This window comes from Phalacrocorax aristotelis, chromosome 8 (genome assembly GCF_949628215.1).
Source record: "Phalacrocorax aristotelis chromosome 8, bGulAri2.1, whole genome shotgun sequence".
In the NCBI taxonomy this organism is placed as follows: Eukaryota; Metazoa; Chordata; class Aves; order Suliformes; family Phalacrocoracidae; genus Phalacrocorax; species Phalacrocorax aristotelis.
In genome coordinates this window covers 9,763,482-9,835,570 of record NC_134283.1, presented here as the reverse complement: position 1 = coordinate 9,835,570, position 72,089 = coordinate 9,763,482, and the positions used below count along the sequence as shown (strand labels likewise).

General features: G+C 37.5%; 1 long non-coding RNA gene across 1 annotated transcript; it reads right to left on the bottom strand.

The window, feature by feature from the left end:
- Nucleotides 1-35,967: 35,967 nt before the first annotated feature.
- Nucleotides 35,968-62,293, bottom strand: LOC142060738 (uncharacterized). Its single transcript, XR_012661899.1, has 5 exons — nt 62,205-62,293; nt 61,101-61,179; nt 51,141-51,414; nt 43,069-43,313; nt 35,968-36,043 (listed from the first exon to the last, which is right to left on the bottom strand). It is a non-coding gene; the product is annotated as an uncharacterized LOC142060738 (long non-coding RNA).
- Between the last annotated feature and the right edge of the window lie 9,796 nt (nt 62,294-72,089).

Here is a 72,089-nt window from a genome sequence, read left to right as displayed (position 1 = left end):
TTAAGAGCTTTAATCTAACAAAACTTTCCTCACAGATTTGCTTTTCAGTTGTAGCAACCTTGATATTAAAGGCCTTAGTCCATATGAAAGGCATGGTCAACATCTCACAGACCTGGGGAAGTAGAAGAGGCCCTTCAAAACTTAAGGAATTTTAAGTTTTATTTCTTAAGCTATTTCACTGGTGTAGGATAACCAGTGGGATTTTTAAAAAAGTTATAGATGACAAAATTGCACTAGATGCCCATTTGTCTAAAAAAACCCCAAAGTCTTAAATATATATTTTAAGATATTGTGCTTTCGGATTACGCCGCTCAGAGCCATTGCAGCAAAGAAAGTAAGCCTAGCACAAACTATCACTTTTTACAGTAATGCCCAGTTATAACATGTAGTGAATAACACTTTTGTATACAGCATCCTCTGGCCATTCTGTCTGGTTACAGTATAATGAAAATAGTGTTAAACAGTTTATTTTGTTTTCATGAAAGAACGCAATATTTTTTATTTTGCTGCTTCAAGCAGCAAAGATTGTCTCTGTAAAATGGCGTTTACTAATTCTCAACTATTGTTAAAAGACTAACTCTGTACAAAACTATGTTGTTTTCTAAGTTTATGTTTTGTTGGTCTCCTATTGCATCTTGAAAATGAGTGCTGCACACATGGGTTGTGTGTGATCTCCTATGAGTAATGCGTTTGATGTAACCAGAAGATGTATCCTTGTAGTCTCAAAATAGCTTTCCAAATGGCTCTTACAATAAAAGCTCTTTGAGGAGCTTTCTAAATCCTCCTTCTTGGCCCAATGAAACACTTCTTCTTGAGTTCCTGTAGGTAATTTTCATTTATGTACATACCTCCATGCCACGCAGTATCTACCCGACATTTCACCTTTTTCGCCTACAGCTCTCTCTCCCAGGCAAGCAGTTAATACAGTTTACTGTGAAACATAGCACCCATGGGATTAGGAGGTTCTAGTAATTGTTTCTAGACTTTGCCCACCCACAGCTGGGAGATGCTGTAGATGTTTATCCTTTTCAGACTCCATGCTGAAAACAAGTTTATATTGTCATGCACTGATAGAACTTTCCCCCTTACCTCTTCCACTGAAAAGAACACAGATAAACCCAGTCAGTGATGTCAGTCTACAATAATTTTGAAATAATTCCCATTCCAAGGATTTCTGCTCCTGGCTTATTTGTGCTAATGCAAAGTACTCCCAAATGCATCAAAATTTCCTACTTTGAATACTAAGTCAAAGCTCATTAAAGCCAAACTATTTTTTCCCTCCAATGATTTCCAGGTTCTCTGAATTAAATCCTGTTTACACAATTTTCCCAAGGCTGTCTTGTGCCTTTCCTTGCAAACGACATTTGCAAAGTTTAAAGCCACCTTTATTTTTATGCACGGCATTTACTAATAGTTAGATCTGTAAATAACAAAGCTCTCTGCTTGGTCAGAAATGCAACCTGTGTGATGACATTTTAGTCAAGAAAAATATTCCAATGACTTCAAGTGGAAACTGATTACAAGAAGACTGCTTGCTTTGTACCGTGAATGCTAAGCACAGTCTGGGGAAAGGACAAAGTTAACCTAAATACAGTTTTTCTATTTTCTTGTGAAGCATGTGATTCTGGACACTTCCAGAGGCATGGTGCTGGGATAGATGGATGACTGAGCATTGCAAATTCCTGCATTCTATTCTATTTTACATTGAAGAAATACTAGCAATGTTCTTGCGTTCTGGAAACTGCCTTGGTACAATAGATGTTTTGTGCCAATTGTCACCAGTAACACGTTTGCAGACCAAACTACTCTAACCAATCTGTCTGAATTTTCCTTGCACCACTATAATGTGAGCATTATTTTAACTGAATTAGAACTGTACTGTTAGGTGTACTGGTGATACTCCTTCCACAGTGGAGAACTGCACATTATTTAGCATTGCAAATTATGATATAAAAGAATGAATAAACAAAACTCTCATGACAGAAGCCCTCTTCTGTGGATGATAAAGTATAGTTTAAACTATACTTAAAAAAAAAAAAACCAAACCAAAACTTGATATACTTTAAGCTTCATTTCTCTGTGGATTCTTATTCTTGCTTTTAGTCTAACCCTTTAACATCATCTGTCTTGTCTCTTGTTTTGCTTGAATACTACAAAATGATCCTTCACTCTATTACTCCCCTCTGTAGACCATTATCCTGCCCCAGAGGAAGCTGCGTATCTCACGTTTCTTGAAGGAATTCCTCCGTGCTGCTAACCTTTGCCTCGCTTGTATAAAGCACTGTGCTCTGGCAGACTCCAGCTGTCTCTTATCTCTCTGATCCAGGCAGAAGTGTCAGAGTGTCCCTGGGAGCCATTAATCTGTTGCCCCCCCCACCCCCCCCCACCCCACCCCCCCCGCCATCAGCTCCTTAGAAGCTCTCCGTGAACCTGGAATGCTTTTGGAGGTCTAAAGCAAACAGCGCAAGAAGCTTTTACCACCAATGTATTTCATAGATCATCTAACCTGATTGATGATAATACTGAGAATTAAATATTTATGGTTTAGAGGCATGGGAAATTTTTGAAATACATATTTTAAATTTATATGAGAGAGGTAGTGTCAATGCATGCAAGATGCTTTGCATACTGCATTGGAAAAGGCGTTCTGCCCTGCTGTAAATGCTGTCTTCATTCTTTTGTCATATTATTTTATATAAAGAACACATTCCTGAAGTTAATAAAAAGGAAAAGAGAAACCACAAAAAGTGAAATAGAAGAAAGAAGTTGTCTCAGGCTTTTTGTCTATTCAACCATTAGAAATAAAGAAAACCTGTCATGTTCTATGTTGCTGAAGTACCACTTAAAGCAGATGCTATATATACATTACAATAATGAATAATTTACTAGGACCATATCATCTAGGGCTATGATCTCACTTTCTCCTCCTCTTCCCACAAGAAATGTAAGTACCCACCATGGCTGATAGCTTGTGGCTGGAAGACCCATAGATACAGAGGCAGAAGAACTAGAGAAACTTCTATCAGCAAATCAACCCTGCTCTCTTCCATCAAATGTTGAACATACTGGAGGAAGCTTTAACATACCTTTTAAAAAGTCCCATAAGCTCCCCATAGCATTTGGGATGCTAATACACTTGAAGGATTTTTAACCAAGTAGATCAATTTCAGTTTTATGAACTGCATTTTGGTACAGAGATTGCCTTCCCTTCTAAACAGGCCAAGTACTACTATTATTATTAATTCTATTTACCTTAATGATAGTAAAGCAGTATTTGTGCAAGGTTAAAATATGTTTCATTAGCCCAGAAGAATAGTGACATTTCTATAATCTAAAATGTGAAGTTCTACATATCCTTGATATGAAACCTGACAGCATAATCTTGTATTCCCATTCTAAGCAACAATTTGCCAGAGTGAGCATTCTCAGGATTAGTTGCATAGTTCAGAAATGTCCAGGGCTTGTTTAGGATTAACAGACTGAAGAAACAAGACATTTTTAAATTAAACTGCTGGGTTTTAAGGAATGTTTCCTTAATGGGTCATCACAACCTTTTTTCCTGACTGAACGGATTTTTCTAAACCACATTGTACTGAGAAAGTCTTTTCATATCAGCTAAAAATACAGAGTATTTGGCTACATGATCTATATAAACCAAACAAAGAAACACTATTAAATATAAGAATTTTCTTCTGTTCAGGCAAACATAAAATCTATCTAAATGTTCTGTGTTCAGAAAGGCTGATTTCACCTAGAATTATTAATTTAGACATGAACTACCAAATGTATGAATTAATTGCTTCCATAGGTACCATTAATTTTTTTGCACACCCCTTTCTTGATCTGTCATTAAACTTCAAAAAGTGAACCCAGGAAACAAAACACCAGAGTCTGAACCGTGGTCTGATGACAACCCGTGGCTTTCTGGGCTCTCTGAAAATGAGTTGTATAACTAAGCTACAGACTAAGGCACCCTCAGTTGAGAGCGTAATTGCTTCGAACATAGCACGCTCCCTTCTATTTTGGTTCAAATTGCATTTCCCTCTACAACAGTTGATCTTCTTATAAAAGAAATCTGAACAGGCTTTCTGCATAACCAAGAAATACTTTTACAGTTCTGAGTGAGTTCACCGGCTGCAATGGCCCCGCAGAGCCTGGTAAGTCTCATTCCCAGTCAATGTGGAGCAATCCTTTTCCAGCATTCCAGACATTATTTTGGCAGAAGGCTTCCCACACCCACTTATCTACAGAGAAGGATCTGCCCATCTGGCATCAACAACAGCTCATTGTGAGATCCGTATCTTTTAAGGAATGGCAAATGGTAGGATCAGCTTAGATTGTGACAAGTAAAGCAGAGAATTATCTGTGTTTTTCCTGACTTTGATGAGCTCATTTTTTAACTTCAACATTCCTCCAGGGAGTCTGTTTTTAATATAGACAGACAGACAGCATGATAAACTTAACGATGTTGTAACAAGGAGAGCAGGCACAGTTTTATCTTCATGGGAACATAGGTTCCCTATTTAGTCTTTCAGCAAAGCATTTAAGACTCAAATCTGAGTAAGCATCACGTCTAACTGTTTTATGGGCCTGTGTCTTGGGGGACTAGGGAACGCTGAGCCACCATTCCCTTGGAAACCGAATGTCGGAAACTAGACAACCCTTTTTGTGTCTCTTTGAGGGACCAATCGGATCAACAAAGGAACTGATTTTCAGAGCTGGTAAGACCAGAGTGAAATGGAGACATGAGGGAATGCAGGACTTTGGCTGGTTTAGGAATACTGAGGTCCAGAGAGATGTGCATAAGATCACATATCATCAGGTGACAAGGACAGGACAAAAAACCGGGGCTCTTACATCCTACTATTCTAACTCTGCACATAAGCTCTATTATAATATTAATTCAGGTTGCATATATCTATAATGCTGCTGCCTATCAAGTCATGCTAGTGCCTGTGTTGCGGTCTATAGACCTCAGCATTTTTGAACCAATGTTTCAAAATGGCCAACATATGCCCATCTAATGCATATAGGTCTTTCAGAGGTTTTATTGTTGCACTTTAATGCAACTGCAAAGAGGTAGAAAAGCAAGGTGGAAGAAAATAGTATGGAAAATGTTGTTTAGTCTGTTCATCAGGAATTTCTGACAATTTCATTTGTGGAATGATGATGGACCAAGATATTCCCTAGGAAACATCCGACACAAGGCACTGATAGAAAGAAGCCAGAATACTGACAAATCTCTCTGTTGTCACTGCAAACACTGTAGAAACACATTAAAATAATGAGAAAAAAATGCTAAAATTTCCTCTGCCTGCTGTTTCCTACTACAAACAACCGATTTCTCCTCTCCTCTCACCAATTACATTTAAGTTGGTGTAAAGGCACTTTGTGCCTTGAAGGTGTTGCCTTAAACCAACAGATAATGGAAAGCCTTTATTCGCTAGTGGCAGTTACAGAAAAAGCCTCTGTAGCGTATATGTGATCTCAGGATGAGTCTGCCCCCCCGCTCCTGCCCTGGAGAAGAGTTTGTGCAAAATGAAGACCAAAACAAATGTATGAGCACAAATCAGAGATTTTCTGATTTGTGGTGATCGGATGTTAATAATAAATTCTAATTAGGTCTTACAAATAAAACAATACATTGCTAACTAAGCAATTTCTTGAATAAGAAATGTTTATTAATATGCTTATCTAGTGCAATTAAAGGTTTGAATAGGACATCTGATGTCACATTAATTTAGAAAAAATCTCATCTAAAACTTTCCCACAGGTTAAAATATGCAAATAAAATACTTTATTCTCATACAACATTATCCTTATTAAAATATTTAGATATTTACAACAGTATTCATAAATTCAGATAGGTACCTCAAATTATGTCTATTAGAAAATTCTGGTTTTCTGCATGCTTAAGGTTTCCTATAAAACCTCATTAGACATTAGATTAAGGGTATTTCAACAACCTCTGCAGCTGATTTTCAAGTCCTGCTTTGAACCAGTCACTGTCAGGTTTTTAGTCAGAAATGGTGACTCTCATCACTGAGTAGTGACTTGACTCAAGATTTAAACTAGTGGGAATTAAGATGTTCTGGATTTAGGCCCACTTGTTTACTAAAACTATCAAGCTGTATTTCAAGTTTCTGGCTGTTTTGATCCTTGCTATGCATCGTAAATCAGAAACTGGCTGGTTCAGTCCAGAGAGGCAAGTGGTGGGGTCCCATCATGGAATCCAGAGCAATGCTGGGCTTAGATCACTGAATGGTCAAAGTCTTCAGGACTTCCAACCTCTGAAAGAAGACAGGGAGATGAAATGCAGCCTTAATCCTTTGCTATCAGCTTTGACTTCCAGTCTAATTATAGACAATTTTGGATTAACAATCAGATCTATTTCTAAATGGATTTTCCTCAGTTCATTTTTATACTACAGCTCTGTAACGCTTGTTACATGAAGTCTAAAGAGTTAGTTATATATTGAGTAATACAATGAAGAGTGGAATGAGTTCTCTTCAATCCTGTATCACATTTAACTAAAACCAGACTGTGCATGCACACAAAACTTACTGAATTCTACAAAGTTTGGAAGAGAATCCTACAGTTTTGGCCAACATAGAAAATATCATTGCTTCATAGTTATTGCTATTGTATAAAGCCAAATTATTTCTTTATTAGATCCAGGGAACGTGAGGATACTTTTTTATCTATAGTCTGTCTCTTCTACTCACTGAAAAATCCAAGCAGGAACGTACAGGATTGCTATGGCTGTAATGTTTGCTATGACTTAATGCTAACTTTTTTGAGTTTGTAGATCTGCTTTAAAAATCGTACGGTTTGTTTACATATACTGTAACATTATTTGGATCTCTGTTGATTGGAGAGAAGTGCCTAAGTAATTCTCAATAGGTGTACAAAGCTTATAAATATTTTCCAAAAATTACATTCCCTCAGCATTCCCCTTTCTTTTAATTGCACTATTTCTTTTTATTGCACTGATATTTTCCATTAGTTTTTAAATGGAGCAGATGTTTTTCCATCATTTTGGGATTTTTCCTAACAAAGGAGTAACTTGTCTTTTCAGTCTTGTATATAGTGCTTATGGCTGGTAAAACTTCATGAAATAGCTATTCCTTCCTCATGGCACCGATGTTCTTCCAGCCTGATGCTACGTTTTACTCCCAGAAAAGTCTGTCACTGTAGGATTCCAGAGTAATTTCATAGTTAAAGAAAGTATAAGCTGGCTTTCTTTCAAAAAACATATGATTTTTCTGTTTTAGAGCTGAAGAGATATAAATCAGCCTGCCTTGACTGATTTCAAGAGAGATATATTAACACTTGCTATGGTTTTACGTTCTTCAGGTTTTTCTTGAAAGTGCTTCTGTTGTAAGCAGCAGGAGATGAGTATTCATGATACTGACTCTTAAAATTGGTGAAGAGCATTTTATGGACAAATATCAGAGATTCATCCCAACAATATTTCTCTCTACCTCCCTAAAATCCAACCCCAAACCAAACCTCAGGTTTTTTACTAATGCTGTTCTCCATTTATTTAGGGGAACTGTACTAGACATACCATTCATCAGCTATTGACAGAAAAAAAAAATAAAAAATCTGATAAATTATTCCATGATAAATTATTCTTTTGCTTGAACCAGACAGAGTCAAGCCTTAAATTTGCAATATAAAAGTAGAAACAGTAGTGTACTTAAGAACACTCAGACTCATTTAAAATCGAGCATGTCTTCTCTTTTCAAAGGATTTCTTTCAAAAGGACCATTCTGAATCTGCTACTAGTTGCTTTGAGGAGCTATTATTCCTTTAAAATTCACAAGTAATTTTAAAGTAATATTAAAAATACACTATTTTAAAAAGTAATAGAAGAAAGACTATGTAATAGTAGAGTACAATAAAAGTAAAATAAAACCAATAAAAGACTACATAATAAAAGAAAGACTATTAGAATAGAGCAAACTAGATCCAAGTGAAATTATTGTTGTTCTTATGAAAGATAATGAGAAGATGATTTTGTAAATGTTCTCAGGATTCCCACAAGTCACTCTGTTATTGATGGGTTATATTCTGGATAGAGACACTTTAAAATGGTTAAAAACATCTTATACAAAGTCTTTAGATGGACAAATATCAGCACTTCATCCCACCAATATTTCTCTCTACCTCCATAAAATCCAACCCAAAACAAAACCTCAGTGGTTAGAGACACTTAAAAGTTCAGAGGCTTGAAATACTTTATTTTCTTTCTTGAGTCTGTAACATTCTTATTACATGCCTCTATGTTATGTTAATAAAACTGCTTTTATATGTCCTAATTTTCAATTATGCTTCAATTTTCTAAATGCATAAATTGTTATGGTATAATGTAAAACTCCAAAGGTGTGTGAAAATGCTGGAATGGAAAACTGTATCATAATTAATTGTTTTATAAAATACCTTCTTTTTCATTATAGATACTAAGTATCTAAATTCTTGAGGTGAACAGTAGGTCAGGTCATGAAAAACTGCTGAAAACCGTCTTTTTAAAAGTCACTGCATTCTAATAAGTGAGGATGAGAATGGGAGAGTATTCCACGCTGCTATTCACAGTTTGTTAAACCAGAGAGATAGAGTTCCTATGTTTTATCTAATGCTGCCAATGATTCATTAGCCACACAGAGAAGAAAATCAAAGGCAGGGATGGGAAGAGGTACAACAGTTTACTTAAGATTTTTAATGTTCTAAATATATTATCAACAGAAACAAAGATGAACAGTATTTCAGTTTTCCTAGAAACATGGACTTAATTCTTTCCAAATGCATAGTCTTCTGTAGCAAATCTTTTGTGGAGTGCTTTTCCTGTAGTTTCCATTTTATCAACGGTATACCTGGCTTTCTTTGATTTTTGTATACCAAACAAACCTTTGCCAACTCTTCAGAATTCACTCTTTTATACATGCAGAGAAAAGTTAATGGGAATGTAATTTTAAATATTTCTCTACATTAAACACACATGCAGTGGTTTTGAGTGAAAGGCTTATCATAAAGGTTCTATTTATTAGTGCAAAATTTTTCAATGTGAACTCTATAGAGTTGTTCATTAAAAATATTTTGGTTTTGTGTATCCAGAAGATTCTAATAATTCAACTAGAATAGATGGATAACTTGAGCTCGCTTCAATAAATCTTGACGGAGCTTGAGGACTGTAAGAGCACCTTGTGGTTTAAATTGAGAGGGAAGGAAACAAAGGAGGAACTTGGCAAGGAAAGCAGAAAAGAGGTGTTTAACAGCCAATCTGGATGGATCATCAGCCAACATAATCTTCTTAGTATTCAAATGTTACAAAGCAGCCAGATGTTTGGGCAGAAAAAGAAGTTGAAGACTCTAGATGCGGAGAGATTTACAGTTTGGGTTGTTGTTTTTTTTCCCCTCCCAGTACTATAAGGACTTAATAATGAATATAGTTAATATTCTCTTGCACTCTCCATAGTAAAACCTTGGTCTGAACTGTGTTATTTCAGGAGGGGGTGGAGCTGAAGCCCTACTAATGACACAGTTTCTTCAATAAAAAGCATCCAGATGATGGATTATTTTGCCAAACCATATCTCTATTAGCAGTAATTTCTAAGCACATAAGGGTTATTCAGTCCCAACAAAGCTCAGTACAGGAATAACAAGTGATTGATTTGATTACCTAGGATGTTAGCTGATTCATTCCTTAAATTCTGGAGATAATAATTAGACACATATATCTGATCCCTGTAATGTGAGGGTGCATGCGATGAAATCCCAACCCTGGCAGAAAAGTTTAGGTAATTTTCCTTGGTCCTCTCTCCTTAAAATCTCTTCTTTAGACATCCAGAGCCAAAGGATTGGCTGGACTCCAGTACTTGTGTTCTGCATATAAACTTCTCTAACAAATCACTTGAGCTGAAAGCTGCGCCCAATATTCTTAAGACTGTCTACACAATAATATCTTCCACACATTTCTTTTAAAATGAGTGTCCCAGAGTGAACAAAGCCTTGGAATTATGTGAGCAGCTCTTTTTGAGAAAGAAGTAAAGAGAAGTCTTGAAGAGGAAGTATTTTTATTTTAATTCCAAATTTCTCCTAAGCATGCTATATTTGATATAGATACATTTTGTTTATAATAGTTACATTATTGATACATTTATCTTTCCTCTCTTGCCAATATTATGTTACTATATTGATTTAAATTACTACTATATCTTGTTGATTAGTCTGTGCACCTAGATAAATCAATAAACCTCCCATTTGCAAAACTTAATAAGATGGTATGAAGAATTAATGTTTGCTGAGGTCTTTTGATGAATAAGTATTTGTCATGCATTGCCATAAAAATCTCCATCTTTGAGCAAACAATCTTGATTCCATATTGGGCAAGACTTTCGATCAACTATAATTATATGTAGGCCAACCAATTTTACGTATATAGGACAGGTTGGTTGTAGACACTTAATTTGAAGGGTATTATTTTTAGTCCCACTAGGGACTAGTGGCATGAAAACAATTAGGATCTTTTGTCAAGTTAATTAAATTTTACTAAGTGTAGTAATCTCAGTGGGTTTAGTACACCAGGGGAAATGCTAATTAAAACTTAAATTCTTCCTGGTATAATAAGGAGCTCTAACTCTAGTAGCAAATGAATGTTTTGCATACTGATAGATATTCAAACACTGATTTTTAACTAGATGAGGGTGAACCTTTAAATGATTCAGATCTGCTGAAGGCTCACTTGAGAACAGCAATAAGTATGCTACATCTTGAAGAAATCCACCTAAGGAACATCAAACAATCTGGAAAACCTTCCCCTTTCTTAATAGAAATGGCATCAACTTTGCAGCAGGGTCCAAGCAAAGCAATTCAAATGCAGAAGAAATTTAAATATTTAAAAATATGGGGCAAAAGAAAGAAAAATCTTCTGCCAACTATCTTTTCCTGATTACTTTTTCTGGTGACTTCCTAAGCAATAGTTCTAAACAGATGTGTTCATCTGTGGCAGGTGTAAGGCAACTGACTGTGCATATTTTTTTGTTTGCGCCATTGGATTTTCAATGCTTAGCCAATCATTATTTGATATGTTTTTACACCATCTTCTGAACCATTATCTTCTTGAAAGAAGACATCTCCCATAGCCTATGGGTTAAAAAGACATAACATAATGCAATAGTAAAGATTTTGTCTTAGTTTTGTTTCACTTTTACCTTCTAATTTACTAAGCAAATTGAGACATGCAAAAGACGTTCCTTCAAGATGACAGTCACCAACCTGGACCAACCTACAAAATCCTTTATCTTGAAATTTTATTTTTAATAATATTTTTATTTTGAATTTACCATTCAAAAAGGTAAGCAAAGAGCATTATGGTCTTTCAACCTCCCATGGAGAGTGATATTCAAGAACTGTTTACACCCTTACCAAGGTTAGGCTGTATATCAACATGTACATCCTTAACCTGAGACAGAAAGCATGGCTGGTGTGAAAAGTCCTCTCTTCTAAAAGTATGTGTGCTCATCTTTGCCAGAATAAGTTCAGTATCACATTGCATATCTGCTCTGTTGCACTCTAAGTACTGTGAATATTGATGAAAATCTCTTTGTCGGATGGCTGACTGCTTAAATTCATCTGATGTTCTTAGCTTGTAGTCATTTGGGCAATTAATGTTCATCTTGCAACTATTCAAAGAAAGGGTCAAATGTAGGACAGAGGGATCTGTAAATGGCAAGATCTGCCTGACCGGGACACAGAGCTGCTCCCTGGGAGAAGAGTGGCTGTCAGAAAGAGTGTGCATATTGCTCTCCACTCACCACCGTGACCTATGGACTGATGCTGCCTCTTTCAGACCTTGTGTCTCTTACGCCTCTGGGACAGGGGAATAAAGGTTGGTTGCTTCTCAGTGAGGAACCACTGCACATCCAAGTCATGGACTGCCTGTGAGCCTTGTCAGGTAAAAGCAAACTACTCAGTTTTGGGGAAAAAAAAATAAAAGAAAATAAAAAGAGAGAGACCTTGCGGTATGTGTTGTTTGTCTGCTTGATGGTAAAACAGAATGGTTTCCATAGCTTGGAAATACACAGAGCACACCTGAAGTCTGAGAGGCAGAAAGAAGCTGAGACTACCTTTGTAGCTGTTCATGCAGCGAATGCTCAGTAGTCACTCTAAGCTCCTTCTGCTAAACCATTACTGGGTCAAGTGCATAAGTCAGAGGATGACCTTTTGATTCCTCTTCTTCTTCCTTCCTTGCCTAATACTTTGTCTTAGTCAGGTGTGAGTAAGGAGGAGAGATACCAGAAATGTGCCCTGTCCCCCATGACACTGTTTTCCTGTACTCTTCACTAGTGAGGAGGGTAACATCTACTGAGATTGTCATAAGAATGATTTCCCTCTCCTGTAATAATATAAGGGAAAATAACAGTTAAAATCAATTCTTATTGACTTAAAAGCAGAAATAGGTATGCTGGGTATAGTACTGGGCACTGCATAAATGCGAATAGAGTTGCAGTATCTTCCAGCTGTGCAGTCCCTTTGGCTCAGACATCAATACATAGCTGGGAGCAGGAATTTCATTCACGTACTCTTTATGCCTTGAAAATAATGCCTAAAAACACATCTTCTGAAATTTGTCTCCTCATTCCTTTCACAGCCATCTAGACTGAACTGCTGATTTTGCAGTAGTGTCTGCTCTACCTGTGGATTTGACAGACGTGTCAATCGCCTTTGACTCATAAGACAATTTTTATGTACAGAAGAACTGCACTAGATCACCCTTGAAATTTCCTTAACAAAGTGCTTTCGTTGGAATTCACTCAAAAAAAGATGCAGAGCTCAAAGGCAGCCTGCACAGAACTTTTCTGGAAGCATTCTCCAACGTCAGACAGATTAAACAGTACAGGGAGAGTACTCGCCTCAACAGATTCACTTTTGTCTGTTGCCAGGTGCTTCCACGCCAGCAGGAAAACAACAATGGAATCTATTATAGCTGTTGAAAAACAATGAACATTTTAGTCTCTCTATTAGTGTGCTAGTCAGCATAAGTTAACACTGACGAACTCACAAAATCTTTGGACCTTGAAAGTTTGAAGCAATGTTCCTTCAGAAATGGAAATACCTTTTAAATCTGTTTGGCAGACTGGCGGTGGATTAGCAAATGCGATACATAAGGAAAATGCACAACAGCATATATATCCATCTTCTATTCTGACAAGTGAAGTTTAAATTATTGATAACAGTCTTGTAAACATACTCTTGTCTCTTGCAAACCCGACTTACTTTTTGAGGATTTCTGATGGCTCTGTTATTGAGTCTTTTCTTCTCAGAAGTTGAAAGAAAGCTATGTATATTTTTGCAATATCAAAGTGTAATATCAGTTAGGTTTATCTGCGATGAACTTTCAATAATGAAAGAAAAGGGTTTATAAAACTCAAATTCTTCTGTTCCTGACACACAGTATACAGTCTTTTCTGCTTCACAGCCAACAACTCCTGTCCATACTCTAAACCAATAATTAAATCAATAAAAGAAATGCACTTGCTATTGAATTTCATCTTAAAAAGCAAAACCAACAGCAAACTTAAAGTATTAAATTAATCAAAAGTAAACCACAGTGCAAATAATGAATTAAAAAATATGTCACCTTGTACTTTTTGGAAAGGCATCTACCATACATATCCATCCCAGAATAGAAACATTTTTCAAGCATATTGAGAGAGAGAGAGGGAAAGATACCTCTTTTTTTCCTGCCTGACAGGCTATGGCAGGACACCACCTTAATTCCTAACACAAGGTAATTACGTCACATCTCTGATAAGGAATAACAAATACTAACGCTTAATGTTCATTTGTGGACAAAAGTTTAGTTTTTGGTTCTACTTCGGTATGGTTATCTATTTTATGAGCAGGGATGGTATTATTCGTGTGGCTAATGTTAAACAAAAATTCAAGTGTTTTGCTGATTAGGCATATCAGGCACACTGTATAAGCAGTGATAATTGTGCTGCTTTAGCATCCCTGAATACAGCCCAGTCATCAAGAGAGCTCATCACAGTTTACACAGTCAGTGGTGTCCAATACGCTCTAATTTTCAGGCAAGTAATACAGACAGACAATACGGCACTGGATAGTGCAAACAAGATTTTGATACAAACAGTACCTTGGTGGGCCGCTGTCTATACTTGTTTCACCTCTAATTTATATTTTCTGAGAATTGGAGTCTTGTTTCTTTCTTAGAATCATCATTCCAGAACCTAAATCTGAATGGGTTGTGTACATGCTGAATGTCATTTTCTTCACTTCTCTGTTGCTTCCAAGGCATCTGCAATACTATACTATCCCTAATGTTAAGTATTCTTTTCAGACTCCAAGCTCAATTTTATGCCCTTCAGATCTCTCCTCCCCCATTTTTAATTTTCCAATTCATTATAACATTATTTTAAACATTTATGATGGCTGTGCTGTTCCTTGGATAAAAGTAGACCAGGAAGGCCTGTTCTTTAGCTGCTAAAAACGAAGCTGTGGAGAAAAGCAAGTAACCCTGATGACTCCATCTTTTCATATATTCTAGAGCATATGCAGTTTTATTGCAATGAACGGTATGAACCTTGAAATTTCAGCAGTGAAAAAGAAGTTCCCAGTCCACTCTTCTGTCTTTTGAAACATTTAGTAAGTATAAAACCTATCTGAGCGGCATGAGATCAGTTCAAACTACAGCTTCTGAAGTTTCTGAAGACATGTGTTATTATTATAACATTTTTGTTGTTTTCTCTTTGCTGTTTTCTGGGATTTGTATATTTGGAAATCAAATAACAGCAGTAGTGTTCAATGGACAGTACTGGAAGGCATGGGGAGCGGTATGTTTCTAGGAAGTTTCTCTACTGTCTTTTGGTACCAGATGCTTATGTGGAATGGAGTTACAGTGCCTATGGAAACATGCCAGGCAATTTTACTCTAAGATAGGATACATTGTGCTGTCTTATGGCTTGATTGTGAACAAGATTTTCATTATTCCTGGCAGGTACAGAAAAATATTTTTGTGTGTGCAGCTGGTGGTTATGTCATTTTCAAACTGGATGTTCCATATTTCCTTACTATTTTTTCCAAGCATCTATGTTGCACACTCAAATTCACACAGGTTACGTTAATGCCTCATTATTCCACATTATTGCAGTAATCACCAATTCAGTGAGGGAATCGAGCAATAGGTGTCTTGGTATAACTGCACTGACAATTGCCTTTTTTTTTCCAACTCTCCCTACCTAGATAGAAACCAAGAGCTCATTTTCTTATAAAAGTCATTCATAATAGCAGCAAGACGAAAAGAACTGTGCTGATGACTGATCACCTTAATATATTAAGTGTTTGCAAGGATACTGAGCTGTCTAATGTACTTAGTTCTAATCAGAGGATAACTACTGCATTTAAGTACTTTAATTTACCTTGGACTACATTTCATGTTTCATTCTAGCTCCATGACACCATTGTTTTTACAAAAAGAAATTTCAATAATAAATCAACAGGACAGAGAGATTAGAGAACCTTGGTATCAGTTCAATTTTCCAGTCCTATTCAACAAAATGTTTTCTACCAGGAGTTGTGGAAGGGATATAGAGAACGGTTTCATTAACAATCTGTGTTTATGTATTTAAATAGTACAGTTATTCAGAAGCTATGGTCCAACAGTGGAATCTAGCTAGTAATCATTTGTTAAAAGTATTCAAGGCTTTGAGAGCAGCAATCATTTATCTGAGTGAAGACTGCAAAATGCATTTTTATACTTCTTCAGGCTCCTAATGGTGTGGAAATTGAAATTTTCATTTTTGCTCCAGCAAAAGTATATAATATCATTAAAGATCACCTTCGTTGCCTTGTTACATCTGCTTCTACCAGTGCTCAACTATATACCTCCTGGCCAAGAACCAGCAATTCCCGTTCAAAGTAGATTTACTGAGATGTTTTCACTATCACACTCACATGGAAGGTATATTTCAGCTCCATTTATAAAATATTCAAAAATGAAGCCACAATATCTGCATCTGCTAAAGTCTCAGCGAGATAGTGCATGGAAATATTTACATGATAATACCTAGAAAAAGGTTCATGACTGAGAGAATGCTTGCAGGGATAGATGCTGCCAGATGTAAATGAACTGTATATTAAAGGAATGTGATTCCCTAGCTAATAAAACCAGTTATGTTATAAAGTCGCAGAGCATAGCAGAAATCACTGAACCCGAAGTCTGTTAAAGAAATATACTTGGAAAACAAAAATTAAAAAGATTTTAAAACTAGCAAGAGCTCTTCTTCTGGATAAATTTTTATATTCTTAATGTCTAAAACACATACATCCTCCCTTTACATATATATTTATAAAAATTTTTATCCATATTTCTTTGCTGATTGTGCAAGTAACTTCTCATAAACTAGGCAGCCAAGCAATTATGCTGTTAGGTAACTTATGCATTTTGAAAAACTAACTAAATACATACTTTTAGTGATTCGAATTAAAAACAATTTGCATGACATTTCCATAAGAAGGGGGAGATCAAGTTGTGGTCCTTCAATGAAAACAGCTATTGAGCTATGAACTGTTAGCAGTGCAGATATGTGGCACCCTGGGCCAAAAAGGGAAAGCTATATTTCCATGGTCAGGTGATGGGGTTTTTATTGTTTGTGGGGTTTTTTTTGTATGCAGCTAAGAACACTTCTGCAGGAGCTAAAATGCAGTTTTAACATACATCATAAATCCTGTTATCATAATTCCTACCTCTGTGATATCTCATCTATTTTTGTAAAGACTTAACTGAGTGCATTTAAAGGTCAAGGAATTTTCACCTCTATGTGAGATATGGATTCTTGTGTGGTAAATGAGAAAAACAGTCTAATGAGAAAAAAAACTGGCTAAGTGAGCTAAAATAAAAACCTCATTCTCTTCTGAATTAGATTAATTGATGAGATTATATTTGCAAAGGTAAGTACTGAGGCTAGGACCTGTTCTTTAAATTCCAGAAGAATGTGATGAGTGGGTGTTAATTACCATTCTACATGCTCTCTTCAGCTTGTAAGAGCTTGATAAGTAGAATGTTAACATTTGTTTCCCACTTACATTTTATTGTCTGCCCAGTTTCTGTATTATTCATTCTGCCGTGTTATTTTTTCAACAGTTGTATTTTTAGAAAAGAGAAATATGAATACATTTTTCTTGTTGCTGGACAGCAGCATAGATGAAAGCCAAAATTTATTTCAACATCATTTTCTCTTATGTAATGAAATGTAACTGTACTGATAAATCTCTTCTTAATGTAAATATTTTAACTTTCAGAATTAAAATGGCTCCTCTACTTCATATATAGTGTCAAATTTTGTCATGACTAAAATCAGACTGAATAAGAGAGTATATTGATAATATAGTTTACAGCTAAACAAGGGACAAAACTCAGCTTCGTAATTTGGACCTGTCACTAAACATCTGTGAAGAAATAGTCAAAAGACGGTTTCTCCAGGGCAGTAGTACTTGACCACCATAAGGTTAAAGTGCACCCATGCACGCACATGCGCAAACACACAATCTCACACACACACCCCCCCACACACAACCCCACATACATATGCAGAATTAGCTACTGTTTTAAATTTTTTTCAAATGTGGATAAAATATTTAATCACAATGTTCATTACCTATTCCTACGATTTTTACCATCTTTTAACTAACTTAATTTCCAACATTTATACTTAGTGAAATGAAGGGACAAAATAATAAAATATAATCAAATGCAAACTAGATTTGATGTCCAGCTGGTTTACTGATGTACAAAATTATTTTACATTATAAACTCCCTGATTTTTATCTTGCCTAGAAAGAACAAAGATGGGCCAGGATTCATAGTAAGAATTAGTTTCACTCAAGGAGAGAGTGATTTCAACAAAGTAGGAAGCAGAAAGTATTCTGGACAATATAGATTAAGGATTTCAACAGTAGACTTTTAAAGGTAAATAGATACCTGATACGTGCTTGAAGGTTTTGAATTGTCCACTCTCACTGGCTTAAATAAAAATGAAGCATTTAAATGAGCATCAGATGTATAGGGTTTGATTCACAGAACAATTTGTGCATCACCAGAGCAGAACAGGATGCAGTAACACATTAAGTGTAGCTGGCAGTAAGAAAGGATTCCCTGGCAGCGATATTCTGCTCCTCCCTGCTCTCATCTCTACCCTGCAATCTAGAGTCATCCTGTTGGGGTGAGAGTAGAATCATGTTGCTGATATAAAGGAAATAACCCACTTCACACCAGCCAAAAATAAAGAAAATGTTGGGGTTTTGTAGCTGTACAGGTTGCTAGATACAGTGCATAGTAGAGGGGAAGGGACATAGAGCTGAGATTAAATGAAACAGGAAAGGAGGGGAGTAAAACTCCTTTCAGCCTGAAATTCTATCCTACTTTCCACTTCAGGGCACTCACAAGTGTAAGTAAGTGTGGCCGTCTCAATCCCTTTCCACTGATGCTCAGCCCTGGCCGTGCTCAGCGCTGCAGGCAGGATGATAGCACACATGGTGGTGCAGCAGGGAGCCATCTGAGCTGGCTCGAATTGCTCTGGGAGTGTAGCTGCTGTATCATGGGGCCCAACATCTGCAGTCATCCCACAATGAGCAGCTCAAGCACAGGGTTAGCTCTAATTCAGCTTCCACCTGATATTTCTACTAGGATATGAACTACCCGGTTCACACACCTTCCAGGGCTTCTGTGGTACAGTGTCTTGGGCAGTGGGGGTATGAACTAAATTTTTGACCGTACCATTCTCACAGTGCTTCTGCTCGATGGTGGGTGCCTTGTGGCTACTCCCATTTTTAGGAAGATCTTGCAGTGGCTTTCCTGAAAAGGGCTGGAGTGGAGTCAAGATGACTAATAACTTGTGTAGCCTCAGAGAAGTGCTGGAGCCGCTAAGTATTAACAAACAGAATTAACATTTACAGGTTAAAGATCTGTTTGGTTGGTGGTTATTTTTCAGCATTAAATATAATTTACAGCTGGCTGATTTACAGGCACAGAGTCATTTAAGATATTAAACAGTACCTAGTAGCTGCTTCATAGCTGCTGAGCAGCTTCAAGTCTTCCGCTCAGCTCCCTGTGTCATCCCTCTTAAACAAAGGGGCCATTAATAAACTGCTCTGCACAGAACAAGAAAGGACTGAGTACTGCAGCCTCATTTCAGAGGTAATAGACTTAATAACGAACAAATGACACTGGAATAGTTTTAGGCTATTATTTTTAGTAATGTATGTGCCTTGCTATAACTCTGTATGTGGTGAGCCCAGCTCAAGAAAAACATTCCATGGTTATTCACATCACAGTCTATTTTGTGATATTTTTCTGTAAAGAGATCCAGACAAAAGCTTCCAAAGGACTACGTGCCAAGGTCAGAGCCAGTTATTACTTAAGAAAATATTGTTGAAATCAATGAGAACTGGTATAGGCGTGGGAGGAGGAACTGGGGCAGTAGTCTCTCAGGGTTTCACTCCACATCTGTCTTTAAGAGAAACTCACACATAGCTCTTTGTGTATTGCTTGAGTGGAATGATTTTGGGGGGGTGGCGCGAGAGAGAGGTGGGTGGAGAGAAAGAGATATTAGGGGTTTTTATAAATGCAAAATTTTGGCAGACAGAATAGAAAACTTCTAAGTTACCAAATATTTCAAGGGAACTTGGGTAAGTACTGAGTGAACTTTAAAACACCTGCTGGGATCAGCCTAAGGATTTATGGTAGCTATTTGAAACCAAACTAAATATAGAGATTTTGCATAGTTCCAACCCCAAATCAGACTATGCTGGCAGTTCAAGCTGGGTTCTCCTTTGAGCTTTTGATTTTGTTTGAATCTGAAACTCTAAGCAAAACTCAGGAGACGCAAACATATGCAGACAGTTTCCCCCTGAAGTGCTAACTGACTTGTGAACCAAAACCCAACTGAACTCCTGTCTATTTAAAATCCGGCAGGCCAACACTTAGCTCAGAACCATTCTTTATTCACTTACATACATAAAAGGAAGATAAAGTGGTAGTACAGCATCTAACCACACAAAAGTATATTTAGAGAGCAATGAGAAAATCTCTGTGCTCCATACAATACACTTTGATAGAGGGTGCCGCATAATCTCCTTGAACATCTCTATAAGCTGTGATTTCATTTGTGGGCTGCCTCTGAAAACCAGCACATGCCCAGAATCACTGCCCTGTCCACTTCTCTAAGTGGACTTCTCTAAGTGGACTTCTCTAAGATGACTCAGTTTTATAGAAATATTTGGTAAGGAACATAATGACCATCTTCCTCCTTCTCTTGGCTGCCAGACCCGTGACTTCCATGGTGATACCTCCTGTTGATATACACAGCCAAAAACGCTGTAACACTGCCAAAGCCCTCCTTAGAAAACAAAAATAATGTTTATAATGAAAGCCTTTCATAGGAAACCAAAAAGAGATGGCTTGAAACTAGGATGCTTTCATTGTGTCTTGCCAGTTATACTTAACCAGATAAGCTGAGGATCCACTAAGCCACATGCATGCAGAAGATAACGAGAGTTCACACATAAGCAGCATCATACTAAAACTATACAAGGTGGTACTCCTGGTGAGAAGAGGGGGAGGACCATCAGTCAAGAGCCTGCATCTCACACCAAAGAGGACATCTGGCCAGTCACTGTTCAATTCAGGCAAAGTAACAGGTGAGTGTGCGAATCACCAATGTGATTATCCACTTAGAGGCTGTTTAGCTGTATCTATGTAGAATGTTCACTTATTAGCAATGATTCCTGGTGTCCTTTGCCCTGTCCCCCACAGTCCTCCTGATCCCATGAAGCAGCAGCTCTTGTAACAAAGGCTGCACATCACCCAAAAGTACTCAGATGCATTAAAGAGCTAAAAAAAGTTAATTCTGTGACGTAAACAGCTGCAGCTATAGAAATAGCCTAACCTCACAAACACATGGAAAATGAGGAAAGGACAGAGGAAAAAGTGAAGATAAAAAGATAGCAAGTGAAAAATGAAAGTGATGATAACAAGTGAAGATAGCAAGAGAAATCCCAAAGCCTGAGCTGGGATGAATTTACTGAAGACAAAGGAACACAGGGCCTCTAGAGGGAAACAGCAGTACAATGACCATGTCAAGAGACAGAACAGAGATGCCCAGTGTGGGACTTCTGAAAAATGAGCTCAGCCTTAATGTTACTGTATTCCCATCACTACTTAGCAATCAGGGTAACCGAGAGGATCACACTATGGAAACCACCTTGTCCTCCACTACCAGATCTCAGGTGGAATCTGCCTTCAGGGCCACGGTTTGAGCTACCTCCTGATGAAGGGTCTGCAACCTTAAGAACTGTTACAAAACAAAATTCATTACCATCATAATTATCATTCCTATGTTAACAGATGGGCAGCTGAGATTACAAGATTGTTATTTGTTCAAGGTCGCACAGGAAATCTATGGCAGAACCATGGTTCGAACACAAGTCTCCAGGGCCCAGACCAAATGCTTTAACTGCAAAGCTATTCTTTTTCCCTCAGATAGCCCAGCTGGCACTTGCTGAGTGCAGCAGGTAGGGGCTGACATTCCAAGTCCTTTCAATTGATATTATTAGCATATAGCAACAAAGACATGTGCAGTGGAGTATTGGCAGCCAAAGGGATAAGTGATGATTGTAAGATAAAGTGTTTGTGTTTCTAGCCATCTGTTTGCAAATAATTCAAATTATTATTTTTAGGAATGCTGATTCTGTCGTAGCTATATTTCTGGTGTAGGGTAGCTCTCTTCTAGTAGTGCATGGCTAAGAAAAAGCATTTGTTTCTGGTAGAAACTGGAACACAAAACTTTATATACTTCTAATGCATCCTGCTGATAAATTCAAGAGTTTTACATTCACAAATTTCTTATTGAACATAACCACAAAATCCAGAAAACAAAAAATAACAGTGCATTAAGAGAGAAAAGGTGCAGATGACATATACAGGATCTGAGTTTGCAGAAGCTTTTGCTTTCTAAGTTTTAAGTATCTCTTACTGAAATTACCGCAAAAGAAAAATGGTTTTCATAAGCAGTATCCCTTTCCCTCTACATGCAAGGTACCTTGCGCTGCCCTGCTTTCTCTAACACTCACACAAACAACTTAATTCCTACCAAAATGAAATACTTGAGTGTCCAGGCAGCGTAACAAATACTAGTCATGTCTCCTCCTGTGTTATGGGAAAATAACAATAGCTCAAAGAGAACACCAGACTAGACCAAGGAGGGATTGGCTGCTCAGAAGAAAGTACAAGGCACAGTGAGGAAGTCTCTATTTTCAGGCACACAGAGCATCTTTCTCACTTGCAGAAAAAAAGGCAAAGCAGAAGGAGGTTCCTTTCCACCCAAAGCAGGACGTCAGTGAATAAGGATAGCCTGTGGCTGAGGACCAAAGCAAGAGGAAGAAGGGACAACCCTAGCCACTGAGTTTTGTTAGGGACTTTTTATAAAGCAAAACTGAAAGATTAACTTTTTCTTTGAATCTCATAGGTCTCCTCTGTGGAAGTTAGCTTAGCGTTCCCTTGCAGTTACATAAACTCTGTGCAACTATTTCATGCTATGAGACTAAGGTACCCTCTACATGTTATAAACCTATAAAGTTAGTGGCAAAGCAAGCTACACGTTCTGATTGATTGTCTGCTTTGGCTCAAACCAACAGGACTATACATTAAGAGGAAAAAAAACCCATGCTGTCTTTATATTTATAACCTTGTCATTTAAACATTTGGCAGCCTTTCAGTTGCTCCATATGTTCACTGTATTAAGCTTTACCATAAAAGGAACTAAGAAGCAAAGTCGAAAGAAAGCTGATATTGTATGGTTTAAAAGTCTGGCAGTAAAAATAATAATCAAGGAAAATTTTCAATAACAGCCATGCGTGGTACCTTTTCTACTTCAAAGGCCTTGTAATGAAACACCGTCATCCTTAAACATAGCTGGCAGACTGTCTTCATACAAGCTGACTTAGAATATACACATCAAAGCTACTGTTAACCTTGAGCTTAACACAAATAGAAAAACTTTTTTCGGAAGGTGACATTGGAAGGAGGCAAAATTAAGGTTTAGAAACCGGCAAAATTCTACACCATTTGAGGGGTAGTATAAAACAGCAAAGAAATAAACACTTTTGGAAGAAAGTTTGGAAATGGATAACAATGGGTCTTCCCCAATGCTAATGTGATAATTTAGACTTACTGGAGTATTAGAATATGTCTAGAGACAAACTAAATTTAAAAAATTCACATAATAAATACACAGTTAAGTATACTCCTATACATATTTGCCTAATTGATATATCAGCACCTGTCTGCAGATGGGATACACCTCCTCCCAAAACTGCTTTCTTTAGGCAGAATTCATGGTAAATGCCCTGCTAAGACAAATAAGAAAAACACTACTCAGGCTGAAGTTTAATCTCTCATCCCTCAGATCTGTATCAGCTTTGCAAGTTTAGAAGTTTGTGGTTGTCACTTAGGAGTTCAGTCTTTGAGTTTATGCTTTGAGATGCAGAATATTTCTTTCCCATCAGCTAATTCTACTTTTTTTAGTATCACAAGGATTCCTTTTAAAACATAGCCTAACTATGGACAAGAGGCAGCTGAAACAACTCCCACTTCTACGCCAGCATCTCCCCAAAGCCCCATAGCACTTCCTGAGAGCTGGAGGCCTTCATCTGTGGCGAACAAATCAGAATTGTTTCCTCTATGAACCTTTCTACTTTAAGATTGGAATCAAAAGTGGCTTGTAACTTAGCTGCCATTACACTTCATCTGGGACCACACGCAATATAAATAATCATTAGTAGGCAAGGTTGCTAATCTTGTGCAATAATCCTTTGCTTCCTTTGGAGAAACTGAGCCTGGAGCATGATCTTAACACTGCACAGATGGAAAAAAAAAAAAACAAACCAAAAGATAGTTTTGTACAGTAAGTTCAACTGGGGGTGAATGGAGAGGAGGTATAATTAATAAAAGGAAAATCCAGAATTGTACTCAGTATTTTTTCCTCACTGTGAACTCCCCAAAAAGTTTCCCATTATTTTCTATTATTACCCACAGTGTAAGTGAAGAGTTGAAATATTGAGTTGACATACCATCCTGGACAAGAACTATCCAAATTCTTATATTTAATATCTAATCATGTCCCATTTCACTGACCACTTGCTTGTGCCACTTGATGTACCTTTCCTCTGCACAGACTGTCCTACAATCCCAAAGCGTGTAAGGTAACAGAGCAAGTTTTCCAGATAAGACTTGCTATAATCACATTTAGACAATATGACCATGAAACAGAGGCAATCAACCAACTGTCAGAAGAAAATTCACATTTTGTATTAATAATAATAAAGTCCTGAAGTTTAATACCTGTAACAGTGGACTGTGAATCAATAAAATTTCCAGCATATTGCAAAATTCTGCAACCTAAGACATCCAGAAATGGCTGCCCAGCTCTATTAAGTGGCTCAAACAAATTCCAGTTGCCTTGCCATCTACTGCCTTATTCTATGCTTTTCAATATTATTTTTCTTGTGTGAAATATCTAATTACCCTATTACCCTTCAGTATAATCTATGCTATGCTTTTGTCTCATTCAGCAAGAGAGTGATCTTTTGTGACAAACTTCTGAATTATTATCTTAAGTGACTTATAGACAAAAAAAAAAGCACCTCATTTTCAACTCTTCCTAAATGGAATTAATCTGGTTTCTATTAATTGAAAAATTCATAATTCTAAGGCCATTTAGCCATATTTTTTCAGTGTGATTATGGGATAGTACGTAATGAACAAACTGTCTTTAACTGGAAAATCATCACCATCATCTCCTGATCATGAAATACATCAGGCAGAAGTATGACATGGGACAATGGTGCTGATTTTGGACCTATATTAAAACTGCATAACACATTTGCAGCCTTTTCTGATAATGGATGTAGAAAAGAAAATCTAGCATTCGCTACCAAGGTATACTTAGGTAACTAACACTGCAAGACTTTATTGTGTGATGTGTTATAGAGTCGTAGAATAGTTTGGGGTTGGAAGGGACCTCCAAAGATCATCTAGTTTAACCCCCCTGCAATGAGCAGGGACATTTTCAACAAGATCAGGTTGCTCAGTGTATCACCTTTGATCACAGCATGTGAATAGGTATTGGTACATGTGGATGTGATTCATTTCTTCAAAGGAAATACTTAAAAACTAAAACAAATCCAATCTATCCCTACTTAAATCACTGGAGCAGCAGATAAAGGAGAACAGACAGATCAGAAACATTATTAATACTTACGCATGATTCATTTTTATTTGGCAAGCCAAAACACTTTGGAGTAAATTGTTGTTTTAAATACTTGTATATTCTGAAATACAAAGCAACTTGTCAATGAAACATGAAATTTGTCAGTATGCTTATTATCTCTATGATCAAAAAATTCATAAATAAATAAATACACCTTCTTGATGTTAAATGTTTATCAGTCTTGCTTTTTTTTTTGAGAGAATGATTTGATAATACATTAGTAATGAAAGGTGGAAAAATAATCAGAATCTAAGTAAAAATGCCTAATTCATGAGACAAATACACAAAACAGTTTTAGTAATTAATAGAAATCATATTATCACTGTGACTCACTGTTTTTCTCAGCTGGATCCAGGAAATATTTAAAAGAGATAACACACAAAATAATTTATGAGTTCATGCTTTTTATGAAGGCGTAAGAATGTGGTTGCATTTTCAAACTGTCTGCCATTTGTTTTGTGTAATTAATATGAATACTTTTCAAAAGCTGCTGCTTTTCAAACCAATGCCCTATTGTTCATTTTTAAAAAATAACACTGAGCTGCATTGGTGACAACTTGTATATACATCCCTTCATTTAGCTTGTATGTGGACACATTTGTATTTCATTTATAAAACAAGTAAAACCCCAAAATGTATCCAGCTGCTCCCTAAATTTTATTAGAGGACTTTTTGTGTGTGGACAATTACTGGTTGTTGTATTTGACAAAACTGAATAGGAATTCAGCTGTTACTGTGAAAGACTATACTCTATAACACTGAGAAGCTTTCAGAGTGCTCTTTGCACTAAACTCACTGTTATAAAATCAATTTACAGGGCACAATCTTGGTCGTGGAGGAACTCTAAAAGAGATGTAAAATTTATTATTGAAGTAAGATGCAAAGCGTGATTTCCTTTCCCAAATACTATCTTAAAATATCAGAGAAGTGGAATCTACATACAAGTATTCATATCTCCAAAACATCAGAAGTAACCTTTAAAAATAACATCACAAACTGTACCATCCAGGCTAAGTTCTACACTCACAAATGTACAGAAATCTTACTACTTCAGCTCATGTGAATTATTGTTTTGGGGTTGGGGAACTCAAGCTAATTAAATAAGTTGATTATGGTCACAAAGATGACATTACTGGCACAAAAGCTCTCTTTTAATATGCTTAAGAGTAAACAACAATGTTACCATATAATAACATGCATATATGAGAAGTGGCATATGCATAAGACTGTTACATGTCTGGGGAGTTGGCCTGCACACACACCGTGCTCACATACTGCTCTTTCCATTCAGACAACTGCATATTTCATCCCCACAGGGGTTTGTTTATTTTTTTATTAACTTCCAGACAGTGATGCTTAATACATCAGTACTGTAGTTGTGAAATATCATGAGGTTATAAAACAGAAAGACTGCAAGGGTTTTCTTTCAAAAATTGTAATGGTGCAGACTATGTTTGATTCTTAATGGAAATAAACATTGAAAAATGCATACCTTCATTAAAAGACAATTATAAGCTTAACGTGCTGTATACAACTACTCAGAAACAGCAGATCTCTCTATATTGACAGAACAGCAGAAGATTTCAGAAGATGCTCTGCAAACAGAAGTAAGTGTTAAAAGTGGTAAGACTTTCCCACTGTACAATCTGGACAAAAATAGCTTTTCCTTTGAGTTATATGCTTACTAGCATGGCATTACAAATCAAGGTTGTTAGAACAGGGAGGAAATACTTCACTGTTTTAATAGCACAGCTTTGCCTTCTGTAAGCAAATATCCAGGGTCCCCCTACTCAATTATGCTATACAGTATTTGCTAAACATCTGCAAACCTTATACAAAGAAAACCCTAAATTTGAACCTGATACAGTTAAATGAGTAACTCAAAATCTGATGAGTGCAGATGATTATTGTACATCAACTCCAGAACGATAAATTTCTATTATCATAAATAAAACATAAATGAGTGATAAATTGCCTAAAAGACTTTTAAAAAGCATTTAATAGGGTGGTGTGGGTATTCTGTTTTTTCCCTACAGTACTTGAAGCAAGAGTATTTATCCATTCAGATGGTTCACATGTCAAAAGCTGAGGACCATGCTCTGATTTGAATGGCAAAATGGAAAAATGCTGGATAGTGACACTGCTGTAATTAATACTACAACAACAGTAGAGCAGATGGTAGGCAACTATTGTCTTAGTGATACCTTCACCAGTGCTTACAATCAATTTCTACAAAATGGCTAAATTTCTTCTATCACTCATCCCTCAAACTGGATTCACAGCAATGGCATCTGTTAGTATCTACCGTCAAGTGAACCTTATTTCTTAATTTTTATATGGCTGGTTGAAGATAATGTAAATTGCCACTTACCCACAGCCTTTTAAATGTAATCAATATCTACTAACACCATGGACTACTAATCAAAGAGGGGTGACATATTCTTATTTGACCTTTATGAGCAAACCCTCTTAGTGATGACACTTCGCTGCTTAGCATCACCGTTTTGATCCAACATTATTTGTCTGTGGAGAAACTACAAGCCCATGGAAATCAATGGCATAAAGGACAGAATTTCATCCTTGAAGTATGGATTCAAGATTATGGAATACAAGGCTGCAACACCTGCAGGCTTATAAGCAGTGAAACTACATTTACATTTTAACTTAATAAATACATTAACATCCAAGCAGCTATTTCTGATCATCCATTTTTGACTGACTCTTATGGTTATGTCTCCCACAGTCAACTGGTTTCTTGGAAAATATAATAAACTAGTCTCACTGAACAGAGGCCCAAATGATTTCAGTCTATTTCCTAGAGACTCTCATGACATTTATACACTTCCCACACTATTTTCACCATCCAAGAACAGAATTTGACCATGTTTTACTGTCTTTACATATGAAAAAATTGCCCGTGCCTACTACAAACACAAGAAAAGAATTGCCAAGTGCCTAATCCTAAAAATTGAAGTAGAAGAATTTCTTTGAGGAAAAAATATTTGTCTAACTTAAAAATGATACAATTTCAACATATAAGTATCTTGTAGATTTAGGGCCCAATTATTTCTGAAACAGTGTGTATTTGAGCAGTTGGGGCACATTGCTCTGCAAAGGTACAGAATAAAGAAGGAATGTTTTCTCCCCCATGTGTAAAAGCCAAAATAGCAAGTCTTTTACTTTACTTGATGATTTAATAACAACTTATACAAGCCATTAAGCCAATATACAGTGGTTAACAGAGCTCCTTTGTTTTATTTGTTATAACAAGTTGTGCTTGTTTGGGCTGAGAAGGGGTTAATTCTCTTCACTGTAGCGCTGGGCGGGGCGGGGACTGCCGTGGTTTAGCCGGCAGCTCAGCCCCACACAGCCCCTCGCTCGCTCCCCCACCGGGGGAGAGAATCAGAAGGGTAACGCTCGTGGGTTGAGACAAGAACAGTTTAATAATTAAAGTAAAACAACAACAACAAAAATGCAATGGAAAGGAAAACGACGAGAGGCGCGAAAACCAGGGCGGGGTGGGGATGAACCACCAAAACAAACCGCCCACCCGCCGAGGCGCCCGCCGCCAATCCCCGAGCCGCAACCGCCCTCCCTCGCGCGCCAGCCGCCCCCGTTAATACACTGGTCATGGCGTCACACGGTATGGAATGAACCTGCCATTGGCCAGCCGGGGTCAGCCGCCCCCGCCATGGCCCCGCCATGGCCCCGCCCCTCCCGGCCTCCCGCCCACCTGGCAGAGCGCGGGAAGCTGGAAAGGTCCCTGACCACCACAGGCGCTACAGTGAGGAGAATTAACCCCTTCTCAGCCAAAACCAGCACACAAGTCTAAACAACCTCTTACCACTAAAGATATATTACCTTGAATTATACTTTATAGTTTAGTATAATGCGCACATTTTATTCTATTAAAGTCTGCTCTCTAATTTTCATAGTGTTACAAGGCATTAGCTTCTGGACAACACTACTGCTCCTTGCTGCTCTTGAAGCAGACAAGAATATGTCCATGGAAGGTAAACATCTTTTTCCGTGAAATGCATAAATGAAATGCGAGCATCAGATTACCACTTGGCTATGTTCTGCTGGAGACTTATGAAGTGAAAAAGAATAAAATAAGCAAATTCGTGAAAGAATCGTAGATACTGTTTACAATGAATATTGCCTAAATCATGAAAACCCACAACCACACGATACCCAATTTTACAATTATCCATGTATTATGCAAGCTTGATAGGGTAGAAATTTAACATATTTCACCTGCAGAGTATAACTGAAATCACCCTTTCTGTGCATCAGTTTGACTCAAACATATTTCATAACTTCTCAGTTCTTTTAAGAAATTTTGACCTCATTGGGAGCTTTTCTACTTACAAACGGTTAATTCCACCTACTTCCTGTCTTCATTGGAAGAGCAAAAAAGTTAATAGTGCTGTATTTGTACCACAACAGAGCAATTCATATTCATGTGATAACGACACACCCTATTGTTTACACAAAGCCTTTTGCAAAGAGTGCAACACCTGAGGATTTTAGCAGTAAACGTTATGACTAGGAATACTCTGCATTGCAACAGATGGGAGAGAAAAGCTGAGGAATTTCAAATCTCCATTGATTTCTTGCAGATACCTGCAAGAGAGCTGTGGCAAGGAGGGAAGAGAGGTCTGCTGAATGTGCACTGGGTCTGGTTCACTCTGCTTAGGGATACGCTGCAGCAGTTATTCATTTGTTACTACCCTGTGGACTGAGTGAGAGGCTGCACTAAACACATTGGTGCACAGCTCAAATACTCATTTGGCCAAGATACAATTTATTAAAACATATCAATTAAATTACCTGACTGCCAATATGATGTGAATTTTACAGCAGTATCTCATATTATGCTAAGAGTTCTCCTTATTTCTCCATTGAAAATCTCAAGGTAATCACAGGAAGAAAAATAACCAACCATATAAACAAATATTATCTTTTATAACGGCAAATAGATTGCATCCATGAAGCTGAATTACTGTGCATCTTATTCTGGATTAGTTTGTGCAATTACTTCTTTGATTGCCAGCGTGATAATGTTGAGATGAGTTTTCAACCTTTCAAAATTAGGCCTTTATACACAAATATGTTTTGGAGAATAGTAAATGATTTAATAGTCCATACATAATAGTAGCAGTAAAAATTGTAACAGTCCTATAATTGAGTTAATGGAGAATCTGATCGAAAGACAAGATAACAAAGGAGAAATGATGCAGGAAAAATTGCTTCACTTTGAGCCCAAATGGTAAAAGTAGCTTGAGAAGCCTAGGATTTCATGTGCAGTTAGTTTCAGAAATGAAAGATTCGAATATAATAAAAAGACATTATGTAACACATGGCTAAAAAGAAATGAAAAAAGTCAGGAATACTCCACCTATAGTGCCATTCTTTAAAATGACTGCTTATCAGGAGGCTTTCACAATTTCGGAAAACTTGCTTGAGAAGTTGTTCTTCTCCACATAAGAAAAGTGTATTAAAGGGCATGACATTCTTCATCTGGTGAGTGTAATTTGAAAAGTTATTGACTATGCAAAAAATATAAAATAAAGATGCCTGATTAGAGATGACAAATTGGATGTTGGGTAGCAGTAATGAAAGTTACTGGAGACAATATTCAGCAGAATATAATGCCTCCTGTATGATTTTCATATCAAAATGTAAAAACTCCTCCTTTAATAACTTCTCTTAAAATTTCCAATTTTCTTTATAACTTTATCTTTTTTATACAGTGGATCAAAGTTTTATGGCACTGGGGGTCAAATCTTTATCTCTTTTTATAAATAATGTCATTATTTTGAAGAGACATTAAGAAGCAAATATACCACAAATTAACCAATACATAGGCTGATTTTAGATATTGCTTCATTGTACTTCTGCTGAAGAGTCTGAAGTCAGTTTTTGCTATTTCCAAACCTTTCAGAGGTTTGACTTCTATTTGCAAACCATATAATTGTTGCTGAAAAAATAATCATCTGTGTGCTTGCTTGGAAGGGCAGAGGACAATGGAGGGAATGAGAGGCGTTTGCCAGAGATGGTGTCAAGATTAATCGTTTGTAGTCAAACCATTCATCTACATCCTCAATAACATTAGCTTCCCCTTAATAAAAGGAATAAAATTTTGTGCACATATGAAATGATGCTTGTATTTGAGCTACAGTTTTCTGTACCACTTACTAGGCATACAGATTAGATGCTCTTCTGATCCCACTGCTGGAAGAGGACTGTGACAATACTCTTTCCATAGGTAACCACAGACAACTTAACTATGCATTTGCTGCCATATTAACTCTGGCTGGGACCTCTGTAATTCAGTATGTTGTTCCTCAAACTCTTTCAAGATGCACTTCCCCTGTTCACTGTACACCTTTACACAGAGCTGCTCTGTTCTTGCTGGTTTAGGCAGGTAGCATAGGCTTCAGCTCCCCTAATACGTTTCCCCAGTTCCAGGAGCAATGTGCAGTCATTACTATCTCTAATGACAGCAAAAAGTGCTTTCAGGTTAATACTCTTCTAACCTTATATAACAAGAATTAATGTATAGTGCAAGTTGTTCCATAGACTTCAGGTCTCATATGGCATAAAAACGTCAGAAACCACCTCCTCTGCAGCAAAAGTTATGCAATAATCTTACTCTGTCACCTGCTTCAGCTTGGAAAATGTGCTGTGTTTTTTCAGAACTGCTCTCTGTACTCACCTACAGGCAGCAGAGACATCACCCTTTGTGCAATTTCACATGTGATTAGAAATGCAGTGTGGGACTCCTTTCATTACAGCTTGGCTGTCATATTCCAGTGGGTGACTCGTCACTGAGAGTGGCAAAATAACGGAGTGTGAATGCACTACCGTCGGATGTGACTTCAATGTTAAAGAAATGGGCCATTTTGATAACAGCAGGTGGAATTCAGAAATTACCCATAAAACACTGCTATTTGCTGCTACCTGAAGGTTGAAGTACTGTGTGCAATGGGTATTAGTTTGCCAGCAGCACCCCTAGTTAAACACCACGGAAATTATCAGACTACTTCTGAAACTACACTGAGGATCTAAACAAGTGAAAACATTCCAAAAAGCCTTCCAGTCACATATATCAATCCAAATGTTTAACTTTTCTTCAGCTATGTATTTAAACAGACATGAAGAGGAAAAATACACAACTCCACTCTAATACCACTCAAAATAAATGCATTGTCTGATTTTAAAAAGTAGAGAACTCATTGTGCCTTTAAGTTAATCCTATTGAATAGGTACGCTCTTTGGCTAATAACACCAGGATTAATCACACTAAAGAGTCGTTTTATGGACATTTGTTATCACTGAGGTGAAATTTTGCCAAGATTATGAAGTTGGCTGTTTTTTGTGAATACACTCAAGCAATGGCTTGCACACAGAAACTTCATATGCTGCTGCATGTAATAATTGTGCTAGCTCATGTACAAGATAACTTTATTCTGTTATTCATGGACCAAAAATATTACTGAAGTGCTAGGTGGAGTGACACTGCTCATTATCTCATGCATTTTTAGTAGAATGAGAATGAAATAGTGAAAAGCAATTAGATAAGAATTATGCAACATGTAAAGAAAAAAAAAAGCAGATATTTTATTTTCTTTTCCTTTCTGTAACCCTCCTTTAATAAAATCACTGACCTATGGTACACTGTGCACAACAAACAGCACTTCAGTCCATCTTGACCACAGCTGTGGAAATCTGGCACATAGGTGTTCGTATCTATCTGCTGGGTAAGCAGTCATATATCTTTTGTAGAGATTATCCTCAGCTGCTTCACAGTGAAGTGTTTTCATGCCCACTGGCACAAATGACCAAAATAAATCCTCTTCCAAAGAAGATCACTGACAGCAGCAGAGGCAACACTGGCACGTCCATCCCCCAAATGAAGCAATAAGAAAGTTTGCCTTCCCTATAGGAATCAGAGGCAGCTTGTTTGGACTGGAGCTGCACAGCAATAGGAAGACAATATCTGCTAACACAGCAAGTGAGGGATTCCCAGAGCTCTTGGTGCAGAGGAGAGTCTTAGGAGACAAAGGCTTCTTAAAATTCTTTGTCACAATTGCTCTCTTCACCAAATCATGTCAAACTGTACCAAAATACTGCCTTCATGCAGGTATAGTGTATGACAAGATATTCATTAGAAATGAAGTACTTACTACTTAGGCAATTTTGAAAATTGCAGTGTAAAGCTGTCTAGAGCTGCAGTGATCGCAGTAGCCATTGTTAAGCACTTCTAGAGATATGGGGCATCCTTTAAAGCAGTTAAGAATTTAGGGATGTCCTTTACTGATTTACAGGTAAGGTTTAGACATCTGAAAAGTACCCCAATCCCACCACAACTGTTTCAAAATTCTGCCAATGATGGACAGGGAAACAATACTAATACTGCTAATGGGATTTCATTACATCTGCAGGTTGTTTGCTAAACCATATCAAGCAAATAAACCTGGATAAATTTCTCTTTAGCCTATAATAGGACTGTATGCATTTTATATAAATTTTTTATAATAAGATTCTTTGCTTTAATTATATTATTTCAAACTGCATCAACTAAATGGGTAACATATTCCATGTTAACACCATATAGGTGTATAGTACAAAACACCTTTTTGTCTTTTTCATTTACTTATGCAGAATTCAAAGGAACATGAATGCCCCACAGTCTTACTTTGATTTAATACCTTGAAACAAGGGAACTGGCCAATAGCATTCAATAAGTTAAATGGCCATGAGTCACCAAGGGACATCAGTTGGAGGTTTTCTGGTCTAGCACAATTCAGTGAAAAGAAACCCAATACATTTCTTAAAGAGGTGTGGTGGTTTTTTTTTTTTTTGGGGGGGGGGGGGTTTGGTTTCTTGTTTTTTGTTTGTTTTTTTTTTTCCCCAACTAAATTAAATACCTCTAAAATTTGGATTTTCCTCAGTTTAGTTTGTGGACTTTTTTTTTTCTCCCCTGTATACTCAGATAGCAAATAGAATGTCCAGGATTAATATTTTGAGTTTATAACTTTTCATGATAAAGTAAGCTAATCACTACAAGCAGCATTCAGTAGTCAAAGAAGTCTAACACCTGAATCCATGAGAGTTTTTTGTGATTAACGTTTCAGCGTGCAGGCCTTTTACACTGATTGCCTAAATATGGATCTGACCACAAAAGTCGGTGACACATCTGAAGTTTTGAAAAGGTACTTATGTTTTCTCTGAACTGGAAACCCACATTGAAAATACTGGCATCATACTGTGAAGCCATTTATAAACACTATTCCAACAGCTGCAAAATACTGAGCTTAATTTTACTAACATTGTAGCCAGTAGAAAACATGGAAGGGGCATCCTGAACGCTGCAAGCAATTACAGCAGCTAGTTTTGCATAATATCATGATGGTTTTTAAAATAGATTTTTAAAATACTAAGAAGGAAGAGCTCATAAACGTGTTCATTATTCTAACTTGAAATAAAAAGAAAATTTCTTTTAAAAAATTAAACATTTAATAATTGCTTATAATTAATCTGCAGAAAGGTAAGCTAAAATTTTTGAGCAAAATAATTAGTAGTTAAAAAACCCAAGCATTTATTATTCTATATGTTACTGCCATAGAGGATAAACTTAGAAACTTTACTTCGGCTTCAATGCTGGTTGTATTACAAATCCATTTAATTCAGATAAACAACATTGTCTACTTTAGCTTATGTTTTTGACACCTCTGCCTTCTTCAGAAATAAATATTACAGAATCACAAAAATTAAGTTTGTTTTTACTGTTAGTATTTTCCCCCATACAATACTGCAGTATAAGAGACTCTATTATTTACTGTTCATGTGAATTACTGTGACTTACTGTTTTTCAATAAAAATTGTTTGAACATCCATGGTACCAGGACAATGCATCCACCATTTCCATTAAAATGTCAGGAGGACACGTTTCCACTAGAAATGAAAGGCCTGCAGGGAAATAAAAGGGAATAGAACTGAATTTTACACTAAGCTATTCTTGCTTTATCTAGGTTTCCCCTTCATATTCAGAGGTGACCACAAAACATTGGCACTAAATTGATCTTTGTCATATGTTGTATGTTTAAAATCTTTAGAATTCTGATAGGGAATTACTGTACAGATGCTGGGCTGTGATGGAGGTTAATAAAAAAAGAAAACACTGTCTGAAAACAGATGTTTGGATTTTGAAGCACAAATATAGCTGACACTCGGCAGATAAGCCCAGATTTCACCAAGTCTAAGGGATAAGAGACAAACATTCCTCCTTTAATCTGATTTGGTTCACTCACTAGTATTCAGATAAGATAAAAGTATAAAAGATCAAGGTCCTATCTTTTGAATGATTAATCAGTGGCTTTTTATTTTCTTCTACACTTGAAGTATCTGGGTATCCACTAGAAGGCGAATCTCATATATAACAGGAATTCTGAGATTTACTACCAATTACTTGTTTAAAATATAAGGTGGTTGGCAACAATTACGTATAGAGTTGAGTTTTAATGACTTTTCATGAAAATCATACCAACTAATTAAAACCTACTAGTATATATATTCACCTCTAAAGTTTTGAAGATGGCATGGCTAATAGACAACAATGGACCCAACTATCAACATGAAGTCTTGTATCAAGTAGGCACTATATTTCCAGGGTACAAGAGAAAAGTAAGCTGAAAAAGTGAATAATTACAAATTAAAATTATAATTAATAAACATTGTACCAATGTTCCTATCAGTCCCCTTCACACAGAACATTTTTGCAACTAGCTAAAGCAAGAAAGCAATTAACAGCAATTATGGGATATGCAAGTGAACATCTTATGATGTCAATACTAACAAATTTTTGTAATCATCAACACTGACCTTAAAAATAAATAACACAAATAAATAAATAAATTCATACATAGACATCGTGACACCATTCACAATTCACACAACTCTGTCCAAATGAAATGAGATCTGGGCAACGTACTGGAAAACAAACTCACTGAAGGGGCATAAGCAATAGTTTCCTCATGGTGTGCAGAATGATTGAGACAAAAGTGGGTTTCTAAAATATTCACAATGTGAGTACATTAAACTAGGCTTCAGCTAATGAGGGAGAAGATGCTGATTTCTCTCTTGCCTACTTTCAAGTAGTACCTTCACAGATTTATTTTTAATTTTCAACAATTGTCATATGATTTGCAAAATTATTTTACAGAAAATTACATGACATGAAATTAATAATTTGTGACACTGATAAATATAAAGATTATTAGTTAGCTGTCTATGTGCTAAGTGAATATTTAGGAATTATATTTTTACACTTTCAGCAAAGTTCAAAAACTTAGAGGACAGTGAAGTAAGCAGAAGTGGGATCAAGGGCTGTGTTACCAGTGTTATTACACAGTTAGCTGTTACTACAAAAAAACCAAGGAAATAAGGATAAAGAATTGTTCAAGCACGTGTCACCTCCTCCTCTAGCAATATTCCAGTCTTTGCCTTCTGGCCAGTCCATGATCACTTCCAAGATTCCTGGGCGACTGGGGTTTCCTACTCGAGCCCGCTGGGTGATCAGTGCAACCCATTTACTCCATGTAGCATCAGTTGCATGGTGTGTGGAGGGGATGTACCCTCTGAACATCCAGCCCAGCACTGGCAGTCGGGGTGCCAGGAGCAGCTGTGCCTCAGTAGCAACCACTTCTGAAGCAGCTCGGACCCCTTCATATGCTGCCAATATCTCTTTTTCAGTTGGAGTATAGCGGGCTTCGGACCCTCTGTATCCCCGACTCCAAAACCCTAGGGGTCGACCCCGGGTCTCCCCATGTGCTTTCTGCCAGAGGCTCCAGGTAGGGCCATTCTCCACAGGTGCTTTTGCTGCTCATTCCTGGTTAGGCTCACTTTGGCCTCCAATACAGTTAGCTCTTGGGATCCCCCTGTCACTCCAGCGATGCTGATGGGTTCTGCCCCTATATAGTTTGATGGCATTAAGGTGCACTGTGCGCCGGTGTCCACTAAAGCTTTATACTCCTGTGGGTCGGACGTGCCAGGCCATCGGATCCACACAGTCCAGTAAACCCTGTTGTTCCTTTCCTCCACCCGGCTGGAGGCAGGGCCCCTCTAGTCCTGATCAAGGCAGTCACAACTCACTTCTTGTAAATGTGAATTAAAAGTCTCTCTATTAAGATCAGAAATAAAATCAGTGCTTCTACTCCTCTGTCTGGGGACCTCGTCACAGGAAACAAGCAGCAACTCTGCTGGAAGAACTCCCCTGAGTGATTGTTTTTCCCTGCATCTCATGTACCCGTGCCTTTAGGGTCAAGGTAGATTTTCCATCCCACTTCCACATGTCCTCCCTGTGGTCACACAGGTAAAACTATAATGTGGCCTGTGGTGTGTATCCTCTCTCTTCAGCAAAGGGATGCTTACTCCTAATGGCTGAGATACCGATCTGTTCAGGTGAGGAGTAGGACATATCTTCTATGAGCTGCTGAACCTTCCAGGACAGTTTCTGCACAGCCAGGATGAGGGAGGAAGAGATATTTGTGTCATAATCCTGGAGTCTGTCAATCACATGCCCCATGTTGGGTGCAAAAAGGACTGTTGTGGTTCAGCCCCAGTCAGCAGCTAAGCACCACACGGCCACTCACTCATTCCCCCCACACCAGCGGGATGGGCGAGAGAATCGGAAGAGCAAAAGCAAGAAAACTCATGCGTTAAGAACAGTTTAATAATAAAATAGTAATAGTCAAAAAGGCAATTATAATAATAATTATGATGATAATAATAATAATAATGATAATACAATGAAAAGGAAAATAATTAGAGAGAGAAATGAAACCCAGGGGAAAAGGAATAAAAAAACCCCACAAGTGATGCAACCACTCACCACCTGCCGATGGACACTGCCAGTCCCTGAGCCATGATTGCAGCTTCCCCTTGGCCAGCTCCCCCCAGTTAACATACTGGGCATGACATCACATGATATGGAATAACCCTTTGGCCAGTTTGGATCAGCTGTTCTGGCTGTGCCCCCTCCCCTCCTGGCTTCTGGTGCACCTGGCAGAGCATGGGAGGCTGGAAAAGTCCTTGACTAGCATAAGCACTACTTAGCAACAACTAAAACATCAGTGTGTTAACAATATTATTCTCATACTGAGTCCAAAACACAGCACTGTACCAGCTACAGTGAAGAAAATTAACTCTATCCCAGCTAAGACCATGACAGTACATGAATGCAACACCAGTACCACCACTGCATGCATTGGTACATATTATAGAAGAATTATTTTAAGAGTGAACATTCTTCAAACTCCACAGATTGTAGCAGATTGATAAAAGAGAATACCGTGGTGTTTTCAGTATTCCCTATATTACAATAATGTTTTATGGAAAGCAAACAGCAGGATTTTATGGGTCGTCAATGTAGCTATTTCTTATTGATACCTGCCATAAGTTACAAGAAAAATAAGGAAGCTGCAAAGTTTAGTCAAGAGTGAATTTGGTCAGTTTATTCCAACAATTACAGTTCCCAAGCTTTGTGCCATCTGTGCATACTACACAGGAAAACTAATAAAGTGGCTGCTGGGTTGGCAGCTGTAATGTATTTTCACTAGTGGGGATCCCTCCCAGTGAGGGCTACTGGGCAGATGCAGTGTTTCCTTTCCTTTGGGTTGTGGTGCCGACTTCTTTCTTGTGAGAGTCTAAAGAAAGACGCACGGTGAACTCATAAATAAATGAGAAGCAAATCCACTGCCACTGGTACAGAGCATATAACGGTCAACCACAACTCTATAGTGAATAACTGCAGTGTTTTTGAATGGAGTGTGTTCCAGATTTGTCTCAAGTATCAGTTCACAAGCTTTTCTTCTCCATATCTGTTTCTAAGGAGGTGACAAGTATGCAATCAGTGTCTATCCTAAAATCATAATAATCATTCCCAGCTTGAGGTCTGACCCAAAACCAGCTATAACATCTACTTGGTGTTGAGTCAGCTACTAAGCCTGAGTCAGTGGCTGCCTCTCAGCATGTTTTGCAGCACAAAGGGAATGTAAAAGCTGGAGTATCCACCCTCATCTATGCTCTGCTCTGCCTGAGATCACCAACCTGAAAGCCTGAAGTTAGGCTTCTAAATGAGTATTTTGCCACTTTGCTGATGTCTTAATCTGTTTTGTATCCATTTTATTTATTTAGGTGCCTCTTGCCAGTATTTCTTGTGTCTGTCAAGAGCAGATTACTGACAGACAAGGTTGGTCTCTTATATCACACACCAAATACCAGAGAAAGTAATCTTCTAGAAACCTCAGGGTCTCAGGAGCCCACAATCGCTTTTTATCCACTTAATTTCCTATAGAAGATGGAAAGGGAAATTTATAAATAATGTTCAGTCCACTAAGAGGAAAAAAAAGGTAGGTACAAAACCAGCAAAATATCTGATCTAACAAAAGCAGGAGGATGCTAACAGCTCCCCCTAATACTGCCCTACTTCAAACGGAGCTGTGCTGCCAGCATAGCCCTCAGGCAGCCCCAACAATATATGTAGTTGTATAGTTTGGCCATTTCTCTGGCTAACCTGCTTGTAATTAGGCACTTTTTGTGGGTATCACATTTCCATGCCACTGGCCTTTTTTCTCCCTTCAGTTTTTCTTTTGTATGTTCCATATGATTTAATGAGGCAGCACCTTTTTCTTTTAAAAACAAATTAGGTGTTATAAATTAACCATCCACAGCAGGCCTCACAGTTGTCAATACTTTGACAAGAAACCCTCAGTTCTTATAAACAGTGATATGAAATCCAGCAAGAATTTTCAGGATGTGCAGTTCTCTCCTACATGCTAGTCTGAATTTCATTGTCATTTGTGTTGCTCTAAAGAAGCCTCATGACACAGTTTATTGACAAGAAGCAGGAGTGTATGGGTGAGCAACCTCATGCACACTCTCTGGTGACCCCCTGAGTTGGGGACCCTGCAGAGATGCTCAAGCTGGACCCCGATGAGTGGGACAGCAGCATGGGGAGGGGCTGCACAGCACTGGCACTCTCAGTGCCCAGATGGCTGCTGGCTCCCAGCATGACAGGGAGGGTTGACCCAAGCAACAGCATCAACAGACCAAAGGCTATAAGGCACATTGCCACCAACCCAGCAAAACAAGCCCCAACAAAGATTGATCAGTGCAAGTCAAGAATAGGGACTTTCCTAGGAACTACTCATCTTTACCTACAATACAGGAGATTGGGAGTATAGGTGCACTGCTGTCAAGGTGTGTTTGCCTATGGTGATGGTCACAGGTTGGAGATTAAGAACAGCTATCATGTCCACGCAGCCTATATTTCAGATTCATTCCAAATGGCCAATATTTCTGATCAGAAATTTTAACCCTTATTGTAGCTTTTCTCCTAAGCAAAATTTAGACTTGCCTCTTAAAGCACATGACTTATTTTCTATTCCACCTTGAACCTTACATGAGACAAACCATACTGGAAATTAAAGTCAGCCTCAAGTTCACAAAAAAATTAATAAACCCTCAACTTAACTGTCAAAGTTAGTCCTAGTTTAAAGTTTCCTATTGTAATCCTTGTCTGACACTAATCTAAATATTTTAATTACTTGCTCTGTTAATAGCAGCTTACAGGCTCAGAGCAGTGGACTATACACTCCAGTATGCTATGTTGTTACTTGCTAAATTAGAAAGTAATCCTCTGATCTGCATGAAATTAAATTTATTTTTAATGAAATTTTAACCAAAATCTTTCATCAGAGATCACATACACTGAATGTTTTAACTTTCTTTTCTCTAGATTTTTCAGCATACTCACATTTATCTTTGTCTCGTAGAAAAAAACATGGTTGCTAAATAGCACATTATCTGACTGTGTCACCCCAGATGTTGGATATCTCCCTTCTACCTTATCAAAGTCAAAATTACAGTTCTTTCCTCAGCAATCTTCATGAATTTGCACCTTGCTACTTATGTTTTCTGCCTCTTCTCATTTCAAAATCAGATCTGCTCACAACTTCAGCTTCTCTCATTTATTTCTTCCTTTGTATAACTTCTTGGTACACTGAATCAGCTGCATGAAATTGGTTAACTTCCGTTGCTCTAAGTTTCTGTCCAATACAGCCAATATAAAAACATTGAAATATAGGTGACATTTTATTCTGCTCCCCTCCTTTTATTTCTAGACAGCAAACATCAGGATTTATTGGATGTTGCCAAACACTTTTTAGGTGTCACTGTAAAACAAAATGATTCATTGATTCAGCAAACACTTACAGCAAAATGACTTTCCATAGCATTTTCAAATGGCTTTCTCTCCATCAGAGTGAACACATACTAGGAAAAGCAGTGAAAAACCATACAAAATACAGTATATTGTATGTCCACATGTGTACGCACAGACATTTCATACTTAGAAAAGCACTGACAATTGCATATCCTCATATCACAGAATCACGTATGACAGGCTACTGAGGAATGCTGCTGTATGACACTATAGGATAACAGTCTCTGATTCTCATTTCTCTAAGATAGGAATCAGCAGGCCATTTAGAGCATTTTCAGGGAGATGCATTCCTAGCTCAACAGGATTGCTGATGATGAAGCAACATCGTGATGTAGATAGAATTGATTTACGTATTAATAACTGAGCTAGCCAACATTTCTACAAAGAAATGATCAGCTTCAGAAAGTGATCAGCTTTAATGTACGAAAATACATGGACTGTGGAAGCAAAACACGAAGCAGAGAGCTTAATGAATTGTGTTTTAAAATCTAGCCTCTTGTTTCTTCAGCAGTGTTTGATACAAAGTTGTGTTCATGTTAACTTCATTTAGGTTAGCTAACAAATTATTTTAGTTATTGCCATCATCATCCAATGCTATGCAGAGCAAAACAGGACATGTGGCAGTGGGAGATGGCAGAGGCAGTGAGGAAGATGGGGATACAAGTCAAAGGCCATACTTCCAGAACACAGGAAAAGGCTTTTGTGTGTTGAAGTCCAATGATGTATAATCACTTAACTGTAAGACTAAATAGTTACAAATATTTGCTAAACTATTACCCTTTTCTTACAGTGTCCCATTCCCTAGATGAGGTTATCAATCCTGTAGTAGAGCCGCAAGGCGGAATTTGTCAGGCCACTTAGCTTGCTGAATCTGTCAATCCACTTTCCCTGCAATAGCCAGCAGCTGAATTTCTATTTCGGCTAAAGCTGGGTTCAGCTTTCTTGCCGTGAAGGAGCAGAGCCATGTGAGTCGGCCTGCGGCCAGCCCTGGAGCAGTGCTGGATGAGCACTGGAGCAGCCGAGCAGGGGGCTGGAAGCCACTGCTGCTCCGTGCCTGTCAACGGTTAGACTCGGTCCTATTTCCTGAAATTCATTCACTTTCAGTGAAACAGACTCCCAACACCATGGAAACATTTAAACCACAGGAGGATTCTTATTTTGTGCTACAAAGACTGTAATAAATGATAGACTGACTATTTTCAAGACTTTCAGAGGCGACTGAATAAACTTAGAGTAAAAACACTTCGACTCCCAAACCTGGTTTACATGTGCAGGAATATAAACTACATTAAAATGCCTGACTCAAAGCTCATTCTTTCCTAATTCAGCTGCACAGTCACAGAGCTCCTAATAAGTAGTTTATTGGTCATAAAAAATGGCTATTAACATTGCAGTAATAGATGTTATTAAAGTAATAAATATTCCACTTACTATGCTTATGTCTCACCGAAGTTTAAGACTGTTTCAGAGATCAGATGTCTCATTCTTCAGCTTGCTGTTACAGCATAAATGGAAAGTCCTGTTTCCAACAGAAACTTCGTTGTTGCTGAAGTTTGATACAGTGATGAAGGAAAACAGATCACGGATGCTGATGGCAAAACTGTACCTGAGAGTAAAGAGCTATCACCTCTTTCTCTCTGGGAAGTTGTTCTTTGGTTGTCCAATTCTGGGATTCTCTGAAAGTAAAATTAAAAAATAAGAGTTTCAGCTGTACACTGAGTGATATTTTGCCTTCCCAAATCTGTCATGGACTTCAGAAACTCATGGCAACCACAAGCAAAACAATATTTTTCTAGTTATGACCACAGGCCACTGCTATTCTTTCATACGTATGTATATGTATATAGTAACGGAGTGTTAGGGTACCCAGGATGTGTGAGACTGATTCAGCTCCTTCTCAAGGGGCCTGAGACTCCTGTGTGTTTCGACACGCACATACAAACACATACCAAAAAGCCTTTGGAAACGAACCTAATGCATAATTAAAAGGTAAGTACTAATCCCCTGCCAATGGTGTAAAAGGGATGACAGTGTAAAGGTGTGAGATGAGAAGGAATCATAGCCCCTCTCATACCTTTAAGGAAGGTGACAGGTGTCACTGCTTTCAGTGAAGAGCTCTGTTTTACAGGACTACGGCATGTGATTGCCAAAAATTCCTATTTGAATCAGAATAGTCCTTTATTGGAAGATAAGTTAGAATGACTAGGGTTTTTTTTAATTTAGTTTTGCTTACAGTATTAGATAGTCATAGCCTTTCCAGACATCTCAAGTCTGTAATGCTCTCGCTATGCAAAAGCACAACTGCACCTATCTAGGAAATTTTACAAAAAGTAAAAAAAATCTAGTCTTGCCAGCATGTGAAGATTGAACCAATTTAAAAAGTGTTCAAGAATGAGATGGCCAAATTCCTATTCAGTCATTTCTGGATCTGATTTTAATATCTACACAATAGCAGAAAATGTATAATTTATGGAACACACCATTAAAGATGGGGAAAATGATGTGTGACAAAGACCCAAAGCCTGACCATTTAATCTGATGCAATGGATTTCAGTAACCAAATGCTAGTCACTCAGCCGTTGTGTGTATTTCAGCCACATTGGAAGACTGTGGAGTTCATCGTTTCTAATTTTTAAAGTAGGTTAGAGCTGCCACATCGTTAAGACCTTACAATTATATCTGAACAATAAATTGTATTATTAATAAGGTGGTTATGGCCGGTGAGTATTAGATATTGTTGTTTGTGATTTGCACTTAAAGAGAGATTTTAATCAAGTTTACCATTCTCAAAACTCTGTTTTGCATTTAAATAAGCATCCTTAAAGATTGATCTGTTTTGCTCAATTATACGATGCCTCATTCTGAAGCCTAGGAGTAATTTATAATACAGACTGTGAGCAAGGAATATGTATTGCATTGTACTTAATCTTATCAAATTTCTGCTGATTTTTGATGACAATGTCTGTTTATCATAATTATTATGACTTGTCTGGGTTAATAAAACTTGAAAAACTGTGTGGGAATTAAACCAGTGTGGAATGTTAAACTTACTATTTATGTAAGGCTATCTGATACCAGCTGTCCTTCACGGGTCTGTGAAGCCATTTTTCAGTATTTTCTCTTGTACCACTCTTGTTAAGTAGTTCAAGTGTATAAAACTCCAATTTTTTAGGCATGTATAATTTGTATTATGAACTCTCACAGATGAAAATATTTTAAAATATAATATTGGAAATTAGGTATAATTTTTCTATCATATTTGATAGAAAATTTTTGTTTTGTTGAAAATTACCTGGTCTTCATTTGCATTATGCTGTAACTTTAATAAAATAGTGTCTTTGCCTTAGAGCTCACGTGTAGATAACTGGTTTATAGTGCAAAAGAGATTGCTTTGTTCATTTAGAGTCATAATTAGCTTCTACACAGTAAGAAGTAAAAGCATTTTCTGTACTGGTTCCATACTATACCATCGTTTCTAAGAGGTGCTTCCTACTAAAAGTGCATTCAGTAGGAAAGTATTTCTGAGATTAACACACAAAAAACTTTAAAAGCATGAATCTTGGCTTAAATACCTTTCAGAAGATGCAAAATACAAATGACTGCTTTTATTTGGAAGGAATTTAAAGCAACCACTTTTTAAGATTATACCAAGGGTCTTTTGCGACCTGAAATAAAAGCCCGTGTTTGCCACATTCTTTGACACAGACCCATATTGATTTGCCTGAGAGTTAAATTTGTAGGCAGTGAGTAAGTTTTCAATCCAAAACCAGGTCAATGATTCTCCAAAGTAACAAGAATGTCCACAAAACTATTGCACAGCAGTGAAAGGTGGACAAAATCCACTTCACAGATTCCAGCAGAAGCAATAAAGGCACATGAAATTCTCAGACAAAAAAGGGAACGAAAATGTTCAAAGAAGGTTGAAAAAACTATTCAATCTGCAGTGCAGGTTTTCTCTTTGAATACCAATAGTATTCCTGACCAGGCTGAAGTCCTGCTTCTGTCATTAGTGAGGCTAAAAAGTTTGGGATCCCCTCTTTTTGGCTCTGGCTCCGATTATATTGTGACCATTCTCACATCATTCTTCAGTTCTACGTTTGTCAGTAATAGCATCGGTCATCTTCAGAGATATGGCATGAGCATTAATTTCCAGGGTAAGACACATGAGCTTTCTGATAATAGGCACACAGTGGAAATGTAACACAGTATTTCTGCTACAAGAATGACTTTGGAGTTAGAAGTGAAGAGACAAAACCAGTGTTAAGTAAGTTCATACTAAAGTCAATAAACTATATAATGACAAGAGCTAGTGTTGTTCTATTTCACAGTTCAATATAACATAAGCTTTTGTTGCTTAAAGGAGGACTTTATTGATGTTTACAGATAGACTTTATGGCTTATTTGTCACCATGAGAGCCTAAATGCATCTGTCTCAGTTTCTGCTCCGGAATGCCTGGACCATACACAGTCTATTTTCATACCAAAGAGAAGAAAAAAAAAAATACAGTCTAAAATTCCTGTACCAAAGCAACTTTAACTTGTTAAGGTAATTGTCTTGCAATGATTGATCTAGTCATGTCAAGATAATAAGGTTTTTATGGTCCTGAGGAGGATTTAATCTAATTTTTGGAGGGATTCTGATCTCACTGTTGCTGCTTTATCACTTTTAATCTCAACAGTTTTACTTGAATTTGCTCTGCAAAATTCAATATACTTTTAGTTGACAGCTGAAGACATAGAATAGTGTTTTTACACTAAGTTTTCCTGTGTTGCAACTGTCTTAAATCTTGTTATCATTACTCTGAACAAATCCAATTATAGAGTTATTTTGCTACATTAGATAGAGAATACTCAGTATAATTTCTCCAACACAATAAAAGTACCTCTTAAAGAGAAAGTAGTAACCTGATTTTGAACAGAAGGTGGCTGCTAATGGTGTCTTTAATTATTTAGTAGCAGATCATTTGTGATTTAAAGAAAAGTTATCTAAGACTTTGTGTTCTTCTTCAGTAGAATATACTTAAAGTTTTAGTGATTAACTTTTCTAAGTATATGAGGGTAAAATAAAGTCTGTATTTTAAAAAAAATTGTTTAGCATTGTCTTCCTCAAGTCTCAGTTTTAATGATAATATTTTTTTTAATTCCCTGAGACAAAATGGACAATTACCACAAACTTACTAATAGATAACACATAAACTTTGATTTGTTTACACTGATCATGGTGCTTTAGGCACCTAAATACAGTGTGAAGGAAAAAAAATGCACCACACAGCTGAACTGAAAATGAGAATAAAACCGCTATGTCAATTGGAAACAACTCAGGGCAGGGACTGCCAGAGCTGTTGCATGTCCCCACATGGTGAGTCCAGGCTCACCAACTGGTATTGGTGCCAGCTATATATTAAATAATTAAATGCAATAAACCTGCAACCTGTCCATTTCCTCTCCCTCCTGGTCACAGCCCCAGGGTGTGACCCCGTGATCCCTCTGCCCGCAGGAGTGCGCGTCCCTGCAGAGAGCTGCTTCCCCATAGCTCTACTGGTCCGTAGCTGCAGAGCTCCTGGGCCCCTGCCAGGGCTGACAAAGGCCCCTGTGCTCTGCCCGCCAGCAAGTTGTATCTTCTCCCCCATAAACAGGGGAAAAATACTTAGTCTACTCTTCTTCCAGGATTGTGTTATTTGTTGTATTTTCTTTTTGGCTCTATCCTCTTTTACTATTTTTAGTTCTTAATCTTATTACTTCACACTTCTGTAGAACTGAGCTGAATAAGCTACTTATCCAGCCTCTAAGCTGAATCTATCCAGATCATTTTGAATTTATTTGCTCTGTTCCTCCGAATTTATTTTATCTTCCTTTCCCAATTTGATGTCATTGGCAAATTTAGGTCAGTAAATTATAAAGTAAACAAAAATGGTCCTAATGCTGTGCTTTCAGACATTTCTTTTAACTCCTTCCTGAACTATTTTTTTATTTCTAGTATTTGCTCTTTCAACTCAAACTAATTCCTTGGGAATTCATATGCCTTTCTGTAACAGAATGCTTGCTCTATTTGTAGATCAAACATTTCTCCAAAAATCTACTTTAAACTAAGTATCACATTTCTCTCTTTTTCATCACCTGGAGATGTATTGTCATATTCTTCAGAAGAAAGAAAAGCCAGAAGTCACAGAGAGCAACATCCTAAGCTGAACTCCATCATGGGTCTCTTTTTGGTCTGGGCAAGTCACTTGAGCTCCCTCAACACTCTCCCAGGAGAGGAATTCCCCATTTTGAGGATTATTTTTCACTAAGCACTTACAAGGTTCTGCAGACATGGTTAACATGTCATGCAGAAGCACAGTCTCTGTAGTTTTCAACCTTCAAATCCATTTGTTAAAATTTTTTGGCTCCTGATTTCTCAATACTTTCTCGTTTTAAGTTTTTTGGTCATCAACATCCCCTGGCTTGCTTCTTCTTAAATAAAACATTCTCCCCTAGGTGGTATGTTGTGAGCCGACAGAAAGATGCTGTCATTTGACTCACCGTGACATCTTTCAGAATACTGTGAAATTCTCTGGTGTTTTCAAATATCCAAACTATGTTATGTAACTATATTTCCAGTGCAGCTCCCAAAATACATCAAAACACTTGTTCTAAACTAATATTAATTTTGTTTTCAGTTTAGAATATTCTCTTATCTATACCGATGTTCTTAATTCTGACTTCTTATATGGGAGTTAGCACTGAATGCAGTAACTTTTTCTGTGTGAGCAAATACCCATAAAAGGATCACCTGTGCAGTTTCCAAAAAGAATTTTTAAGCCTTACTTCCTCCATTCAGTGTACTCTGCTGATGGTACCAAGCTGGGAGGAGTGGCTGATGCACCAGAAGGCTGTGCTGCCACCCAGCGAGACCTGGACAGGCTGGAGAGCTGGGCCAAAGGGAACCTCACAGAATTCAACAAGAGCAAGTGCAGGGCCCTGCCCCTGGGGAGGAACAACCCCATGCACTGGTACAGGCTGGGGGCTGACCTGCTGGAAAGCAGCTCTGCTGAGAAGGACCTGGGAGTGCTGGTGAACAACGAGTTGACCATGATCCAGCACTGGGCCCTTGTGGCCAAGAAGGCCAATGGAATCCTGGGTGGCATTAAAAGGAGCGTGGGCAGCAGGTTGAGGGAGGTTATCCTCCCCCTCTACTCTACTCTAGTGAGACCACATCTGGAGTGCTGTGTCCAGTTTTGGGCCCCCCAGTTTAAGAAGGATGTGGAACTGCTTGAGCAAGTCCAACGGAGAGCTACCAAGGTGATCAGGGGACTGGAGCATCTCCCTTATGAGGAAAGGCTGAGAGACCTGGGTTTGATCAGCCTGGAGAAAAGAAGACTGAGGGGGGATCTCATCAATGCTTATCAATATCTAAAGGGCAGGTATCAAGAGGATGAGGCTGGACTCTTTTCAGTGGTGCCCAAGGACAGGACAAGGGGCGATGGGCATGAGCTGGAACACAGGAAGTTCTGCCCCAATATAAGAAAAAACTCCTGTCCTGTGTGGGTGCCAGAGCAGTGGCACAGGCTGCCCAGAGAGGCTGTGGTGTCCCTTCTCTGGGGACATTCAAACCCTGCCTGGATGCGTTCCTGTGCCCCCTGCTCTGGGTGTGCCTGCTCAAGCAGGGGGGTTGGATGAGATGATCTCCAGAGGTCCCTTCCAACCCCCACCATGCTGTGATTCTGTGATTCTGTATGTGGAGAGTTGCAGTCACCAATTAGCATCACTCTGGTGCCATGTGATGTCTTCCTATGTTCCTATGGGGTCGATTACCTCACAGACAAATTTTATGTTTGGTTGGTTGGTTGGTTTGGTCAGACTCCTTGTAGAGAGATCCTTGTACTATTCAGAACCTGAAACATGCAGGCTGTACTGACTGTTTTTAAGAGTGAATCATGTATCTGGCGACACAGCTTTTCAGCACAGAAACTTCCAATCAATCAGTACTTACTGGCATGTTTATGAGCTTTCCTGTGCACCTGCACGTCAGATCAGTAAAAGGTGAGTGGTCTAATGAGGATTATTCTTGCTACCAAAATTTGTTCTTTAAGGGGAGGCTAGTTGCCCCTAATTTGTTATTCCTGGCGAGCAACAGTGTGACACTTGGTTGACACACAGACAAACCCAGCGGTGTCCCCCGCTATGCACTGGCAGTGCTGCAGAAGGATGTTGTCCACACCAGAGTGTGGCCAGCTCTTACTTTCTTTCCAGTACAACAGGGAAGCATGAAATGGCTGGTTGCTGCCATGCTCCGTGCATGGCAAGACATCACTCTTTACTACATGGAGTGATAGCTAGAATGAGCCCTGAGCAGGAGCAAGGGAGTGCCTGGTCCCTTTGACTCCTACCACGCGGGTCCTCAGCAGGTCCATTACTTTCATTTTGCAAATAACTCCAGATACCTGACTTTCTCTATTACAATTAAATAAATGATATCTTAAAAGCTATTACATATAATCCCATGCCCTGTGCCCTTATACAGGGTGCAGGATTAAAAAAAAACTGGGGCTGCAAACGTGAGCAGCTCTGACTGTTCAGTGAGAAAGTACATGCAACTACAGTTACATAATTCACTGTGGCAACTTGGCAGCACTCCCCATTTACTGTATTTACATGTGCCTAATCCCTGGGTTATCAGTAAAATGCGATTCAGCAGCGCACAGGCTACACATTCATGTAGGTATTAGCAAGAACCTGCCTCCTTGCTCCGATTTTTTTTAATTACAGCAATACCCCCTTTCTGTCTTCTATTGTGTGGAGGTTGTCCACTCAAAACCAGTGTGAAGCACTTCTTTTGGAGTGCTGGTACTTTTAGATGGCGAGAGCTTTCAGAGGTGTGAGTAGCACACATGAAAATACAATAATCCCAGCATACCTGAATGCTCTGGTTTAAAACGCTCTCAGTAGAGATCCTGCTTAATAATAAAAAAAATCCTGAGGATTACTTGCTTATGTGCAGGGATTTTTTGTTGTTGTTGTTGAACGTGTTGGAAAATACAGTGGAAAACAGAAGCACTGATGAAGATTAAATGGAATAGAGCTGACTCTGTGCAGTAACTCTGGAGATGCTAAATCTTGTTGCTGGTTTACACAGCCAGGGCAGGAATTACCCTCCACTGCAAGACTCCAGATTGTTTCACGCAGAGCAGCTGAGGGAGCCACAGTCTTTTCTTGCCCTGCTGCAGACCTGCATTCCTTTCCTTTCCCTTCCCTAATGAATCATCTCTCATTACTTCTTGTTCAAGGGCCTGGTTTCTCTCCTGAAGAAGCTTCGTACATTTTAAGAGACAGAGCAGATCTTTGACATGGGAGGCTTTTCACATAAACGCCAGCAGGTTGGTTGGATACAGTTTATCTTAAAGAAAGCGAAGGTATTATGGTACATAGGGAAGTCAGAGACAGACTTCTGATACTTAAAAGGCACAAAGGCATTTGTCACAGCAAACCCAGAGGAATGCTTTTGGTGAAAGCGTACTCCCTACCTTCGTTTCCCCTCCAGCCTGAGCCATCGTGGTAGCTGTCATTTGCTGGATAAGCGCAGGGTTCATCCATGCAGACCCTTGGTGCCCCGCAGCCGTCTCTCGGCTGCACCATGCTGCCAGTGGGACGTTCCCGGCAGCAACTGAAAGATGCTTCATTTCTCCTGCGCCTGCTCTCTCCAGGCCCTGATCAGATTGGCAGCAGATGAACCTGTCAGCCTTGGTAACTTCACTTCTGGGCACAGCACTGGGCAGAGGACATCCATCTGAAACTAATCTATCGGATAGAGGAAAAGGGGAAAAAAAATAGAGTATTGGTGAGTCGTAGGTACACTGTGGTATTTCTAGGTGTACCATGTTTGTAAAAGGGGGGTTGTTGCCTGGATGGGATCTCTTCTCTACAGCTTAATTACTCTCCTGCTAAAGTTATTGCGATTTTTCTTGATTAAAAAAAAGTTATGATGTTTGAAGCTCAAAGAAAGCCAGAGAATATGAACTTCCTCCTTGAGAACTATTGTGGAAATTTATAATTTTTTTAAGGCATTTTTAACATTAAAATATAATTTTCCATGAAAATATTCTGAAATATTGCTACAGATTTTTTCCAAAATAATTTTTAAATATTTCCTTGACCAATACTCTTAACAATTGTAGTCAAAAGCAAAACTTATATATCTTGAGTTTAAAATTAAAACATTTTCTGAATTTTGAAATGCCAGCGGAAATGTTTCACAAGGAAGTCAGTAGCTCTCTAGGATAATGGAGTCACCAAAAGGGACCTACAGGGATCAGGAAACCTCCTTTCACTGAGAAACAAGCTACTTCCAGCTATTCCTCCTGGTTCCAGCATTTCTTTACGCAGACATTTCTTCTTCTAAAACCTTCTAAGACTAGCACAATTACGGCTGAGAATCTGACATTTATTGCAATGGAAACACAAAGTATAATTCAAAAGACATGCAGAGGTAGAAAGTACCAGAAAACAGAGTGTTATTTTTTGGAAGCTCACTGGTTACTCTCCTCAATTCTTTAATATGATCAAACCCCAAGTTGCATCTGGGAGTTCAGCTTTCCCAACCCAAGCAGTTGCACCATGTGATGTCCAACATAAAACTGGGTGCACCCAGAGGCAGAGGATGAGGATCTCTGTCTCAGGGCAATGCTCAGGAAGAGGGGATATCCAGAAGAAACAGCAACTGCTGCAATTAGCTGAACCACAAGCCTCGAGTTTAGCAATCCCACACCCAGAACAGAGGACGTGAAAGAAAGGGAACCACTGGCCTATGGTCCTAATGAATTCAATGATCATTATAGACAACACAAAGCCAAAGTTCTCCAAACTTTCAAACTTCACATACTGAAACCAAATGGGATCAGCATGGCCGTAGCATGTTTTTTTCTCTTGAGCACGCATCTGGCCAAGCCTCTGTGTGATCTAGCACAACCAGACAAGTCAGCCCTTTTCACAGAGAGCCCTGCCTATGGCCAAAGCCGTGTGTCTCAGGAGTCTAGAAGTAATTTATTATTAAGTTTAATTGTTTATATTTAATATACTGTAAATCTTTGTAAAGAATTAATATGCTGGCCAAACCCTAAATGGATTTAAAAAGGAAAGCTCCAGGACTGTCATTAATTGGATGATGAACAGCTTCAAATATTAGAGGACAAATGGTAGCTATGAACTTGCTATGCCACTGAAACAGCACCAGAGATGAGAGGCAGACATTCTGCACTTCTAAAGCAGGAATATTTTGTCACACTGTCATCAGATACAATTTCTGATGTATAGTTAAATAACCTTTACTTTCATCCCTCCAGTGTAAAAGATGAAAATCTTTTAAACGCGGGAGTCCCAAAGAAATGTAAATACAGTGTATTCACTACTGACATTTCAAAAGATTTTACCCCACCAGTGGAGACAGCTATTCTCTATTATCAGGTTTCCTGTCAGTCATGTTGATTAAAGTTGATAAATACTGCAAGCCACTTGGGGTAGGCTAAAGGACACAAAAGAAAAATGTAACTTATTTGAAAAGGACCATATTTCTTGGGAAATGAAAAGCAGAACATATTTGTCTGCATTTCTCAACTTCAAGAAAAGCAAATTCCACTGTTTAAATGTTTGGGTTTTGTTTTTGGTTTTGGTGTTTGTTTTAATTTTCCTAGAGATGGTGCCTACTTATATACTATAATTAATGTAATAGTGCTTTGCATGGACAAAGCAGTGTGGTATGAAAAGTTAGCACAGTTTCTCTGCATTCACACACTATTACGTTTATCTAACTCAGGCAATAAATGACAATTCACTAGACCAGTTCTTGAAATTTGAGGTCCAGTAGTAGCTACATCCTAAGGGAACATGAGTCCAAGTGCATCAGGAACACTGGGATGAGTTTTGCAAGGCTAAGGTGTCAGTCCAGAAAGCAAAATGCTTTTGAAGGCATGTCATATATTGTCTATAAATATTTAATATGCAAAAGACAGATCAGTTTGATATAACTCATAGGGTCAAATCAGTTATAAAGATCCTGACTGATATTGCATATGCATTATTTTTAGTCTTCTAAAATTCTTCAGCAGAAGTGGCTATTAATTTCAGAATTAATATTAGAAAAGCATTGATTCCTATTTGTCATCAAGGCAAAGAAAAGGAGCAACACTCCCACAAAATGGACTATGGATAGGAAAAGCTACCTTTTTTTTTTTAGTACAAACAAGAAAAAAGTGTTGTGGTAAAACAGTGAACAAAGCTGGGACAAAAGTAAAGTCTGAATCCAGGAAAACTTCATCAATTATGACTTTCCATTAGACATCAGTAGAAGTACTTACACCAATGTAGTGGAGCATGTGAATGTCCGGGAGCAAAAACTTCAAATCACAAAATATTTTCCATGAAAACTGCTCTCTTTATCTTGTCAAATTTTCCAGAAGAGTACTTTCATAACTTGGCTGGATATTGTAATTATATGAATAGAAAAGACAAAAAAGCTGAATCCAAGTTGGATTTCTTGAAAAAAACCCAAACACTTGAGACAAAGCTGAAAGTTACTCTATGAAAGGAGGCATGAAACTCCTGGTAACTGAATTCTTTTTTTTTTAGTTAAGAAAAAACCCTCATGTTTATAATAAATGACTAATTAAATTCACTATGTGTCTATAAAAGTATTTGATGACCCACACATTTTTGGCTGATAACATGAACTCTACTGCCAGTAAAATACATTGATTTAAGCTCACAGGGGTTTTTAAAAAGGCCTGCAGAGCCTTAAAAAAAAAAAAAGATGTGTGTTTGGAAATTCTGAACTAAGCTCAGTTTGCATTAGTATTTTAAGAACATCATGCATGCATTTACCTTTCTGAGCTTATTGTTTAGCTATATATTTCCTACAGCAGCTGGAGAAGTTGAAAATTTAATGTAATAAAACTACATTAAATTTCTGACAAACCGTAAAAGAAAGAAATCCAGTCCTACTCCTGTACTTCTTTGGCACAAAGCTGAGGGTTTTTTAAAATGAGGTTCTTTTAAAGTGCACAGAGTGCCAAAATAAGTGTGCCTATTGAACAGTCTCGCAGTCTACCACCAGAAATCTGGCTAACTGAGAAAACTAATATACCTTTTACAGCAATTTTAACACAGCTACCTTGGATCTACTGACTTGTTCGTTATCTTATCCATCATAAGATACTAAGATGGAACTTATCAATCATAAAATCACACTGCACAGAATCAGATTACAAACCCTGATGAGAATTCTACATATGTGGCTAAGTATGCCATTATAATTAATTTAGTCAGAAAACCGTTATGTGTTAACAGAGGAAAAGACTTTTATAAATCCTGGCATTTTCCTTGGGCTTTAAAGAGTTTTCAGTAAAGAAACATACTACGATGCAGCAATACAAATGGTCAAAAGTCCTATTTTGCACAGACTTTTCTTTATTACCTTTTAAAAATAGGGTTTTTTTAACACACTAATCTATAGTTTTTAGGGGTTTTCATACGATTTAGTTCATGAAATTGCAATGAGAAACACCTGATGACTATCATGAACTGAAAACAGCGATAGCCCTCTTGCAGGTTTTAGGTGAGGCAATGGGTGACCCCATTGCTTCTTAAATCAATAGAAGCCATGTCAGGAAAAGAAATTACTGCAAGATATTTGAGCCTAGATTATCACATCTTTTTAAAATAAACTAATGGGAACTATACTAGCAATGGTAACAAGGTTTTATTTGCTCAGGATTTCCTATATGCAAGCTTGTTTCCAGCAGAAACTGGTAGCTCACACAGCTCTTGACCCTTTATTGTTTATTTAGCAAATTCCCTTTTATATAAAAGGTAAAGGATTTTTTCTAAATTAGAATACAGGAAAAAGAATACAGAAAATTCCAGTGCTGCAATCTAGTAGCCTAACAAAAGAGCTTAAACCGTTCATACCATAGACGCAATATGAAGAGCACCTTGAGTGCTCCGAAGCAATTACGACAGTGATAACTGCAGGTGAAATGAAGCTAAATGTGAAAAATTTAGCTTCATGTACACTTTTCTACATAACAGAATGGCTTCCATTTATCTTACTTCTTTTTCTGTTAGACTGATTAGTTAACTCGCTTCAGAAGCAAAATATGAATGAGCTGACAAATCGTTCCTTTTGACTTTTGCACAGTTCAAGAGTAAATACCAGATTTAACATTTAATCATTTAAAACAGCAGATCTGGCTACAAGTTAAGATGTGAATATATTAACCCAAATGTGCTGTCAGTACACAGAAAGGCGTTTTACCTTTTATGTATACTTTAAATACACTGCAAGGATAAACAGATATCAGCATCTTCATGTTATCCTACATACGACCCTACTGAACTCAAACACAGGAAAAAGCAGGAATTCATTTGTTGTTCAACATTAGAAAGCACAGAGACTTTTAAGGAAAAAAAAGAAAACATCTCAGTGAAGGGCACAGTAGGTGTAAAAATACAAGCCCAAATCTGTGCCTTACTCACCTTTGCCTCCAGTTACCTACCATCACTCTTGTGGATTTTTAAAATACTTGGCCTATCATCATGTACCTTTATTTTTAAGAGCAATCTCTTTGAGGACTCCGTGTATACATCTATTAGTCATATCTCTGGAGACACTTCAAATAAATCCTGATTATGTCAACAGAAAAATAAACATCATTGCCTTGCGTAGATACCTGGCAAGTAGCGGCTGAATTACTCAACATAAGAATCATTAAAAAGAAATCATCAGTTTGCCCAAAATGGGTTTTAAGGATGCATGTAATTCGTGACTGCTTTAATGGCAGTCTGACTTCTGTGTGTTTCATTTTGACACTTACCTTATCAGGTGGACTTTTTAGCTCTTAGAAATTCAGATTTTTTCACAGATGGTCTAAAGTACAAACACAAAGAAGTTCAAAATCCTTTCTGTCTTACGAAGATCTTTACCTTCTGTCTTAAGTTATGATAGGTTTTATAGGCTCTCACATTTCTTTTATTTTTTCTTTGCATGTGTTTCAGACACAGAATTGTGTGCAATATTATACATCTAAACATTTTCAGTCAGCTTTTTACCACAATTTTCAACCTTCTCATTGGTCAGTTGAGCACCAAAGATGAACACCTTCCACATGCAGCCTTCAGCAGGTATAAATCCTTATGTTTGGCATTATCTCACAATTTCAGTAATCTTTCTAATATACTCAAACTACATTTGTCTGAATTTCATGGTAGATCTTATTAACCTATACCTTGTATGTCCAGATGCTTGGTGATATAATTCTTTATTCATCATCCCTGGCATCTGAACTACTGAAGAGTTAAGCCTTCTAAGACTCTTTTCCTCGTTTGCTAAGAATCTTTTGAAAAAGGTTTTGGTTGCAACCCTATTCTTCAATCCCTCATGCATTGTCAAAAGAGCTATTAAAAATCTGTTACTGTTATAGAAATCTACAGGCTATCCTGGAATGCTCTGGAGCTATGCCTTGAATTTAACTTACAAAAAATGCATTCCAGTCTGATTGCTTCAGCCTGTGGTTTTCTGTACCATAAACTGAAAATTCTGTTTCTGTTTTAGACATTTTAACTCTACTCCCCCATGAGCACTGGAAACTGGGCTGACCATACAGATATTTTCCAAGCCTGTGTTCATTTCCTTCCACTATATCTTGCTTGTCCAACTGCTTCTTTTTTTGATCTCTTGCTATTTTTATTCACTTCCCCTGAAACTCTTTTCCCTGACATTTTTAGCTTCTGTAATCTGATATTAAAAAACCAGTTGAACCTGCCTTATGCCCCCTTGTACAGTCTGACTTTTAATATATGTGTACAGATCTCTCACTTCCAAAGCCGTTCAGAGGGGAACTCTTCAACAGGTAGCGCGGTCCAGAGGCCGTCCAGCTAGCGTGGGGAGACGGCGGCTGGAGCTCCATTCCAGCTGACCTACCCTGCGAGCGGCCTCTAGAAAATTATTTTGTACCCTTCTGACTTTGTGTACATGTCTTGAGGATCTTTTCTGTAAATCTCTAGGGACCTGCATTGCTTTCTTTTTTCTTTTCACTAAGAGTCTGTACATTGTTTAGCACAGAGGCCTGTAGGTGTTACTGGGCTGAAGCACCGAGGGAACTATGCTATAAACAGAGAGGATATTTTTGTTCCGAAAACAAGCAGACCCTGTGCCACCTGTACCACAGAATGCACCTAATTCCAGACATATTTTTTCACAGATGATAGCTAGTTGAAAAAGTTTGTACATTACCTCTGGAATGAGCTAAAAAGAAAGCTGTTTCATCAAATATGCATGTACATGTGTATTCAAGATTTTTTTTCCCTCTTCCCCTCACCTTTTTTCTCTTTCAGTGAGGGCTTCAGCTTTTTCTTCTGGAGCCTATGACACAACATAAGAAAGTTGATTTGTGGGACAGAGAGCAAACAGCTTCCTGTGGGGCCCTGAATTCCGCTGCCTGCATTGCCAGGCACCACCACCACTGCTGCACTCAAGATGGGAACGAGTTCTGTTCAGGCATAAGTGGCCACTGTACTGGAGACCTACCGTGGCAACAACAGCCTGCCGATAGATGACGACAAAAATACGGACAGATAGTGTGGGTAAAAAGCAACTGCATTCTGTTCTCCTTTTCCCTTCCTCTTTCCCAGTATCTGTGAAGTTCTGGGTTATGCCAGCAGCAATATTGATCGAACATGACATACTAAACTATACTTAACAGACATAAGATTCCTAGAGCCTCTACCATCACTGTAAAAAGTAGGCACTTCCATGTATATACGGCTGTCTCAAACTTCCCCAAGAGCTGAACAAGCTCAGTACTCTAAAAGACAAGATCACGCTGACAGCTGAGAGACTGGTTGCCTAAATGAAAAAGTAAGTTTAAGCACAATATATTTCCTTGTATTTGTATTTTATCCCTTTACTGCCAGATTTATGTCTGGAAAGATATACTGCTGACACTATTTGAAAAATATATTAATGAATAAGTTTATACTTTCAACTGATTCAGTAAATAGGGATGATGATTACAGAATAAAGTTGTATTTATCAGACTTTTCCAATGACAGACTCTAATTCAGTCAAGAACTGGATTAAGGTCACACTCAGAAACCTTAATCACTAAATTATCCTACCCATAAATTGAAAATGCTGAATGAAATTAAGATGACTACCAAAATAGTAGTATACTGTTGAGAGACTACTGAGGGAAAAGGTTGGTTAAAGTAAAAATTTTGCATTTTGAGGCATGTTTTGGGAAAGAAGAAAAAAAAAAAAAAGAAGAATTAATCCACCCTGATATATGAACCAATCTTGTGTAAATACAATCAGTCAAGAAAATGCATTCACACTAAATTTTATATTAAAATGTCGATACCGTCATAGCCACAACAGATTTGGGAGTTTTAACTGTTTTACAAAAATCAGTGCAGTTTTTACTACCTAAATCTAGTTTTTTGTATCAAAATGACTTTTTCTTTGTGTTGCTATGAAACAATTTCATACTTATGTTGTGAATACAAAAGAATTACAAATTAAAACAAAATATATATTTAGGAAATAATCTTTTTTGAAATGCAACATTTCAAAATTTCATTTTTCAGTAATTTTTTATTTTTTCAACACTTTATAAAATGTTTTTACTTAAATTGTTGCCATAATTACTTAGAGATTCTTAAGGAAATTCTTACTGAAGCATTATTTTGACAACCATGGACAGAAAAAGAACCGTTCTGATCAGCTTCTCTTAAGACAACTTTCGAAAACGATTTTCACTAGAATATGAAGTTTCATACGGAAAAAGTTTCACAGGAAGAAATATACCTTTTTGAAAGTAGAGTTAGATTGCAAAATGGTACCCCAGGGCAAAGGCAGAATTTGCAATACTTAAGAAGATCATTCAGCAGCTGGACTGGAAAAAAACCTATTCTGAAATATCAGAGTGATGGATACCATATTGCTTTTCCACCTTCTTGTCTTGCGTCGCTCTTTTGCATTGCTCACCGTCAAATCTCCTTCTACCTGCTTGATTTTTTTCCTTGTATGTGTCTTTTCTATCAATTAAATCTGATATAACGCTTCATTGTGTTACAGGAATTACACATGCAGTGACATCATGGAAGGAACCAAAAACCAAGTACTTTAATTTCATCTGCACCTAAACAAAAAGTAAGCACACATTTAAACTTCAGATTTAAGTAACTCTCAACACGTGGAGTGTGGTAATGTAGTTTTAGCATATTCTAAATGTGAACACAAGTCTTTAACAAGGAGGTTAAATCTGTAAAGCTGTCCAGCTTCAGGTAGCGGAATCTTTAATGTAAAAGACATGGTATTGTTTGAATTTCATTTGACATGTAATTTGGTATATAATTTAAGATATCAATTTGCAATTTGCTGCGAGAACCACCACATAGGCTTGGTGTTATAATATGCCACCTAAGAAAAAAGTGATAAAGAACTATGTTCCTTCAAATATTTTCATGTGTTGGTTCTGCCCTTGGTCATATTTCTTTACAAATATCAGAAATAGTAAGAAAAAGTTTTCCAGCCCATAGCTATTTGTTTGACATCTTCTACAGTGAATATGTTATATTTTATAGCGGTACAGCTGGCATGTACCTTGATAATTATATCATCTGAGAGCTTTTCTTCACTCACCCAGGTTCATGTTTAATAGGCATCAGAGATTATAGGAATTTTATGATATAATGCAATAAATTATCAAGCCAACTGAAATTGCCAATGTTAGAAATTAACTACACCTTTATAGCAGAGACTCTTGAGGCAAAAAAATGGAGCAGAATGCAATGTAATGGAGACATAAATTTAATACGCACTAAGAATGCATATGAATAATGTCTTTAATATGCTCCTATGTTCATCTAAAATGAAAGCAAACAAAGTAATACATTTTCTAGAGAGGCTTAACATAATAATTTCCTTGAGAATACTAACTTTATCTTTAACCTGTTTTCTTCAATTATACTCATCGGTATGAATTGGGAAAGAAAAAGAGCAATTCTCAGATTAGCTTTTACAATATTTTTTGTGGTCCCAAGCCAAGAAAAGCAAGGCAGGATGCTTTCCTGCTTTATTCCCAAATAAAAAATAATATAATCTATATTAATGTATAATGTATATAATGAACACTCTAAATATGAATATATGTCAAGACCTGGAAAGTCAATGTTGAAATGAAGCCTCTTTCTGTGACAAATGGTGGTATGAAGAATGTGTAGGAATTAGCAAAGCAGAAGAAAGCTTTAACATGCTGATTGCCTTGCTCCTTTCCTTAGCTGGTGAACCTCATCGTCTTTAAAGCTTAAAGCCACCCTAAACCCCTCATCTGTTTACTGTAAAAGCACATGTAGATGCTTTGTGGCAACCCAGCTTCCCTGATCTTTCGGGTATGAGGAAAATCTTTTCTTGACAAATCTCCCCTGCAACTTACTGGGACTGTAGTTCCAGGCACAGCTCCTCTACCAGCGGCCCTCTAGCGCCAGGTTCCAAACAAAACCTTTTCCTTATTCCTGTGAACAATAGAAGAATGACACAAAAATCTATAAACTTCATTTCTAGGAGAATAGTGTTCCAGAAGAAGCAGCAAAGCATGGATAGCTTCCTACCGCTAAAAACTGAAACAATGCAGTGTTGTGGAAAATATGATTAAGGCTATCTGTAAACCACTTTGTCTGATGTGTTCTGTAGATATCCAAATTTACATGGAATGTCACAGAGAGGAGAGGGAGATTTTGTGTAGGTCAAGCTTGTTAAAGACATCAACACTAATATCACAGCAGACAGGTCTCTAGGTCCTGGACTATGCTGGACTTCAACTATATTAAATCAAAGCTGATCAGTAACAAGAATATGTCTCAGATCTAAGGAATAATACCAAAAATATTAAGAATGAAAACAAAGTTAGCTCAGCTCCAACTTCAAGAATATTGAAGTATAATATAAATATGTTATTCTATATATTGTGAAGCAAATTCCAGCTTAAATAGGAAACAACATTAAAGGAAACTGGCCTTACTGTATTATATTTCCTTTAGGGTGTAAGAGAAAAATGAATGCCTTTTTGCATACAGTTAGGTAAACAAATGAGCTATACCTATGAAGAAATACACAGTAATTTTATAAATTCTTGCTTCTTTGTTGAAGAAAAATTTTGTCAATATTGTGGCAACAATAAGTTCTGTGTCCAGAAAGCACACCCGAGCAGTGGTGTACATAGACAGTACGTCTGCTGGCAGTGCAGAATGGATGAAGGAGCTGCTCTGGAGGCACAGCCAAAAGCCTGGCCTTCAAACCACATAACAAGCACTGGACAGCATGTCCTTTACTGTAGTTTACAGGACATTCAAGGTCACATAGCCACTTTCAGGAAGCTCAAAGAATAAGCCATGTCAAGACCTGTACTCCCACTGGAGATCACTTTAGTCATAGCACTGTCTGCAAAACAGGCACAAGAGGAATTCTCAGAAGGCAGCATGATTAAAAAAATTTGAAGGAATACTGACTTCTCTCTGCTGAGGTGTTTGCAATTACCAACCTGATGCGTGAACAGCATAGTTTGGATCAGTCAGAAGGCTGTCAGATATGCAGAGTCTCTGACAGTAGGTGGATTAAAGTCCTTTCCAAATATTCGGTTCTTCTCAGTAGCAGCTGAACATCCTGTTGACATACCACCAAGGTTAATAATTATTGCTTTCTATAAGTACTTTCACTGCTAACCTTCTACCTCTATTTTTTCCCCATTCTGGCAGTAAAATGGAAGACAGATGGAACAAAGAGTGATGCAAACTAATTTTAGTTTTAAGTGGGCATTTTCCAACACCCTTCAGAATATCTAGGATTTAATAGCCAAGCAAATATGGAATACATTTTTAAAAGTGATTAAAGCCTGTCCTTCTAATGAATCAATTTGAATACACTTGGAAAGATGGAATTATGCCTTGCTTGCTTAGATGAAAAGATGGCCAATGTTAAAGTCTCACTAAAAAAGTTCTTTTGCTTTTAATGTCTTCCAGCTCAAGTGGTTGAAAAGTAACTCAAAGTCTACAAGATATCTCTTGGCCTTAAGGAAATGTAAAAGTTCAACATTAGTAAGGAAATATGGTAGTCTACTTAAGAGGAGCTTTTAAGACAGCAAGCTGATTATTTTAGAAATTTTATCATCTACATAGTCTGAGCAAGAACTCAGTTTTCAAAATGAAAATGGATACAGGATGATCAAATATTCTTACATGCATAAAATCACAGTGAACTTCTGCTAATAGGATTTCATTCATGTAATACAATGTCTTATTGTCTCCCCTGTTGAATGTACGTTCTAAAATAGGGACTGTGTTTGCAAAAAAGAAAATTTGGACTCCATATATAGGAAATATTTTGTAGCTGTGTGCCTATTTTTGCCTATATAAAGAAATCACATAAAATAACAAAGTTTGAAGCTCAAGTAATTTAATACATTCTCTTAAAGCAATAAAAATTTTAGCAACTTTTTTTTCAGAACATATGAAGTCCAGTGACTAAAGAGAAAACCGTCCTCTAGGAATGACATAATGCCGTAGTAGAAATCTTATCACTGGGGAAAACAAATGGCTATAGAAAAAGATCCATCCCTGATCAAGTATTTCACAGCAGAATGCCTGTTAATGATTCTAAAGAGTAAGCACATCTGTTGCAAATTAAAAGAAAATTGTTCATCTACAATCCTTGTAATTCATACAAACAAATAGCGGTTTTGATCATTGCTCTGGTTTGCTTAATGTATCCTATTAATAAGCATATGCTACACTGTTAACCTGGTGCTAAACCAGGGCTCTGAGCTGTTAAGGACATAAAAATAACCAATACACCATAATACTCCACAGTGTTCTCCAAGCCCAACAGAATTACCTTGATGCATTAAGACTTAGAACATTCAGTTTTACTGGTCTTATCAACAGGAATTAAAAATTCAATCCCAAATGAGTTCATTTTGGTGATGATAACAAAATTTCAAAACAAGTTCATTTCAACCAGTCATAAAAGTAAGTTGCCATTTAACTTTTCTGTGTGCCAGAGTCAAATTACATTTCTCAGTTTCTAATAAAATGCTTACTTGATCGTAAGTATCTACTTTTTATTTATTACTGCCTGGCAGCTTTAGGGCCATTAATTTATTGCTAGTGTGCAGTTTCATTGGTCTATGTGATACACAACGTCATTGTATTTTAAGTATGATATGGTCTGAATCCAAAGCCTTATTCCTTCAAGAGTATGTAATTATGGACTACGATTAAATTAGTTTGTAATTTATTAGAGGACTTACAAAGCCAGCAAGCATTGAAAAGATATTATACCAGCATTCTTTCTTAGTGAGCTGTGCATTTTCTATTTTCTCCCAGAGCAAATCTATATGTACATACCAAACATGTTTTTTCCTAGGCTAAAAAGTATTTTTATTAAGAGATGAATAGTTTATTAATGTTAAAATGCCATCACAGATTATTTATTTGTATGAAATATAATCAGCCGTGGACTGAAACTCCCAGGACTCTTATTCTACTGCTAAACTTTTTAAAAACACTGGCAACAGATTCAGAGGAACAGAACTTTCTTCCCACTGTTGGTGGACTTTCATTCACAGCACAAGATAGGAAAAAAAGAGGTATATTATAGTTGTTTCAAAATGTGGTTTATACTAACTTACTCCCCTAATCCTATTTATTCTGTTGTCAAGTTAAAAAATGAGTAGACTGTAAATAATCTGAATTGTGCTATTCTGGTCTGTCAACTTAGTTTGTTAAAAAGATGATATAATAACAAATGAAGTATTAATTTTTATTCTTTCACAATTTCTGTTTCGATCCAATTCATCTGCATAAAAATAAAGTAGAATTTAGATATAATTTTTGCATGCCTCTACAGCCCGGTGCTGTATAAGAGATCTGATCAATGCAAGAACTCTGTATCAGCCAAGAATTGCAGCTTCCCCAGAAACAAGAATACTTGATTCAGCACAAGATTTCCTATTCTCACAAGCAAGACTATTTGGGTGGTTTTTTTTCCTGAAAAAAAGGTAACAATTTTAAAAGGAAGTAAGCAATAAGAGGAAAAAAGGAAACGTAAAGTGTATAATTGAGAACTAGACAGCTCTCATCTCCTCAGGGTAGAACTTTCAAAAGCTTGAATTTCCTTCCTTAAATAAGTGTTAGTCCTGTCTGGTGCTAAATGCATAAGGATTTAAATAGATGCAGAAGATAGAGTCTTATCTTGTGTCAAAAGCTTAAGCGTTTATCCATACAAGTAGTGACTTCAGGAAGCCTCCAACCAGATGAATAACTTCAAGCATATATTATTGATCCACTTTTGTACTTAAGCAGGCACTTAAATACTTGCCTAATTATTTTGAATTATGTCTGTAAAAAGGTAAACAAGATACAAAGGCAGACTGATGGCACAAGCCCATGTTTTCTATATCTGGACAATGCAAATACCACCATCTGTTGCTTTACCTAAAACAATCCAAAGGTAATAAAATACCCTGGCTATTCTGATTATGTGTGATTCATATTTTGAAGAAATAACAGAGGAATGTGGGCAACAGCAATGTGTCAGTTACAATGAGCCTTCCCTACAACAACTTATTTCAAAGTGAAAATGAAACTCATTCACAAGTTTTTTAAACTCAGGGATAAAAATATGCAGAGTCCAAGAGGTTAATTATACTTGTAGTCTTGTCCTTCAGACAGAACTAGCTCATATTAGTCCATATAACGTGCTTTAACCAAAGAATGTTTCTTTTCATGTTCTTTTGCATTTTTGATCTCACTTTCCAAAATATATAAACATTTGGAGTTTTTTTAAAACATTTTTTAAATCAAGACATTTGTATATGCAATTATTTTGATACAATGGGTTTCTGGTTTATTCCCCTACCTTGTTTCTACACTATAGCTAGAACTTTAAAGAATAGCTTTATCACAGATACCAAATATAGATATATTAGTTGAAGGAGGGGAAGCTATCTTGAACTCAGACCAAGACCGTAAATGTGAAGCACACGCAGTGTTTCAAATGTCCCAGAAGACTAGTTTATCATTCCAGTTTTCCAGAGTTACTTATTTATATTAAACAAATATTCTGTCTTTTGTTTCAGTGTGACTCCTTTCACCAGACAAGAAACATCCTAGATATCCATAAAAGCAGCAGTTAGGACACTAAATTATTTCAGAGTAGTTGCCTCTCTGAACTGGAGTTGGATAGGACTCCAGATACCTGTAATGGCCTCAGGCTGCATCAGGGGAGGTTTGGGTTGGATATTAGGAAAAGTTTCTTCACTGAAAGTGGTCAGGCATTGGAACAGGCTGCCCAGAGAGGTGGTGGAGTCACCATCCCTGGGGTATTTAAAAGACATGTAGACATGGCACTTCAGGGCATGATTTAGGAGACATGGTGGTGTTGGGTTGGCGGTTGGACTTGATGATCCTAGAGGTCTTTTCCAACCTTAATGATTCTATGATCTCACATCTTCCTGCTTCTTCATAAACTCTTGGTTTTATAAACCTACTGGACCTAATTGGTTTTAATGTTCTGTTTTCCGTTTTGACTGCTGCTGAACAGGAAGCAATCCAACATTACTCCACATCTTTTTCTCATTTCAAGGTAGAAAATGTAGAGCCCATCACTTTGAATTTACTAAGTCGTCCACTGCAGGTGGCTTTTGCTTTTTCCATTGTTGTTTGCCTTCTTCCTCCTCCTTTTTCATCCCTCCTGCTCCTTCTCTGTTTTTTAAAGAGGACATATACACGTGCTCAAATCTCATGAAGTAATGTCTACACCCACTGTAAGTCACATAGCCCTTCTCCTATCATATATACTGCAAATTTTAATCCAATAGGCTCAAAGGTTGACTACAATGTACAGAATACATTTTTAACCAGCTAAATATTTGAAGATTATGATGATATAATGTTGACTCTACAAAGCACTTCTGTCAGAAAAAAAATTATAAATGAAAGCTGTATTAACTTCAGTTAAACTACTTAATTTGGACATACAAAAGTATAAATGATTAAATATTAGTATGTGTACTTTGAGGGGCCTCTTAGGGATGTTACAGTTCCCAAGCTTCCTTCTTGTTCTGTCTAAAATAGGATTTAGAGGTTTTTAATAGAATTTAGATGGGTTTAAAATCTCCATATATGAGTTGTACTTTTACTGATTTATTGCATGAATTTCCTGTTGAATTTTTATGTGACACTTGATCTCCCCTGAGGGACTTGTTCAGTTCGGATTGGATAATGTAAATTTCCAATGGAGATTAAACACAAATGAGTATGAAATTGATTTATTATAATAAGTGAAATTGAGGTCTGAGGTCCTGCTTCTCTTTTCTTTTCTCCCCCAACCAACCCAAGACTGTAGATGAAGGGTTTTTTGTAATATTTTGCCAACAAAGAACAAAGAAAATTAAGAACACATTTCTCAATTACACTTTGGAAATTAGATGAAATATTGTTCCAAACTTGTTTGATTTCACGTGCACGAGAGAGTTGTTGGAATAGTTTAACACGGCTATAATTACATTGTTGTGGAGCCAACATATTGTCTTACATGATTTCTTCAGAATTCAAACTCATTATCAATTTAATGGAGGGAATAGGAAACAACGTTTGTCAAAATCTTGTGTTCCATCTCCACATTGGAATATTAATTCTAAAGATGTTATGCAGTGCACCATTGTAAATGTAGATGGATTGACTGCAGTCAAGAAATTTTTTGGTATTGCTTTCAGATGCAGGCTCACTGGCACACAGAGCTAGGTTCATCCACAAAATATCAGCCTTAGCTTCACATTCTGAAGCAATTCAAAAGAATCTGTGGTCTCCAGTGACAGTGCTCCTTGATGCACACATAAAAGCTGGCTCTGCAGATACTGAGCTTCTGTACAAACAAAATCACTTCTGCCTGGATTTATGCATCACAAAAAATTAGAGAACTGTGATTTGCCCAAAGAGCAATTATGAATAGAGAATCATTGGCAGCCGAACCATGCAATCCCAGCTGATGAAAGATCACTTCCAGAATGGCAGGGACTTTCAGTGCCTGCATCACACTGTTTCTGGATCTCACAACAAAGGCTGGAAAAATCTCTTTTCTGAGTATATATATTCCATCACTAATGCAGAATCACATGTGCATGAAGTTACACTGAAACTTCTACTTGTATTTATGTCTCTAACAGTATATATATTTTCTAAAATACTTGGAAATATTATGCTTCAGTCAGAGAGATTTAAGCAGAAATTCCATCAATTCCACAGCATTCAGCATGTACTTTACTGTTAGATGAAGTGAATGAACAATATGAAACATTCAATGTCATAAGAACGGCTGGTCTTCTAACCTGTTGTGTTGGAAGATGCTATTCAGCCCAGAAACCTCTAACTTCAGTGGACAGACATAGTTGATGACCCACAAGCCTAAGCTACTAATATAGAGACTGAGCTTACTCTGAGTCACTCCTGTAATTTTAGGAAATATTTTCCAAGCTATATCCAAGAAAACCAAACGAAGAAAGATACAACTTGCACGGAGAGCCAGCCTGTGAGATCTGCATATGATCTAGCCAATTTATTTTTTTCCCCTTGGTTTAATGCCATTAACTTAATAATTATTAGGCCACTGGTAGGTACAATGGTAAAGATCATACAGTTCCCATCCCTCTGAATGCTATCTATGAAAATTGGGAAAGGCTGCCTAAGTACCATAAAGTAAAATGGATTTTGCTGAAAAATAATCTGCCTACTGCTTGAACAAAAAATTTGCTGTTTGGAGATGTTAAGTTTTAAACAGCAGCTACAGCAGGGCACAATATTTATGCTGCTTCTAACAATGTCCTGGAATCAATACTGTCATTTCTAAATGCAAAAGACTTATATTGAAAGAGAGATGAGAATGTAAGTACAAACCCTCCAGAATACAGCCCTTAATCTCCTTGGTGGGTTTTAAAAGGGTTTCAGATTCTCTCGGAACATTCACCAAAGTTAGGCCAGAAGAAGTCAAAGTAATTTAGATCCAATCTCTTTTCAAAAATGAAATGAACAGAAGTTTTATTAAAAGGAAATGAAGAGGAAATTGAACTTTCATATTTCATGGTGCAATTGTGATGACAGAAAACAATATTCATGGATAGAAAGTTTAGAAGATAGTTATTTATGTGTCTATCCTGCTGCACTGTGGGAGTTGTGTCATAACAGAGGGCAGGTATTTTCTAAAAATATAATGGAGCTGTAGTAGAATTACTTGTTGGCTATTCCACACAAGTTCAGAATATAGAACTTTTTACATTCTTTGGATCAGGAATCAGAAACATTAATTGAAATGTGTACTTTATGGGGAATTTTCACTGGAGATGCTTACGGGTAATGCAAATTTCACCTGCATAAAAGCTGCATAGTGCTGTATCTGTATGACACAGAAAACTAAATCACTTAAACTGAAATCAAGGAGCTGGGGAAGATTGATAATATAATGGAAACGTCATAATTCTGCCATGCAGAACAGCCAGAATGAAAAGGAGAAAACATGCAGCCAGACACAGGTGTGAATCACAGCATGAAACTACAGAAGAAAGGAGAGATATTTGCATTTAGTCCTAAAATTTAATGGTTCTGTAGTTAATCTAATGATAGGGAAAGCAATGGCCTGAGAAGATGACTTTTGTTCAGGGGCTGCTCCCTATGATTGTGAACTACATGCCCTCCTCTGACTGAGCACACAGTTACGTCACCTGCCCTTTATACACTCTCTAGAAGAAACTGCTGTGAATGATCTTTCTTAGAGACTGTAGAGGATGTTTAGGCACAAATTTTCAGAAATGTCCAATAATTTTGAACCCTACCACTTCAGGCTACTTACTGAAGTATTTTAAAATGTAGTACATCAAGGTAGGGGATTACGAAAAAGTTGTCTGGATGGCTCAATCTGGGCGTCTTCAAAGCAAACATCTGAAAAGATTGTCATCCTACAGATAAATGTAAGCCACTATTTTTCCCTCTTACTGCAACGCAACACGGCCAAAAAATATTCATCTATGACAGGTGAAAGGAATGAAACTTCATTCTTTTCTGCAATACATATGCATGTAAGTTACTCAGCTAAAAAAAAAATAAAATCTTTTTTAAAGTTTCCTAGTGTTGAAAAAGAAGCTCAAAGCTAAACCTTTTCCATAGTATTAATAGTACAATATTGCCTAAGAAAATTAGCAAATTTTTGGTTATGAAAATATGGAAAAAAAGTGCTACATGTTGTTATTAGCATCTCTTGAGACAACTGTGAGCTAATTACCATCTATGAGCACTACAAAAATGTTGGAAAATAGTACATCACCTGTTACACTGATTTGTCCATTTAGCAGTTGATTTTTTATAAGTAGTAGAAAACATTACGAATCACTTAAAAATATAACATTAAATAACGACCTGCATGGTAGACCAAGTAGGCAGATGAAAGCATGATAGCAGCTGACAATCATCAGACTGACAGTGATTAAAAAAAATAGAACAAAAATAAAGTGACATGGTGTCGTGGTTTAACCCCAGTCAGCAACTAGGCCCCACGCAGCCACTCACTCACTCCCCAACCCCCGCTGGGACGGGGGAGCGAATTGGAAGAGTAAAAGTGAGAAAACTCATGGGTTGAGATAAAGACAATTTAACAGGTAAAGCAAAAGCCGTGCACACAAGCAAAGCAAAACATGGAATCCACTCACTCCTTCCCCTGGGCAGGCAGGTGCTCAGCCATCTCCAGGACAGCAGGGCTCCATCACGCGTAACAGTGACTTGGGAAGACAAATGCCATCACTCCAAACATCCCTCCCTTCCTCCTTCTTCCCCCAGCTTTATATACTGAGCATGATGTCATATGATATGGAATATCAGTTTGGTCAGTTGGGGTCAGCTGTCCCAGCTGTGTCCCCTCCCAACCGCTCGTGCACCCCCAGCTACTCGCTGGTGGGGTGGGGTGAGAGGCAGAAGAGGCCTTGGCTCTGTGTAAGCCCTGCTCAGCAGCAACTAAAACATCCCTGTATTATCAACACTGTTCTCAGCACAAATCAAAAAACATAGTCCCGTACCAGCTACTATAAAAAACATTAACTCTATCCCAGCCAGAACCAGCACACAGGGAAGTGAACCTGCAGAAACAGGAGTGCTTCTAAAGCAAATTATTTTTTTAACTAATGAAAAAAGCAAGAATACATTTTCCAGTTCTTTCAAATATGGAAGAACCTTGTATGTAGCATATTCAGACATTTTAAAAACATCAGGTAGTATCAGTCAATTGCAAGGCACCTGAAAATATTCCAGAATAGAATGGGTTTTGACATTTGCTCTGTGCTGTCACTGTGAACACAGCCAGTTTATTATAAGAATATTTTTAAAAAATAATTTCATAAACATGTGACCATCCTACATGCTCACCCTGAGTTTATTTAGCAGTGATGCACGTTACCTTCCCATTGAATCTTTAAGAAATATTAGCTTTCTTCAACAGAGGTATAGGATGAAATTTAAGGAGATGTAGGAATTGTGACCGGAATGAGGATAACTGAGTGATAAACATTTGCCCTGCGGTGGTTGGACAGAGAACAAATTCATAACGATCACATAGCCTCTGTGAAATGGCAGGATTCCTTACTAAGTCTGTTTTACATGCAAAGCTTCCAGAATAATCAGATATATACACTCAGAAGCAGAAAGTAAAAATAAAAACATACAATAGGTCTAAGGAGGATTTAATTTACGTTCCTTACACCATTGAAAAAGAAGCCACATTCTAAACAGCCTTAATATGAAATTAATTCCAAGCATGAGGAATGTCTTTAACATCTCAGTCATGGTTTTTCTATTTGTAAATTATGAGGTGTTCACCACTCTCTGGGGACGGAGCTTTTAATCACACAGATGTCCATTATAAATCCTCTGTTTGCTTAGTAGTATAATAGGTGAACTCACAACATCTTTGCACTATAATAAATCTGCAGGCTCAGACAGAATGCTCATGATTACCTTCTAAATTCTTTCAAGGTCATTCTACATGATTTCATGCTACATAACATCCTTTCTCAGTCCATTTCACACTGAGAAAAAAATCATAATAAACATTGATTTTTTTTCCCTGCTGGTATACCTGAATTCTACCACATCACCCCACCGCACATACGCACGCACACTCTGATACACCATCTTTTAGCCATTTGATTCTAAGCTATTGTGTAGAACCTGAAAATTCAGAACCCATATATGATAAGAGGAAAAGCTGTATTTGGTGCTATTATTTGAAGACTAGGCTGAAGAAATGAGAAGAAATTTTATGTTTCTTCCAGTGGGAAAAGCATTACTGGACGTAGATAAAGAAACCCTCCACAAAATTACCCCAAAACAAC